The sequence below is a fragment of the Grammomys surdaster genome, unplaced genomic scaffold (assembly GCF_004785775.1).
Source record: "Grammomys surdaster isolate TR1022 unplaced genomic scaffold, NIH_TR_1.0 67, whole genome shotgun sequence".
Classification (NCBI taxonomy): Eukaryota; Metazoa; Chordata; class Mammalia; order Rodentia; family Muridae; genus Grammomys; species Grammomys surdaster.
In genome coordinates, this window is record NW_021604569.1 from 2158076 (window position 1) to 2227787 (window position 69712).

At 40.9% G+C, this 69712-nt stretch overlaps 1 protein-coding gene, 1 long non-coding RNA gene and 1 pseudogene across 6 annotated transcripts in view; 2 read left to right on the top strand and 1 right to left on the bottom strand.

Annotated features, from left to right (window-relative positions):
* The first annotated feature begins 938 nt into the window (after positions 1-938).
* On the top strand, positions 939-25181 carry LOC114629030. The gene is made up of 3 exons (XR_003712590.1): positions 939-1025; positions 23563-23728; positions 25069-25181. It is a non-coding gene; the product is annotated as an uncharacterized LOC114629030 (long non-coding RNA).
* A 95-nt stretch (positions 25182-25276) lies between these two features.
* Positions 25277-26012, bottom strand: LOC114630981 (annotated as a pseudogene).
* Positions 26013-47642: 21630 nt separating this feature from the next.
* Ccdc85a (coiled-coil domain containing 85A) overlaps positions 47643-69712 on the top strand; it is a 184185-nt gene continuing 162115 nt past the window's right edge. For 4 of the 5 annotated variants that reach the window (XM_028778292.1, XM_028778300.1, XM_028778305.1 and 1 more), the window contains exons 1-2: positions 48080-48340; positions 54336-55290. In XM_028778292.1, coding sequence (XP_028634125.1) covers positions 48080-48340; positions 54336-55290 — 1216 coding nt within the window. Of the gene's footprint in view, positions 48341-54335; positions 55291-69712 lie in introns of all 5 variants that reach the window. The other variant, XM_028778284.1, reaches the window with a different exon arrangement.

The window sequence follows — 69712 nt, forward strand, 5'->3', positions numbered from 1 at the left end:
ATAAAATAAAATAAAATAAAATAAAATAAAATAAAATAAAATAAAATGAAACTAAATAAAATAAATACAAATGGTGTTCATTATAGAGGAACACTATAGAGAAAGAAATGGAGGTTCTGGTTGATGAAGTGATTTACATATGTCTGGTTGAAAGTGTAGTTCCGCTGCCAGAACTCCGATTTACCTACTCTCGGACACCAGTATTCTCTAGATAGGGTATGTGAACACTGGCATGCAGTGTGTTCTAGGTCTTTCTGAGGAAAAGGGAGTTGATCTCATAAGTTTGAGACTCACTGAATGAAAGCCTGTCAAGTACATTTCTTTACTACAGTCTTTCCCAGAATCTTGCAGACATTAATGTGAATTGTGAATATCCAATAAATGAGATGAAGGCAGAGTCTTTCAAAGTTCCCTAGTTTGAGACACTCCCTAGACAGGCTACTCTGTAACATATTGGCTTCTCAAATGACAACATACTGTTCTAAGGAAGTTTCTTAGAGGACTGTGTATACACTATAGCTTCACTGAAGTAAGCCCAAGGGAGGTTCTAGTCATCAAGGAATAAAATCTGTGGAAGATTTTTAATTTACTTAGGCTTCCCTTGTTCTGTATACTTCTCCACCCAGCCTGCCACACATGGGATCCAGATGGACCAGGGAGACCTTCAGAAGAAGAAAGTGGAAGGCCACACAATTGTATACCAGTGTTTTGGCAGCAGGGCTCCGAGGTTCAGCTATCAGTGTTGCTTGGTCTGAAGGGCAGTATCAAGTTTATCTGGACAGTCCAGTGAGCTCAGCAGAACATGTGACCTTTGGCATGGTCAAGAGGGAGCCAGGAGCAGAGTGACTAGGGGAAACCCAGCCCAGTATCTGCTAATGGAACACACGCATGAATGTGGAAATCCACAGAGCCAAGAGGATCCAGGCCTCTGTCAGTGTATGGTCCTGGACTTAGGAGATAGGTAGGAGCACACCAGCTGGTCAACTGTAAACTATGCTGGCAGCCTTGCCTTCAGTTTTGAAATGGTAACTGTGAGTTTTATGGCTTTGCGTATCATTCTTAGAACGCCATTTGCAGGTGATCATTGTAGGTAACCAGAAGGGGGTGGAACTGAAAGAGATAGGAAATCAGTGTCTCTGAAAAAACAGAGGAGGTCAGGTCTGTCCAACAGTGGTCATATTTCTGGTCTGGTGCCTTGAAGGCCATGATGGAGAAGTATGCTTCTTCTGCCTGGAGAAGGTGACTGCAGGACAGTGTGGCCCTGAAGACACTTGTCCTGATTAAGAATAAAAGGCCTTACAGCCCACCTCAACCTTTTCATGGATCCACTGCTGGGTTGTATCAGGTTCTCATGTTTTGCTGCATAGTCACATAGTGTAGGAAGGTCAGGTCTTATTTAATTTTAATATTTACTTTTTAATCTGATTAAAATATAAGTACACATTCACTTACTCATGAGAAACTCTAGAAAATTATTGTTATATGAGAAGTCTTTGGATATTGAATTTCAGTGTGAGTCTAGAACTAACAACCTTTGGAATTTGGACAAATTATTTTATCATTTTTCTCTTCTCAAAAAATAATTGTATGGATTTGAGTTGTTGTACTGAGGACTTAATAAGGAATTTTATGTAAAGTCCCTAACAGTATACCCACCATGTAGTAAGCACTTTGATTTTATCTATTATTATCATGGTTATTACAGTCTCCCCAAACTAGGTGATCTATTAGTGGTTTTTGAATCAATTTTCAAACCACATGCTATTTTAAAATAGCTTGGGTCATATTATGAATACAACTTTGTGGGATGCTCTTTTTAGGGTTATTTTATTTGTTTACATTTCTAATGTTGTCCCCCTTCCCGGCCCTCCAAAGATACAGCTAACCATAAGACAGAGCCTGCGGACTGCAATGGAAGAGTTAGGGGAAGGACTGAAGGAGCCGAAGGGGATGCTCTTTTTAATTAGTGTCCTATCCTATGTGCCGAGTTTCTAATGGGTATGGAGGAAAGAATGGCCTGAAAATAAGAATCTTGTTTGCAATTTACCCTTACATTGATGTACCCAGCTGTATGAATGTGGGAAATCTGCTTAACCTTCCTGAGCCTTGGCTTCTCAAGGAATTGGTGTGGTAATCACTACATTACAAACTTGTGTGATTACCATTACAAGAGGACAATACATGGGGTGGAAGGTTAACAATATTGGCCAAGACTTGCCACATAATAAATACTGAGCTAAATCACTGTTGATTCCCATATCATAAGGACAAAATATACAGAACTGTTTCTGAGTTTGCAACAAGAAGATTCTGCTGCCTGTCTCCACTTTACTAGGAAGAATTTTAAAATTTCTGTGGAATGTTGGATATCATGCTATAATGGATAAGTTTGACAAATGTTCTTTTCACTGTACTGCAGGCCTTACCCAAGCTGCCTCTTAGTTTCTAAATCCCTGGACCTTTGATACTACAGTTCCTTTCTAAGAGAAAGATGGAAGTGCATGAGAACAGTTCCACCAACTGGAGACCAAGTATTCAAATTATACCTATGAGCCTATTTTAACTCACTCCCCAATTATATTAGGAGTTAGTTTCAACATGTAACTCTTAAGGGACATATTTAAACACTAATCATACATGGATATGTATGATTAGTATACATGTATATATGTATACACACATATCTATTTAAATTTTTAAGTTTAATGAATGATAAAAATTCTATATCTTTTATTTTCTACTGTTCTTATCTATCTTTTATAAACATTTTACATTATTTTGTTTATATGTCTCTCTCTGTGTGTATGGATGCTCATGGCTACGTGCCACAGTGTGTATGTAGGACATCAGAGGACAACTGCATATTTTGGTTCTTCAGACTAAACTCATTTTCTCAGGCTTGGTGGCAAGGATCATATCCACTGAACTCACTGACCCATGTTCTATTTTTGATCTTTGAATTTTGAATCAAATAATCTGTTATAGAGAAAGTATTTATAATGTAAAGGTGGCGCTAGTGGACTATTTTTTGTAAACCTTTTGTTGTTTCTTTCACATCATATACACCAATCCCACTCATCTCTCCCTCCCCTTGGACCTAGTTTCTACCCTTATACCTGTAGGACCCCAAAGGGCGGCCATGCCCTGGCTGAGACTTTCTGTGTGCTGCTGTCTACTAAGTAACATTCTGCAGTTTTTCTAAGATCAAAACATCCTGATGTAGGCATGGTGCCCCAGGAAGGGAATTTACACTTGACATCCCATTGCCCCCAGTTGAGTTCCTGTTTGTGTTTTTCCTTCCTCGGCTTGGTGTATATATTGAACCTGCTCAGTAAAAGCTTTGACATTCTCTCAGAGCATATGACCCAAGTCTGTGCCTTCCTTTAATCCCCCAGGCCTACGCCCGAGCTCGGTACTGTGGCAGTGCTGGAGCTGTCAATATTCTCCCTCACATCAGAGAAAAAAAAATCTCCTCATGGAAGTTGTAGTGTGTCAGTGTGTCCCATAGTATACCCTTTTGTCTACACTTACTTGCTTGCAAATGTTCACTGTAATGACTTGATCTGGTAGAGAGTTCTGGCTTCTGGCTACTGGACCCTCACTAGGACTCCTTTTGGAGTCCTGTTGTTGCCTTGTGTTATGGAGATCCTGTAATTTTGTATCTGTAGGACTGGACCCTTCATAGCACCAGCAGTTCATCTATGGAGTAGATGTTGTGCTGGGCCAATTCAAAGCCCTGGATCTGGGCCTGAGAAGTCTCTGAGCAGGTCAGCCTGCTGGCTCTCCAGCCCTCATGCCTTCAGGGCCAGCTCACTAGAATCCTCTACCGCCAGTGCCAGCTCTATCCTGCTGCCCAGATGAGGTACAGGACCTGCTTCCTGAGTGATGTAGACAGTGAGGGACAGGGCCAGCTCTCTCACTCATGACCCTGGGGCCAGTTCACCTCCCTGCCATAGATGACAAGGGATAAAGGAGGGGAGGAGGGTGTCTTTCAAAGACAAAGCGGCAGGGCTGGCTCTTTCATACTCACAAGCTCAGAACCAGCTCACCCACAGTTCCCACAAGTTGGACCAGCTATACTACACTGCCCAGGTGAGGTGAAGGGCCTACTCTCCTGAATGCTGTAGCAGGTGAGGAACAGGACCAGATCTCCCACTCTGGTGACTTTAGGACCAGCTAGGTGATAGGGGAAAAGGAGGGAGTCATCTTTCCTTCACTAGTGTCACCACAAGGAAACGTGGCGGTGTCAGCTTGCCCCTGCCACAATGATCAGCTTTACTGTTCTGTCCAGGTAAGGTTCAGGGTCTGCTCACATAAGTGTTTTAGCTAGTGAGGAGCAGAGACAGCGCTACTGCTCTCGTGACACAATGGCTAGGTCTCCCACCTGTCATAGGTGGGAATGGGGGAGGATGGTATTTCTCCCTTGTCCATGCTACCACACTGAAGACAGTGGTAGGACCAGCTATCCTTGGTACTGGCTTACCCACAACTCCTGTAACGTGCAGGGCCACTCTCTGAAGTACAACAGCTGGCTAGAGGAAGGGTCTACTTTCTTGCTTTCATGCCCTGAGGGACAGCTCTCCTTGATTCCCAGGTGAGGGGTGGGGCCAGTTTTGCATAGCCCTCAGTTATCCACTAGTCCCTGGGTGGCAGCCCAGACCATAGAAGTCTGCCTGGCCTGGTAACAGACCCCGTTGCTGCAGGACCATGAACCTAGATGAGTGGCAGTACAGGCCAGGACTGCATCATAGTCCCAAGTGACATCACCAACTCCTCACATCAGGCTGCTCTCCTCACTACCCTGGAGTCTCCAGTTCTGCCTCTCTTCATTGTGGCCACATCCTTCCATTTCTTTTTTCTCTTCATTTTTTTAACTATTTGCTTGCTCCTCTTTAGTGGCATCTGGGGTCTCTGAGTGTCTGGGGTCATTTCAGGAGTGGTCTCAGGAGTGCTATACCCCACTTGTGCATATGGTGCTGGCTAGGGTTCATCATGGGCATAGTCTGCCCCTCCAGGCCTGTGTAGCACTGGACTTGTGGCCATCTTAGGCTAGCTTCCTGAACAGACTTCTAATTTAAAAACAAGGCAATAGAAAAACAGCCAAAGACTATTAGTGGGCAGTTCATAGAAAAAAACAAAAACAAAATTGCCATCACCACAAACAATATTCAAGATTACTATTATGATTTTTAAAAATTATTCTCCTTTTATACAACACATCACAACCACAGCTTCACCTCCCTCCACTCCTCCCAGTTCTCCCTGACCAGATTCTCCCCTCCACCTCCCTTCCCCACCAGCTTCACCCTTCCATCTCCCCATTAAAGAGTAGGACCAAGCCTAATTTGAGTAAGGAGTGGCCCCATCCTGCAGTGCTCACTGAGAGCTGTCCAGGGTAGGGACAGTGTTCTACTATCCCTCGTCCGGCTTTGGAACCCGCAGGCACAAACACATATAGTCTCCTTCATTGCCAGTCTCCATGAGACCCTATGAGCTCTGCTTAGTTAATTCTGAGGGCTGTGCTCTCCCAGTGTCCTCCTTGATCTCTCTGGCTCCCACAATTCCTCCTCTCCCTCTTCCCTGGGCTCCAAGGCGGGGGTTGAGGGAGAGAGAGAGAGAGAGAGAGAGAGAGAGAGAGAGAGAGAGAGAGCGCTCCAACATGAGCTTTCTCTCTCCAACTAATCTCTGGCTGTGGGTATCTGAATCTGTTTCCATCAGATTCCAAAGGCAACCTCTCTGATGACCAATGGACTAGTCCACCTAGCAATGAGTATAGCAGGGCATCATTAGGAATCATTTTATTGTTTCTATTTATTTATTTATTTATTTGGAAGGGAACACCAATAAAAAATGATGGAAAACCACTTGTGTATATCATAAAGACCCTCTATAAAAATATGTGTAAGATGAATAGAATGTGTAAGAATCACAGTACTAATCGTTAGGAGCTATGCAGCACATTTAGTAACCGTGCCCACAACTTAATCATTACTTATGAAAATACAAATTACATTTTCAAAATGACAACCCAATGGTTTTAAATTTTAAAATGTGTATATTCTTTCATTTAGTCATTTCATATTTGGGAATAAAATTAGCTCTAGCTAAGGGCTTGTGTACAAAACTGATTGTTGCTATGTTGTTTGTAATTGTGAAACAAAACAACTAATTACAGATAACATTCCTCACCAAAATGAAAATATATTGTTGGCAAGAAATTATTGAACAAATCGTGGCAGGTCTGTATCATGGACTATAATGTGGTTTTACTGAAGAATGGATTCATGTCATGCTAGTTTAACAGGAGGGATTTCCACAGATGATTGTTCAGTGAGAAAAATAGTATGTCAAGAAATACATAGTATATAATAATTTTGTATACATTAACAACAACAATAACAACAACAACAACAAAAAGGAAGGATTTCCACAGATGATTGTTCAGTGAGAGAGACAGTATGTCAAGAAATATGTATAAAATAATAATTTCATATGCATTAACAACAAAATCTTCTCCTTCTTTGTAGACTTAAGCATATGTTTATGTAAATTTAGATGAGCATAAAGGTATAGAATGATAAAGAACAAGCTATTACAGTGGTTACTTAGACATGGAAAAGGGAAGAGAAACTAAGAAAATAAAACAGCATAATTCAATATAAAATTTAAAATAAAATACTCTTATAAATAGTTAAAATTGAATATGCACACAGGCAACTGGTGTAAGTGGCTAGTACACACAGATCAAACTACTTGCTATGGTCTCTTCCAATTATGATGTAATTGTCTTGGATTATTGCTATCTGAATAGAGTTTTAGTACATATAGTATTATTTTAAATGAGCTCTTTCATATTTGTGTATGGTAAGAAATTGAATCATATAATCTACCTTACAATAGTAGTCAAGAGCCTGGTGCTAAGATCCATCAGATTTGCTTTCACACTGTCCTTCCAGGAGCCCCTGGGGTTCATTGACACTATTGTGGGCCCACCAAGTGGGAAAGCGCTGAGTCCCTGTGTCTGTATCCTTCTGCTCTCCATTGTGTCCCATACCCATTAGCCTTCCATTCCAGTTGTTGATACATTACTCATTTGAACATATTTTACTTTATCACGATTTATCCATTTTCTGAATGTCCTGTTCTCTAAGATGACAGTTATGAGTGTGACAGTGTCTCACATCATAACTAGAATGGCACTCATCTAGCACAAGACCTGGGCAGGGCTAAACCAACCTAAAGAATAGGTATGATTTAGCCTGTGCTTGAAAGCTTATGTATAGTATTCTAAAAAGGAAGGCATGGTCCAGCCTATGCAGAACAGTAGCAATAAACTCATCTGGACTATGTCTGAAAGCAGCCTGCATAAAGATGAATATGTGTGATCTTCCTTTAAGATTCAGTTTCTGAGTTTGGATTGCAGGAATTGATTTATAAGATTAATTTGTGGCTCTATGCAAAGCTTGAACCTGTTACAGTTTTTCAGTCTGTCATCACTGGTCAATATTGCACTATTTTCTTGTCTAACAGCATTAACCAGTACCTGCCATCCTAAAGGCCTAGGTAGGGGTCTGTGTAAACCCTAGATGTATAAGCCTAAGGCTATATTAATTCTAGTGGTTGATTTTCTCTTCATACCTCCACATAGAAAAGACATTTTGATTAACCTGAGCTAGAACAATGCAACATTTTCCCCATCTTTCTGGATCTTCTTCTGGATCTTCACTGTGTTTCATATATGGTAGATTATATGTTCAGAGATTTTTTTTGTTTTGGATCAGGGTCTTTTTATGTATGCCAGGCCCTAAGTTTGTGATCTTTATGCTTCAGCTCACTGGTGAGGGGTTCCAGTGGCAGGACACTGTACATAGCTGAGAAATGAAGACAGATTTCTGAAGATGTTACTTCAGCTCCTGGATCTGATTCTTTCATGAAGGAAACTAATCATCTCTTTAAGTGTCTTGTCTTTGAGTTGAAGAAAGTCATAACCTAATTTCTGCATGGTTCTTATTGATCAATACATCGTCCTGAGGAGAGCTGTTAGGAAAGAGAATAAAATGGGGGGCCTTTGGTAGAGTAGCTAACAATATTGATGGCAGCTTCAGGGTTGTGGTTGCAATTAGGAGATACTAGACACGTGATAAATATAGGATACAGAGGGAAGTGAGATGAAAAATATTACACAGTATCCAGAGAGGTCAATTCCAGTCCTTTGGAAACCTCTTTCTGAGTTCTTGTAGAGACTTTCTCTCCATGTTCATGTACACCACTGAAAACCCCTCTGATGGCACATTACCTGAAGCCCCATTTAGGAGCCAATACTGAACTAAGCATCAGCTAGGGTGCAGATGGGATCTGAGGAGGTGCTGACAAGCGTGTTGTCAGTGGCATCAGGACAACACTGAGGACAGGAGGGAGCTGAACTCAGAGGCAATTACAAATGTGAAAATGTAATATTCCTGGACCTACGAGGGACAGATTATGGAGAAAGCCCAAGTTTGAAGGAAGTCAGAAGGCCCTGCATGGTGATCCATACCAGTGTTTTAGATTTGGCTAATGTATTGAAGTATCCCTATGCTAAAATAGTCAGGCAAACACATAGTTACCAGAACACCATAGTGAAGTTGTAACCATTTCTAAGATGTGCAGGTTGACACAGTTTGGCTTCTGACATATACACGCTCTGTTTGTTAAAACAAATCCATTCCACTCTCTTCTAGTACTTTTTTTTATTCTTTGAGTAGACAGGATTATGAATTTAGGTCACACATCAGCCCACAATTTCCATTCACTTATGACCATTTTGTACTTTCTACTGAGAGCAATGGCAGTTGGGTTATGGATTAGAAATGTGTTTCCTCCGTGGGTAACCAGAAAGTTCTGAGTCACTGTTTTGGAGAGGGCCAGGTTGGGGAGTACATCATGAGGCCTGGCAGCTGGCTCTTCACTGATGTTATTGTTTATTTCCATGGTTTCAGTGGCAACATCAGTAAGATCAGGGAAGGATAAATAGGAATGGAATGAATGCTGTCAGTGGAACAAACACAATGAAAATCTGTGTGCTCACCTGTCCAGGAGCATGGGAAAGTGAAAAGACTGGAACCAGTTCATAGACTGGCTGCTAACCAGAAAGTAATTTCATTATTAGAAACTGACTATTGTCACAGACTTGACTTCTTCTCTGTAAAGCTGGGTATATCAGAGGCCAAAAATATCCCTAGCATAAATCATGCCTCTTCTAGCATCTGACAGTCACTGTTTCAACTTAGTCAGCCATTAGGCACCAGGAAAGCCAACACCATCACAAATTCCTCCATGCTCAATGGGTAAAACATGATGTGGGGAGTGATTTCCTCAACTTAATCTCTGCAGTTCAGTGTTCATTAGTGGATCTCATGACTGTTAAAAATAACTAGGGCGATGGGTGTTTCTTTTGAGTTGGGTTAAGCAGATATGCTTTCTTTTTTAAAAGATTGAATCAATTTTTTTCCAGAAGTATACAAATAAAATTTGGGAGGCAGAGTAAACGAAGCAGGCACCAGAGAATATATAGAATATTTAATCAGAAAGCTGTTCTCATTGCCTGGACAAGAGCCCTTAGTCTTGAGAAGCGTTTTCTGAACCGTAGACTCGTAACATAGAACAGAACCAGACTCCAGGGATTCTCAGTGCTGACTAAGATGTTTCCAGGTAAGATGCTGAACAAAGACAAAGCTTCATTGTCACTACAAAATAAATATGTGGCTCACTTCTACTAGTTACAGTTTAGCAGTTTTCTAGACAGTGATTTCTCCACCATGTCTGTTTTCTGTTGAGGATTAATAAAGGTATAGTTAATAAAATTATACCAAATAGGGTTTATTTGTAGTATCTTGATGCTGTACCTGACAGGCTCTAATATAAATAATTGAATAGAATTCTTGTCTGAGAAGCAATTTTAGACAGTATCTATCTGTGCATGTGTGCATGCGTGTGTGTGTGTGTGTGTGCATATAATAAAATATAGAAATAATAAAGATAAAAAAATTTAAAAGGAAAGGCCCTTAACTGACATTGCAAGAGAAGGAACCTCCAAGTCTACTTTAAAGTCAGATATTAAAATGGCTATATTAGCTTGTCCCTTAGGTCATTTACTTAGACTATATTTTCCATCCTTTGACCCTTGAGCTGATGTCTAGCCTGGAGGTTAAGGTGGGTTTTTTGGAATCAGCAGAAGAATGGATTCTGCTTTTACATCCATCTTGTTAGTCTATGTTATCTATTGGGGATTTGAGACTACTGATGTTGAGAGATATCAATTAGCAGTATTTGTTGATTTCTGTTTTTTGCTTTTGTGGCACCCATGAGCATATGTGTTGGTGTGTGTGTTTCCCCTGTTGATTTGCTGCTCTGGGATTATTCATTCTTTGTGTTTCCTTTAGTGTGTTTAAACTCTTTAGGATGAAATTTTCCTTCTAGAGTCTTCTGTAGAGCTGGATTTGTACATAAATATTGCTTAAAGTTGGTTTTATCACAGAATCTTATTGTTGCATTTCTCTATTATAGTAATTGAACTAATGATTATAGTAGTCTGGGCTGGCACCTTTGGTCTCTTAAGAGTTTGAAGCATATGTCCAAGCCCCTCTGACTTTTAGACCTCCAGTGAGACGTCAAGGGGAATTCAGACAGGTCTCCCCTTATATGTTACTTGGTATTTTTCTCGCATAGCATTTAATATTCTTTCTTTGTTTATTATATTTAGTGTCTTGATTACTGTGTGGTGAGGGGACTTTGTTTTCTGGCCCAGTTTATTTGGTGTTCTGTACATTTTGTGTACCTTGATAGGCATCTTCTTTTTTAGGGAAATTTTCATACATGACTTTGTTGAAACTACTTTTTTGTGTCTTGATCTGCATTTCTTCTCTCTTTTTTTCCCTATTACTTATTATTCTTAGGTTTGGTCTTTCACAGTATCCCAGATTTCCTTGATGTTTTGTGCCAAAAGTTTTTTAGATTTAACATTTTCTTTGATGAAAGTATCCATTTCTTCTATCGTGTCTTAGATGCTTGGGATTTGATTTCTTTTATATCTTACATTCTGTTGGTGAGACTTGCCTCTGAAGATCCTGTTCAAGTTTCTAAAACTTTTATTTCTACATTTACCTCAGTTTGGTTTTTTTTTTAATTGATTCTATTTTCACTATCAAGTCTTGAAAAGTTTTATTCATTTCCTTCCAGTGTATGTTTGTTTTCTTTAAGAAATTTCTTCTTTAAAGAGATCTATTATATTCATAATGGCTATCTTAAGGTCTTTGTGATGTTATGCAATACTTAAGGACTACTGTGGGAGTGCTGCTGGGTTCTAGTGGAGACATATTTTCCTGGCTGTTTCTGTGTTTTTACACTGGAGTGTAGGTATCTGGGTTTGAGAAGATTGTAATTTTAGGTGCCTATATCTTGTTTTTATTTGTTGGGTAAATATTTTGTTCCTTGGTTTTTCTTGCCATGTGTGGTGGCTGTGTGTTTCCTGGTAGGAAATTCTTTTGAGATCCTGATAGGTGAGGGTACTGGATGTTCTAGGTAAAATGTGTTTCAAGTCATTGGGGATTGACACTTAGCAATGTATATGGGCTGGAAGAGTGAGGATAAGGGGATCCATGAAAGGAAATGAAGCAGAATATTCCACCAGGATCGGCTTAAACCCTTGGAATGGGAGCAGAGAGCGAAGAGAGGCTACAACAGGTCGTCTTATATAAAACTGGGGCTGAGACTAGGAGGTGGATGTGTGGTGGGGGGGGGGGCGTGTAAACATCTGAAGATGGCCTGCCTACTTTACTGATAGGCTTGGCTGGTGGATTCCCAGGGAGCACTGATGTAGTTGGGGGCTATGCTAACAGAATAAATGGGGAAGAATGTTGAAGAAGATCTGCTTAAATTGCATGATCCGGAGCAGAGAGGAGGGGAAGGCTCAGAATGTGGTTTGATGCAGAGATGGGGTGAGACCTAACGATTTGGTGGAGACCACGGAGAGGTGAGGATTAGGTTACCTGCTTCTCAGGTCTGTTAGGCCAGCATGTTTCCAGGAACGCCTGCTGGAGTTGTGGGCTGGCATAATGTGATGACTGTGGAGAAGCAAGGTTGGAGGAGAGTGTCTAGGTGACTCATTGGGATGAGGGTCAGAAAGGAATGGAGCTCACTGCAGGTGTTCTGCTACAGAACTGGGGATGACACTAGAATCCTAGATTTAGAGAAGAGGGTTAGGTGAAGATCTTCAGCTAGCCTACCTAATTACCTGGCTAGAGCCAGCCCTATCCAACAGCAACCACCACCACCACCATCACCACCACCACCACCACAACAACAACAAACCAACAGTTCAGTATATTTACTTAAAATTTTCTGAGTGTTTTGCTTGCTCAAGTCTGCATCGTTTGCTTTTGTTTTGCCTTGTTCTTGATACCGGGGGTTGAACCAAGAGCTGGATATATGCTCAGTATGTATTTTGTCATCAAGCTACAGCCTCAGTCCTGTTGTCAATGATTTTGTTGCTGTGTTTGAAATCACAGGTCCTGTTTTGAACACAGTCAAGGGCATTGGTTTATAAAAAGGGCTTTTTGCCATCACTATATCCCTTACCATGGGTTTTTAAAATTTGTTTTGGTGGAGGTCAGTAAGAGCAAGGGTCATTCCCAGTTTAATCTAGAAGAACTAATATCCAAGTAGTTGAAGAGTTAGTACTAAGTTTATGTCTCCTAAAATGCAAGGCTGGATTTCTGGTACAAAAAGTGTCTTAAATTTTTATGGGGTCAAGTTGAGGGCTGTAAATTCCTTTTAGAGCTGACAGGTGACCTCTGGATCTTATAGAACAATCTAAGACAGCTTGTACCTAAAATTTTGTCATAAAAGCATATTTTAAGCTCCACATTTGTAGGAGCTAAAAGTGGGGATTGACTGCACAATTAAAGGCCAAGTTTTAAGAGAGTTTAGAGAAAACATATTAGAGCATGAGAAACTAGTAATGGAGTCATCCCATACTCTATCTCTTGAGATGTGAATCATCTCTTTGCCCAGCTTATCTTCAGTTACACATCATGTGCCCACTTAGTAGATATTAGAGTGTTTAAGCAACCTTAGACTGACTGTGATGGTGTCATTCTGATTGTGTTTATGTAATCTTTATTTTTCTGTTTGTTTTTTCTTTTTTTTAAAAATCAAATCGTAATTTTTACTTATTCACACAGGGGTTATAACCACAAAAGGGCAGGATGTGGGGGAGGGGGTGACACCAGAGAGTGGGTGTTCAGGGGGAGTACAGATATCTTTTAGAACAGGGTATTGGCTGGGTGAAGGTTTAGAAGACAGGTCACTATGACTCTGCCTATGATTCACTTGTCCTTATCTAAGTTGGTATTGTCTGCCAAGGCTACCTATTTACAAGGTCTATGACTACTCAGGCTGGTAAATTTCCACAAAAGCTGCCTGTTTACAATAGCTTATAGCCATAGTGACTCCAGAGTGTAATTGTAATGACGCTGGTGATTTTATTACTGTATGTTGTTACTACTGATTCTGTCATTATTATTTCTTACTGTGAACCTCTTATTTCACCAAATTCATAAACAAACATCATTACAGTTATGTGTGTAGAGAAAAATCATAGTATATGTAAGGTTTGATACTCTCTGTAGTTTAGGCATGTTCCAGGAGTTCTGAAATGTATACTGCATAGACAAAGGGAACTTACTATATTTTCTCTCCACTCTACTTTCTTCTTTGGTTTTTCTTTTTGAAACATGATCTTTTTCTGTAGTCTAGGTTGGCCAGGAAGCCTCACATTCACAGGTATCCTCTTGCCTCAGCATCTCAAGTACTGGTGTTCTAGGTATGAGCCACCACTCACAGTCCAGTTTTACTTGTTATTGGTGTGAAGCAGGGCTTTCTATTCTTTGTACTTAGCTCAATTGGGAAGCTCTTCAGAAGAATGTAGATCCTCATAGCTATATTTACCTAGTTCAGTGTTGTGGAGGGTATGAGTACCAGTGAACCAAGAGCCTGTCTTGCAGATTCCTGGATTCCCTGGTAATCTGTAGTAACTCCAGCGCCTTTGTAAGATAGGTTAGCTCATCCCACTTTCCCTTTCCCTTCCTGGCTCCACATACTCAGAAGCTCCCTAGGCCTTGGCAAATTGCTACAGACAGCCACTTTTTTTTATTGTGTATAGACATGAAAATAACTGTATTCTTTCTCTTCTGTGATCCAATTTGGATCACATTCTGTTACTGTTAAACTTCCAAAGGCCCAGGTTTGGAACTTCAGAGTGAGATTTGTCTTACAGAGGATAAACAACCTCCCTCGTATAACTGTGGGCTTTCCCACCTGCACATAAGTTTCCTGAAATAAAGACTCCATGACTTAATTATATTTATGAATAAATGCTTAGGCCATAAGCTTGGTCTGTTCCCTGACTAGCTCATAACTTACATATCCCATTTACTCTATTCTAAGTCCTGATAGCTCGCTGGTCACCTGGTCCTCAGTTTTCATGTGATTGTCTTACTCTGTGTCTGGGAGAATCATGCCCCCAGACCACCACACACATTCAAATTCTAAATTCCTCTCTCTCTACTGGATGTTCCACCATCTAATACTGCCTCAGCTCATTATCCAATCAGAATTTTATTGACATGTGTATGCTTTTACACAGTGCACAAGAGATTCTGTCTACACTCTTGCTCCCATGGACCTGCCTGAGCTGAGTCTGAGTTCTCTTTCAGGTCTCTACAGACTCAGTTGATTTACAACATAATGTGGATATATCTGAAACATAAGTATTTGTTTTTCTAGTTTGTAGCATATAACAAGAGATGAGAGAACCTTGTGAAAGCAATAATCATAGCAACCCCATAAGGTTGGTTTAATGAGTAACTAAATTCATCAACCTAAGGTTGTGAAGTTTGGACAGCAAGTACTTTCACCTGGTCAGCTATCTTGGCAGCCTGAGATACTTTGTTGAATGTGAAGATTATTGAGGAAGATGATGAAACCATGGAAGGACGGCCAAAAGTGAGACACCAAGACTGTTTTTCCTCAGTGATCTTGGATTTATTTTACAGAAAGTGACTTCCTAAATGCTTATTAAATAGAGCCATGTAACATCATTTGGATCATCTGTAACCTCAAAGATTCAACACTCAGAAGGCAGCATCTGGTTCTAACAACACTCCAACATTTTCATATGAAATCCCTCTTGGACTGGAGGCAGCTCAGAAGTCTTCTTGCTGTTCTGCCAGGGGAACTGTTTCTAATGGCTCCAAACTGCTTTCAGCTCTAACACCAATGGATTCCTTAGGTACATACACCACATGATACACACACACACACACACACACACACACACACACACACACTCACTCACAGGGCAAACATAATTAAAAATAAATTTAAAAACTCCAGGATACTTGTTGCTAGATAGTGTCCCATATGCACTGCAGGGAAAATGTATGCATGAAATCTCAATAATATGGTAGCCAGAACAAGACTAGTACAGTCACAACAATTGACATGCCATTCTGGGCAGGAGAAATTCCATATGGTCTCATCCCTAGGTAAAGAGTTACTGATGGTCAGTGACTGCTGAGAAAAGGAGAATTACTTTCTTCCAGGGACAGTGTCCTGCATAGGATGTCCTAAGTGGCCCTGGACTCATGTACAACATAAGCAACATTACATGGACTCAGTAAGTTGTATATACATTCATGTGAGTATACACACATATGTATGTATGCAATAATAAAGAAGAAACAATAAATTTTGGAGGAAGGCATGAAAGGAATTTGAGAGGGGAAGAGAGCATGGTAGGAGCAGTGTACATACAGTATTTATACACTGCTCTAGGCTCTAAAAATCCCTAAAATTTAACAATTTGAATAACTTTATAGTTTCCTGTATGTAAAATTGAATTCTCTTAACTATATATGTATGTATGTATGTATGTATGTATGTATGTATGTATGTATCTATCTATCTATCTATCTATCTATCTATTTTGGCTAATTATTTTGTAGATTGAAATGAGTGTGTAGACAGAAAGCAATTGAAAGTTGTAGTAGGGTGCCATCTACTGGTGAAGCAGAACAATAGATAAAAAATAAAGGGTTTAATTGCAAGGGAAAAGAACTTGAATGTGAAGCAGAAGAGAACAAAGGAAGAGATGTAATGTTTGCTTAGTACTGAAGTTATCATTTCAACCCTAGTATGCAATATTTATGTGATATTTTTCTTTGACATTTGGTCAGACATTAGACATCTACAGAAACCTTCAGTATTTACTTAAAATCTTACAACTTTCAAGACATTTGCACTCTCATGACACAGATGAAAAGTGGGGTCTCGGTGAGAAAGATTCACTCATGCTCTCTAGCTGAGTGACAGATGTGCCTTTGGTTCTTCCATCACCAGGATGGCCCTCACTTAGGTTACATGTCCTTTGGGCTGAACATAACATGAGGGCTGCTGGGCAGTGATGCAGGGCCAGATTGGGCATCTCTGCTTTTGGCTGGTTTGACTTAGAGAGTTGTATTGTTGGTGCTGCTCTTTTGTTTGGCTTCAATATTTCATAGTTTGTGTTGTGGACCCCCATAGACACCTTCATGGAGACAGGCATTTCTGAATAACTCTGTGACCCTGTTTAATTTTAAGGTAATTGCACAGTTGCTACTTTAGGTTTGGTTCTAATGGGAAGGTGAAGATGAGAGTGACCCTGGCTTCACTGAAGTGGAGGTATTTCTGAGGTATACTTATGAGCCACAGAACCTTGGCCCCAGACTTCCAAGAAAAGAAGATAAACTTATCTGTTTAATTTGCATATAATAAAGGATGGTTATACTGAGGTTATCTTGTAGAGTCTCATCACAGAGATGCTAAGCTGCTTAGCCTCCAGTTCTCCAAAAGGGGACAAATACAGATAGCCTGCATATGGTTAGTGAAGACCACAGCTGGAGACGGAACTCCATATATAAAAGAAAATAGTCTCCCTTGTGAGGGAGTGGGAGGGAAGGAGGGAAGGAGGGAGGGAGGAAGAGAGAGAAAGAGAGGGGGGCAATAAGCAAAAGAAAGAAGAGACTGGATTCTGCAAATTGAAAAATGGCAAGCTTGATGGCGATGCTGAGTCCTAGAACAGGAAGATAATAACCCTAAACCTTAAGAGACTATCACAGCCTGTCAGGATGAACTATGCTGTTTGTTTATTCTAAAAGTACTGAGGATCCACACCATGAAACCAACGTTTCTAGAGGCCACCATTAGCAGAGCCTTTACCTCAAGTGTAGAGGCTTTGCAGGGAAGATGGCCACAGGTGATTACAAAGGTATGGCAGCACCAGATAAGCCAGATGCATGAGTACAGATAAGGAGGGCCAGGGAGGGACGAAAATCAGATTAGAGAAAAAGGGAAAGGAGGTACCTCAAATATAAAGAACCCTTTCCATTCTTTAAAGAATTTAAAATTATTGCAAATTGATTTTCTGTTAAAACATAGGTTGAACTATGTATATAGCTATATATGATACTGTCATTTCTCAATGCCAGTGACGGTCAGGTATCAGCAGTTTCGTGGTATCCAGCCTCCTGTAAATTTTTAAAGCATGTTATCTAAAGCCTTCCTATCACAGTGGCAGGAGGCACCCACCCTCACCCCCTCCAGCCTAATATTCCATTTGCAGTTCCCATGGCTGTTTTTATCTATGTCTTTGGCTGTTTACATTTACAGTGTACTATGATTTCTTGATTTTCCATTTTAATAATCGCTGTTAAAATTTTTATTGTGAAGGTGGAGACTTGATTGCCAGTACTATCTTATATACTGCGTTCCTCAATTCTGTGGCATTGTTAAGATTCCTACTGAAATCCCTCTCCCTCTCCCTCTCCCTCTCCCTCTCCCTCTCCCTCTCCCTCTCCCTCTCCCTCTCCCTCTCCCTCTCCCTCTCCCTCTCCCTCCCTCTCCCCTTCCTCCCCCTCCCCCTCTCTCTCTTTGCTTTTTCGACGGGTGTGTGTGTGTGTGTGTGTGTGTGTGTGTCTGTGTAGTCCTGGCTGTCCTGGAACTCACTCTGTAGACCAGGCTGGCCTCGAACTCAGAAATATCCACCTGCCTCTGCCTCCCAAGTGCTGGGATTAAAGGCGTACACCACCACTGCCAAGCTCTGAAATCTCTTTTCATGTTTTCTTCATTGGTGTCAAAAGGGAACTCCCGACTCCCTGTTCTGTGAGTATGGAGCTCAGCTAAACCTTCCAGAGCACTCTCTGACTCTCAGCTCATTTATTCATTTGCTTTTCTCTCTGATAGGAAAGGCTTGATCTGGGGGAGATTGTGTGTGAAACGGTCCTTTGCCTGTCAGTTCCTCTGGGAGTTCTCAGGAAACAAAGAGCAAGTGTGCTTTGCATTTGTTTCCCAGGCTGGCTCTACACTACTGAGTGGAGAAATCTTCCCATTTCTGGTACTGAAAGCCCATTTGGCACTCAGAATCAAACTATATGACCCAAATAAGTATTTTTGTTTACTTGATGTTTTAAATAACCAATGTGTTTCTTTCAGTTCTGGGGTTTGGGAATCCAAAATTCAAGGTAGAAGCAGATTTTAGAATCTGCTGAGGTTCTCTTCCATACAGATAGCTGCTAATTTTAACCCCACACAGTAGAAACTGGCCAAAGGGGAGAGAGAGAGAGAGAGAGAGAGAGAGAGAGAGAGAGAGAGAGAGAGAGAGAGAGAGAGAGAGAGAGAGAGAGAGAGAGAGGCATTATTTTGTCCTCAATCAGAATTCCTAAGCTTTTGTTGCTACATTGTTTAAATGAGGCCCCTTGGAGAGTTCAGCAATGTGCCATGTGGTTCTGAGTCTTTGAGGTTTCTAAGCTCCCTTCCATAAGCTCATCACTTCAGAGGACCTCCCTTCAGGTCTTGCCCAACGTAGATGCAACTTCCTACCTCTGTTCCATCCGCTCTTCTGTTCTCTGGTATTTGGTCTACTTTGAGGTTCTTAACCAGCACGCTGAAACTTAGATTCCTTTCTTTCTTGTGGTGAACCATCAATTTTATGGATTCTATGGCTTGCTCTTTTTTGGTTTTAAACTGACATTTTACTAATGTGATTTTTTTTAAGTATAAAATTCCATGTTAGATAAAATTCCCCTGAATATTGAAGGAAAGTGTCCTCTAGAATCCTAGCATGTCACAGAGCATTTCAGGACCCCTCTTATAGGTACATTCTTCACTGAATCAGAAAAGTTCAAGTGCTGTCTCATTTAAGGTGTCTGTCCCTCCACAGTCTTGTTTTGTGCTTCTCTTCTCCCCTGGACTCTCTTTGTCCTGAAGGTAGACCATTAGGCAAGTTCCAGATTGGATTGTCCATTTGTATAATTGTCTCATCCTTTTCACTTTCTGTCAGAATTTTTATACTTTGTCTTCCAACGTGAGAGTCAAATTTTAATTTGGTTGTTAGTTTGCCTTGAACTCCTGCCACCAGATCTCATGTTCCAAGTCGGAATTGTTGCTATTTTGTAACAGAAACCAGCAACCCTAAGCTCAAGTGCATGGGGGCGAGGGAGAGAATGGGCTACACAGCCTACATCCATGAGTTTATGAAAGGGATTTAACTCTTCCTTTATGAAAACTCAAACAATGCTTTTATTCTCAGCTTCTCCTTATATATTTGTCTTTAGGAGTAATTGATATGTGTAATTTCTGAAGCACATTTCCTGAAGCACAAATTAACAGGTTTTTATTATTTTATTTTATTTTATACTTTACTTATTTTATTTTACATATTTGTCTGTGTGGTGGAGCACCCAGAGCCTGGAAGTGGCCATTGGATCCCCCAGAGCTGCCAATGTGGATGATATGGGCTGAACTCTATTCTCTAGAAAAGCAACAAGTGCTTGTAGAAAAAGAAATCTTTCCAGTTCCTCAACTGGTTATAGTATTTTATTAATGCAAGTATAGCCATAACTAATTTTAGAACATTTTGTTACTTCCAAAACAAATCTATACCCATTTATAATCTGTCCATTTTCTCTAGTCCTAGGTAACTACTGATCTACTTTTATGTTTATGGATTTGCCAAATCTAGAGATTTCTTACACATGAAATCATGTCATATGCCATTCTTATACCTGGTTTTATTCACTTACTATGAAGTATCATCTTTGTCATAGTGTATTGTGTTTCATTTTTACTCACCAGCAATATTCTGCTACATGCAGGTGCACTTTTGGTCCACTCCTCTGTTGTTAGGTAGCCACATTCTCCCCCATGTTAAGCAACTTTGAGTAATGCTGCCACAAATATTTGTGTACATTTTGTGTGTAGCCATGAGCTTTCACCGCTTATGGCTGAATTCTGTGAATTCATTCATAGAATCATTTGGTGGCTCTACCTATAGTCTTTTGAGGAACTCCTGTACTTTTTCTCAAAGTGACTGTACTGCTGTGATATATATTTCTGCTCGCAGTGTGTGAGAATTTCAGTGTTCAGCATCGTTACTAGCATTTTCTGTGATCTGTCTTCTCAACATGAGCATCCTAGTGAATGTGAATGCTAGCTTATTGTAACTTCATTTGCATTTGGAGATGATCATGTTAAACATTCATATGCTTAATATGCTCTTGGTCATTTTCATTTCTTCTTAAGAATTAACTACCCAAAATATTTGTTTGTTTTAAAATTAAGTCATTTGTCTTTTATAATGAGTTCTTAGGGTTATTTCTTTAATTTTTATTATACTATTTATGTTTAGTCTTTGATCAGTATGTAATTTGTAAATGGCTTACATTGAGTAAAGAACCCACACCTATGAAACTCAAAGATTCAAAAAACTGTGTGTGTATGTATTTGCATGTATGCATTCCTATACGTGGGATTTAGAACAATGAGGTGAGCATGATAGCACACAACTGGACTTCTAGCACTTAGGAGGCTGAGGCAGGAGGATCGTAAATTTGAAGCTAGCCTAGGCTACACAGTAAGACACTGTCTCAGTAAGTAAATGTCAATAATAAACAATTGTGAGTGCACAGACCAGAAGCAATTGAAGTCCAAAGCCTTTGTCCATTGTGTAACAGTCAAGAGAGCAGATAGGCACACATACCACAGAGATGTGTTATGACCTCCATCTTTTCCAACTTACTAAAATGTTGCTATACTTTCTAAAAAATTAGATATAAGATACAACTCACAGACTGTATGAAGCTTAACAAAAAGGAAGAACTAAGTGTGGATGCTTAAATCCTACTTAGAAGGGGGAACAAAACAATCACAAGAGTTAGAGGGAGGAATGGACTTGGAAGAGAGAGAGGAGGAGGAAGGAAAGGGGGGCAGGATCAGGTATGGGGAGAGACAGGAAAGAAGTCCAGAGGGTCAGAAAACTGAACAGAAATATGTAGCATTTGGGGGTGGGGAATGGGGAGAACTACTAGAAAATCCTAGATACAAAGTTCCTAGGACCCAATGGGGATGACATTAGCTGAATTACCCAACAGAGGGGAGGTAGAACCTGAAAAGACCACCTCCAGTATATAGGCATGGCCCCCAGTTGAGGGATGATGCCACCCACTCATCTCAAAGTTTTAACCCAAAATTGTTCCTGTCTAAAGGAAACAGAAGGACAAAAATTGGAGCAGAGACTGAAGGAAAGGCCATCCAGAGACCACCCCACGTTGGAATCCATCCCATCTGCAGACACCAAATGCTGACACTATTGCTAGTGTCAAGAAGTGCTCCCAGAAAGGAGCCTAGTATGGTTGTCCTCTGAGAGACTTTGCCAGCATCTGACTAAGAAAGATTCAGATACTCATAGCCAAGTGAGCCCAGGGACCCCAGTGGAAGAGTTAGGGGAAGGACTCAAGGAGCTGAAGGGGCTTGTAACCACATAGGTAGAACAACAATATTGACTAACTGGACCCCGCCCCCCAGAGATCCCAGGGACTAAACTACCAACCAAAGAGTATACATGGATGAGTCCATGCATAGTTCCAGCTACATATGTAGCAAAGGATTGCCTCATCTGGCATCAACGGAAGGGGAGGCCTTTGGTCCTGTGGAGGCTTGTTGTCCCAGTGTAGGGGGGATGCTAGAGGGGTAAGGTGGGAGTGAGTGGGTGGATGGGGGAGCATCCTTTTAGAGGCAAATGGGAGAGAGGATGGGATGGGGGGTGTGGAGGGGAGACCAGGAAGGGAAGCAACATTTGAAATGTAAATAAATAAAATAACCAATTAATTTTAAAAACTTAGATGTAGATCCTCAACGGTCAGACAACAGACATTGAAACATTTGGTTTGCACAAATGATAAAGTTTGTTGTTTTAAACTAACTATGCTTTTTCACTAGATAAATTGTTCTATATAGTGACATACCTCACTATGATTGAGGTAAACATAAACTCTCTTGTCACTGATAGAAAGTCACTTAGACTTTTTTGTGAGCCTGAGTCCTAGTTGGGCTCTTCAAATTTCATATGAAGTCATTAACCACATCCTTCTACTGGGGAATTGAACTAGAATGTTTGCACAATATTTTCTTATAACACCATTTCATAGAATAATTGTTTGAAATGACATGGAAGAGAATGATTTTCCTATGCTAGTTTATGCAGAAGATGGTGATGGTGAGAGACCAGGAAAGCAGAGAAGTGAGAAGGTTTGATGTGCACTTTAGAAAAATGATGGTTATCTCAGTTCCTGGACTGAAGCATAAAGCCAGATCTGGAAAACAGAAGACTGTACCATAGTAGAGAAAGAATATTTGGTGACAACAAATCATCATTCATGAAAGTGTTTTGGTTATTTACTATCTGACAGGTGCAAGATATAGAAGGATGAATGAAGCAAATGATGTTTTTTTACACCATATGACTGTTGTAATAAAAGACATCATCTAATAAATTTTCCCTATGAAAGAAAAGAATGGGGTGTTGTGAAAAATAAAATGAAATAAATCTTCATAAAGGATGGAGGTACCTGTAAGAAGGTGACATTGAAGCAAAAACATGAAGTTTGATAGGTGTCTAGATATAGTTGAACCATTATCATTTTTGAAATGATGGATGGGGGAAATGTTTATTCAAAAGTACCAGTTGCTGCAGAAGCTTCAGTTTAAAGTTTTTGGTACCCAAGAGAAATAAAAATATCCAATGAATCAGAATATGATGAATGAGGGGTGACATCAGCAGACAGCATTTAATGTCTTAGAGAAAGGAAAGATCCTGTTTCTTTGAGAATTACACAAAAGGTGGGGAAATAAGGAGAATTTTGAAGTAAATAATGTATTTTAGTTTCTATATGCTTTATAGCAGATTTCCAATTGGATGGGACCAGTATAGAAACATCTATAGTATTGGCAGTTAGCAGCAACATTCAAGGCTGATATAGGCTGTGAACAATCCAGATATAGGGCTCTATGTTTCTGTTTATAGCAGCAGTGGGTTTGATTTAATTTGTCTCACAAGATGACTGTTAGACTAGTGTTTCATTATTGTTTAATGATGCTTCAGGTATAGCTGGAAAATTCTCTGAAGGATTATAAATTATATTTCATCTGCAGGGATCTATTTGTTTGAGTGAGGTCAAGACGCCAGTAACGATGTCACATTAAGGTCTCCAATGCCTTTGACTCTGTGAGGTAACCAACGCCATCAGATACCGTATGTGTCTTGGCTATGTGTCTGGCAGCCAGAAGACTCTCCTGGAGTGGATTTTCTGTTTGGGAGGTAACCTTTAGTTTTAACTATAAATATGTATTAATCTATGTTATCCTGATACCAATTAATTCTTCATTTTTATTATTCAATTCTTAGAAAAATATATTAGTTTTATTGAAGTTGCAAAATATACTTGAAATTTTTCTCAATATTACATAAAATGGGATAGCATATTTGGTGGATGGGCTTGGCAAATTGGAAGCAGTTGTATACTTTTCATATAGCCATTGGGTTATGTGACTGGAGTTGAGTGGGGAACGATATGGTTTGGTTAAAATTAAATGTTCTATTCATCTCAAAAAGGTTGTCTGTATACAGTGTTACCTGACATTGTATGTTAGCTTTTTTTTGACATGTCATAATCTGTTATTCATATACAAAGACAACAAACTTTTGAAACATATGTTTACTAAGATTCTGGCAATAGTCTTATGTAACAAGATACGGCATACCAGGCCTGCCATTCAACTTGTTTGTGGTAAGCCTCAATATAAAGCCATTAAAAACAAAAAACCCAAAGTTCTGCTTTTTACATGCTAAATATCTTGTAAGTGTGCCATTAAACAGTTACGAACTTAAGACAGCAAGAGTTAGTTAAAAGCTAAACACTGCAGCAGAAACAAAATTTATACAAAACATAAAGTATCTATTACTGGCTACATAAAAAATCTTCTGACTGGTTAAAACTTGTATAACACATACGCTTTTGAATTGTCAGCTATCAAGCTCAGAATGTATCAGTGTCTACTAAAAAAATCCCTCTCCAAAGCCAAAGTGTAATCAAAATGAATTCAAATGAAGTAACACAATGTAACCCCCAAAACATTCAATTAGTATTGAAGTGGAGGTAAACTCCAGAGATTTGGGGACTTTCTAATGCTGCAAAGGGCCAGGTATCTCTGGTTCATTCAAAGCAGCATACAACAAAGTCTAAGGATGTCATTAACCTCAGTCAGGAGCAGGACTGACGGTGCCCAGCTCTGTCCTTCCAGAAAGCATGGCTACTGTGTCCACAAAACTAGGATGTGTGAGATCAAATGCACGCTGTTCTGGTAGCTAAAGAGATAGCAAACAACCCCCTCTTTAAAAGCTCCTTCCCCAAGTAAATCAAAGTACATGTGGGGAAAAATTAAAATATACTTATCTACAGAGTAAGGACTTTGAAATATTAATCTAATCCCTACTTTGAAAATTTTTACTAGAGCCATCTCAGTATTTCTGGTTACATGTTAAAAGATGGATCCAAATTAAGTTTCTGTTGATTTATTCTTAAGTACTTCTAGTAAAAAATATTAGCTTTATTCCAAATCCCTTAACCACTAGTATGACTGTAAAGTACTGTCTCCCAGAGTCACCAAGCACCGGAAGAGGAAATGTGTTCAAGCAGCAGGCGACAATCATGGCCTTCCACACAGCGGAGTCCAAGTGGTACTGACTAGTCCAGGACACATCTGAAAACAAGGGGATCCATGCGCGTTACTAAGTATGTCATCATCTTCACAGTTGAGAGCTCCTTTACATTGCACTCTCCTTTAAGGACCCTGGTCTTCCTGGACACTATGGTGAGTCTGAGCCTGAACTGGCAGCCTTCTTTTTCTTCTTTTTGCTGTGCTTCTTATGCTTCCTTCTTGTGCTTCTTTTTGGTTTTGTCTGTTGTTCTCTCACTCTTCGCTGCTTTTCTTCTTCTTTTTCTTTTGCTTGTACTTCTCCACAGCTTGATTCTGACAGCGACTCAGATGATAACGCTTTATCTTCATACATTTTTCTCTTTTTGTTGAGTCCTTTAGTGTCCTTTTCTCTTTCAGTTACATCCTTTGACTTCTTTTTCTTTTTTGAACCATCCTTGCTGTCTGAGTCTGAATCCAACACCGAGGTCTCAGGAGACTTATGGCAACGGCTCTTCTTTTTCTTCCTTCTTTTTGTTTGTTTGTTTTTTTATCCTCATCTTTAGAATCTGAAGAACTGCAGGAAGAATCAGAGCTCGATGAAGAAGAAGATGAATACCTACCAGATTTCTTCTTTTCATTTTTGTTTTTCTGTCTTTTTTTGGATGAGCTCTCATTTCCACTTAATAATCTTTTCTATGTTTTTCTAGTTCTTTCTTCCAATTCTCATTCATTTTTTCTTCAAGCTCAGTCAAAGCCTTGGGGCCCTTCATTTTCTTTTCCAGCTGCTCCTTTACTTCCTCCCAGGCGGGCCTTGGTCGATTCAGATCAGCCTGGATTGTTGGTCCTGAAGACTAAATTAGACCCTTTGACTGAGCCATAACTATTGGATTCATGTAGGCCACGCGATTGTCTCACTTCCTCTTGGTGGTGGGCTGGAAAGCCACTGAGAGGAGCAGGCCCAGGAAGAAGCTGAAGCTACCCGCAGCAGGTCCTCTTACCACCTCTATGTATGTTAGCTTTCTATTGGTCTGACAAAAGCTTAGCTGAGGCAAATAATACAATTTTTTTTTATGGATCCTAGATTTACAGAATTTAGTACATTACAGTTGACCACGATGCATTTGAGTGTTTGGAGATTCTGAACATCACAGGAGAAGTATGTTGTAGAATAAAACTTTTTACCTCATAGTGGCCAGGAAGCAAAGAGCTAGAGACGTAAAGAGCTGAGGAACTAAACGAGATTTCGAAAGCAGGCCCTGACAAACCCACTGCTTCCAGTGAGGACAAGTCTTCTACCACATTTCAGAAGAACCTCCAGTAGGAGACCAAACACATAAGCCTTAGGGGGATGTTATAGATGGAAACTACAGCACTTGTATCGCTTTGTACACTTTCCTCCTATTTCTCAAAAGTCTATTCTTAGTACCCCCTGTACCTTTGTTCTAAGAGATGGCAGATTATAATGACCTCCTCAACTGGTCTCCAAAAGCCACAATTTGTCTTCCCCTTCATGCTCGATCTTTTTAGGAGAAAACTGTTGTCCGTGCAACTCTGGCCATGTGGTACAAATGAGACTATTCCCCCTTCATGTGTTCTTGGTTTCTCAGTCATAGTGATGGGTTCAGAGACAATCCCTGAGCTCTTCCCTGAGAAGTCTTGAGTGGAAGTTGTTCTCCCTATGTGACTTTTTGGCTAAAGTGCCACTGTCATCTGAAATTGTGGTTATCTTGTAGAGAGCAGCACAGACAGGACAGGGAACACCAGAGATGCCCAGCTTCCTCCACTGACTGCATAAGCCACACCACAAACACGCCTTTTTGTTTTAGCTATTTGAAGTTTGATTCTTTGACATGCTGTTTGATAGAAAATTAGTATTAAAAGTGAGTTTGGTGACTGAGTACGCTCAGAGAACATTTTCTGTATCCACACCATGGAAATAGTAGCCTGCTCTACTTGGTCTGTGTAGAGCAGAACAGCACCAGCATGCAGCCCCTCAGAATTAGCCTAGAGACCTACCAGGGGTTTTCCATGAGCAGAACCCCCTAAAATCTGTACTATCAGAGAACTTGGGATAGACTTTATGATGGAAAAAAGTCACTTTTTGTACCCTTAACAATATGTATGTAAGGAAGAATACCTGGGGATGATAAGCTAACTCCCAGAAGAATGAGTCTTTAAGTCTGTTTGCTGAGAAGTAGGCTCTCACTTGTCTTGAGACACTGTGCCTGGACTTTGATTTTTATTTACCAACTTCCACTGAGTAAGGAGTAATTAACCTTCTCTGAATATAGCTTCTTCATCCTTGCCTGCCTTTTAACCAAATGCTCTCAATCAAATTACGGCATATACTTAAGGTTGTTTGAAGATGTCATTTCCTCATAGCAGGTTATTGTTATTGACCCCAGCTAACATCATTCTCCATCTCGTTAGGATTTTATACTTCCCTTAACACTGATGCCTTATGCTTCCCATAATTTTAAGTGCATTCATTTTTGTGAAAGTTTTTTATAACCTTAGAATCAGGAGACTGGGCAATCTAATTTTTAATCTCCCTTGTAGTAATTCTTTACTTGTGTTATTTTGCTAATCTTTCCAACTGCTCACAAATTTTATGTTTAAATAAAGGCATATCTCATCATCTCATGGAACCATAACTACTGTCCCTCCTCTACTGCCTCTAGGGTCTATCATTGTCAGGGAAATGGTTTTCCTTTGAATTCTTTAAAGCACAGAAAGTTGGACTTGACTTTTCTTGGACCTCTTCTTTCTGTTCAGCCTGGGCCCCCAGGCCATAGAATGATGCTACTCAAATTCAGAGTGAGTCTGTCTTCATCTGGAGCCACTCCCACAGACGTGCAGTAACCTATCCTGTAAGTGATTAAACTCTGGTCAAGCCTACAGCCAAGGTTAATCATCATACCTTACTTCTCCAAGTTTCTCATGCATAAACTTTATTAGTTTGACAGGGAAACACACAATGTATATGCACCGTGTTAAAAAAAATTTAAATGTGAAAGATGCATGCAGTTGAGTTTGCTCTCAAATGTAACCAATAGGCTTTAGCAATGTGGGACCAAGTCTTGAGATGAAAACAGTTTTCCTTTGTAGGAAAACAATTAGCATTGTTTTAGAAGGACCATTTTAGAAAGCGTTTTGGTGACAATATCTTCTCTCACTGCATTCTGAGGTCTGAAATGGAAGGGTTTTGTTTTAATCACAAACTTGATTTGGATTTGGTCTGTATGCAAAAATCTACAATTTTCCAAAAGATATAGGACATGAATAATAGAGACGTCACCAGGCAGTATGCATTTCCATAAACTGTGTAAACTGAAGAGCTATCTTTGATATCACTTTGTCCAGCCTTGAATTCAGAGACACATCATCTACAGTATGACTTTGGATACAAAATGAAGAGAGAGTGTTTTTTTTTTTAATGAAAAATCTAAAAGGATAATTAGTAGTTCATTGCTTAATTAAGATTTCTATCTACACATTGTTTGTTGTAGTCATTTGTGATGTAAAGTGTGATTGATTTTATGCCCCCAACCCCCTTCATAGCCAATCAGGAAATCTTGTCACAAATTTGAATGTTGAAGGTAGTCTGAACATCTTACTTGGCTTGACAAGTTCGGCATTGCATTTGTCATCACTGTGTTTACTCTTGGGACGTTACATTTTACATGTGAGACAGATGGAAAGATTTTAGACTAAGAAGCAAGTCATTACAGACGTGGGTAAGAGGTCATTGTGAAATATGTGTGAGATGCTAGATTCAGGAAAGATAGCACTAGAGTCCATTAAAGCCAAGTTCTTTTTTTAAATTTTAAATTCATCCTCCCTGATACGATTCATAAGGCAGGTAGGTGTAGGTTAAAAGATGCCTACATGAGGGAAAGAGTCCAACCAATACACCACCTTTTTAGTATTTTTGCCAAGAGGGTTTATAAGTTCACTCCTTTTCTGTTACTATGTATTGATCTTAAGGACATGGACAGTCTGGGTCAGGAGTCACCAGAAGAATGGAAGCATATCATATCTTCCTAGCTGTTCATGGATTCTAAAGCCATTGCCCTCTATCTGAGTGCACGTGGGTTATAGACCACTTTGTTCTCCAGATAATCTGATAGATAGACACAAAGACAGAGTTTACTGTCAGGATATGGAGGGGTAATAATAGATCCTTAGAAGAACTGGCTCATCTACTGAATTCCCTTTTAGCCTCAAAGAAATCTTGCCCTCTTCCCTTCAAACATCTGAATTTTCTGTCATCACAAATACCAGCATGATACTTCTTACTCTGTGTTTTAGTAGGAAATGTCTCAAGTAGATATTAGAGATAAGGGCCTGGGTCCCCTGCTTCTTTGTGTCCTTGAATCTTATAGCCTTGAACTTAATGCATAATATGCCACTAGTTATGGATTGAAAATTATTTTATGAATTATTAATTTAATCATTTGGGTTCATTATTCATGCTTGATGAGCACCTAGTCAGTTAAAAGTACACGTGAAGCTTCCATTTCTATGTTTTTAAATAGAATCAAAGTTTACCTTGATTCATGATCTTTCTTTCATTATAAAAGCTTTATGTTTAGAATGCAGTTTCTTTAATTCACTAAATATTTACTGGTCTTCTCTTATGAGAAGGGTTATGGGTTATTAAAAGACAAAATGGTATTAAATTATTTAATGAAGTTTCAGTTTAACATAGGAATGTGAAATGGTCTCGAAGTATCTAATTCTATTAATTCCTAGTGGCTGCTTGGTACTATAAAAAAGATTGTGAGGTCTGATTTACACTTGGGAGAAAATAGTCTAGTGATCAACTAATAATGTCTGCCATTTACTTAGGAAACGAGAATGGCAGTCCAAGTGTCGTTTATTGTAATCCCAGGATGATGGATGCATTCAAACCCCAGAGAATGGAAGATATTTATGTTTAGTAGAATCAGTTAATAACTTGATCAGATTTGTTTGGTATAGAGTAAGAGCCAAACAAATACATAAATGGCATGAGCTTGTTGTACAGGTGTATGTGCACGCATACATGTATGAGTTATGTGTGTTGAAATTTTACTTTTCTTTGGGAAATATTTATTATACTTATTATAATAAATAATCTATTTATTAATGTGTTAACATCCTAGACTGGCTGTTACCCAAAGGAAAAATTGAAAAGGGATCATTGCATGGATTCTGACCTCATCCTGTTCTTGCATATCCACCCAGCCCTCCAGGAGTTTATATTTCAGAGTAAAATAATAATAACTTATCTTTATTCTATATTGTTAAGGTAAAAGTGAACCCAGGTTTTTTGTTTTATTTTTTTTTACTTTTGAAATATTTTTATTTTCCATGTGAATTTCATAGATCGTATTTTGATCACATTATCCGTCTCTTTTCAGATCTAACCCCACATTCAAGTCCATCAAATTTTTATCTCCAATATTTATTTTAAACCATCAAGTCATATTTGTGCTGCCTATGTACTCCTGTGTGTGGTCATCCACAGAAGCATCTTAGACCTGTCAGAATTCACACTGTTAGAGAAATTTACCTCCTTTAACTTTTTTCTATTTATTTCTTCAAATCCTAATATCAGCCACTCTTTCCTCCCAGTCCCCTCTCACATCTCCTCCCCACATTTCCCTGCCCTTCTCTGAGAAGGGGGAGCTCCCACTAGGTGTTACTCCCTCCCCTCTCTCAATCTCCCTACCACCTCTGTTGTTTTTGAAGTCCCACTTTAATCCATGGTGGTCTGATAAGGTACAAGTCATTTCAGTTCTCTTGTATCTGTTGCGGCTTACTTTGTGACTGATTATATGGTCAATTTTGGAGAAAGTTCCATGAGGTTCTGAGAAGAAAGTATATTCTTTTGTGTTTGGGTGAAATATTCTGTAGATATCTGTTAGGTCCATTTGATTCATAAGATCTGTAAGTTTCATTTTTTTCTCTGTTCAGTTTTTATTTTGATGACCAGTCAGTTGGAGAGGATTGTATTATGAAGTCTTCCACTTACTTAACGTGTGGGTTTCAATGTGTGATTTAAGCTTTAGTAATGTTTCTTTCTTTGTTCTGTGTATTTAGTGTTTGGATTAGTATGTGGTGGGAGAATTTTCTTTTTGGGTCCACTCTATTTGGTACTATGTAAGCTTCTTGTACATTTAGATTAGGGAAAATTTCTTCTATAGATTTGATGAAGATATTTTCCAGACCTTTGATTTGGGAGTCTTCTTTTGCTTCTCTTCCTATTATTTCTAGGTTTGGTCTTTTTATAGTGCCCAAAATTTCCTGGATGTTTTGTGATAGAAATTTTTTAGCTTTAACATTTTTATTTTATTTTTTTACTGATGTATCACTTTCTCCTATATCTTTTATGCCTGAGATTCTCTCTTCTATCTCTTGTATTCTGTTTGTGATGGTTGTGTCTGTAGTTCCTGTTCTCTTTCCTAGGTTTTCCATCTCCAGGATTGCCTATCTATTTGTTGCTATTTGTGAATTAAAGACCATTAAGTTTTTAAAGTTATCTGAGTCTACTTTGGATAAATAAGTTTCTGAGAGAGCAGTAAGAACTTCCAGGGGACCTTCAATTAGCAATGGTTTTTCAGGATAGCACAATCTTAGGAAAAGATGAATGTCCTGTGCATACTCCATATTTGTCTGGTGCAAGATGTACAGCATAACACTGAGTGTGTAGGGACACTGTGGGTGTCAGATGTAGTCACATGCCTCTCCCACCAGACTATGGAGTGCTATACAAGCAACACCTCTGTAATCTATACAGTTGTTTTCCCTGACCTGTAGAATGAATGTTTCTAGACAGCCAATGGTTACCTGAAACCATATAAAGCACCAAACTCTATGTAGACTCTATTTCTCTTATAAACACACATATAATAAACCTTATTAGGTTTGACTTATAACTTAGGCACAATTTTAAGGGATTAAAAAAAGTAACTAATCATCAAATAGAATAGTTATAACCACTATCATGAAGTCACCAACATCACTATTCTTGAACTTTGGGAGTATCATTAACTAAAGTCTTACTTGAGCAGAGATTGCTGTGTTACCACAACTGTCGATGTGATGGCTTTTGGCTAGTTAGTAGGTAGCATTTGCAGCATGATTTTGTAGGCAAAAGAGTGACCATGTACCTACTGAGGTAAAAAGGAATCAGTAAATTGTTATCACAGTGAAGATTTGCAAACCATTTATTCTAGAACTTTCTATTTAATATTTTCAGACTCTAGTTTATTTCAGAGAAATCTACAGATAAGTGCGTGGAAGACTGCAGTATCCACAACCTCACTCAGTTTCTGCCACATAAAAGGAAGGACTCAAAAAGTATCTGTTAGCCATGTATAATGGCACATGCTTAAAGGCTCGGATGCTTGGAAGACTAAAGCAGAAGAGTGATTTAGACTGAGGAATTTGGGGCCAGCCTGAGCCATGTGATAGAATCCTATCTCTTAGAAACATTGAAGAGATGAATGGAAAAAGATAATATCATCAGTTTAATATTAACTCCAGAGCAAGAAAGTGTAGCAGGTATTTAATTTCCCCACATGGCAAGCAGTTTCCAAGGAAACAACTGGTGGTAGCTAATGGTCTAGGACCCATCCACGACTGCCTCTCTTTTTCTTGATTGGCTTGAACTGTATCATACATCTCACCTCTTTTCAACTAGGTGAGGCTAACTAGATTATGCCAATGAAATGTATAAGTAATGACACATGCTACTTTCAGTCCAGACATTTCAGCCAGTGTGCTATGCCCAACTTCTGCTTCTTCCACTTCTCTAGCAAGGAGAGATTGTTCAGAGTCCAGATTGTTCAGCATATGTCTAATATATAGAATGTCATGCAGCTTTTCAGCCTATGCCCGTGTGCATTGAAACTACTCTTCTTCCTCCTAATCTGCACTGAGAGAAGTTGAAGATCATGAGAAACTCTTATTGAGATATTCAAGTTCCTCAAAACCAAAGGGAAGTGTCTGAGGTAACTCAGTATTCAAAGCAGAGGGAGAAACAAGAGAAAAGACCAAGGCCCTAGGGTAGGACTGAGTTAAGTGGGTTAAAGTAGATGTGGTACGTGAGAGACAGTGGCAATAGCTTCAAGAGATGAGAGGGAACTCAGATTTGGATGGAGTAGCTTTGAGAAGCCCACTGGATATATATATGCTGTGCTTGGAGATCAGACTAGTACACTTTCCTAGGAGTCAGATGAAAAGCCATGTATAATGGTTGGTCTTGGTGGTCAACATTTTTGCATTAACAGGTGTCAGAGACACCTCAATGTGTCTTTGGGGATGTTCCAGAGAAGACTGACATGTAGGACAGCAATTGGTGAGGAAAGATCTGATCTCAATGCAAGCAGCAACTTCCATTGGGCTATAGGTCTTGGTGGTGAGAAGTCTAGGTAGGCAGCAGGTCTGGATGGGAAGCCACTTTCTGCAATTGTGTCTGTCATCGTTGTACTCATCAACCAATGCTGTGTAATCAAGCCCCCCCCCAAAATCCCTTGTATAATGTGTATACATTTTTTTGTTTCTATTTTTCTAGGAGATCCTGACTAGTTCCAGTTTCACTAAGTGGAGAGTTAAATACTAAAGGCATTTAGAAGCTTGGCTCATGAGTCTTGTGAAGAGTTTGGTGTGCATTTCATTTTTCCAACAACTGAGATTAAGATGTTTCTACAGGAATTGGTATTGATTTGTTATCAACTTCACTGGTACATGAGAGCTTTCTTATAGCATCAACAGCCAGAATTTGACACTAGGAAATATAAGACCTGTAGGCACTTGTCTCTAAAATCCCATCTCCTTGTGTTTAGAACTCTTTTCCTGATTTTCAGATACTAGGGATGAGTGCAAATGATTATTTTAATATAAGGCAATTTATTTGTGTTTATCCTTTAATTTTTTCAATTTTCAGTATTCTATGAATAAGTACACTGTATTTGCATCAATTTGAACCCCTTTCTCCCCATCAACTCTCTCTTGAATTTATGGCTTCTTCTATAATTACTATTGTTACAATTATATGTATATATTTGTACACATATACATCTTATGAAGTCCAATTAATGTTGTTCAGATGTTTAAGTGTTTAAGTATGTTTGCTTAGGTTTGAATAACCTATTATGGGGCTTGCCCCTGAAAAAAAGTGGTTCTTTCTCTCTTAGCAGCAAATGGCTGCTTGAAGCTCTTTATCTAGAAGTGGGGCCTTGTGAACTTTTCCCCATCTATGTTGGAATGTTGACTGTTTATGTGCAGGTTATGTGCTAGCAAACATGTTGAGAGTTCATGACTGACAGCTTCCCTGTCATATCCAGGAGCTTTCATCTTTCTGCAGTATGATAACTTGTATATGTTTGAGTCAGAGAGTGGCATGATCAGAAGTTATGGCCTTGTTGGAGTAGGTGTGTCATTGTGGGTATAGGCTTTAATACCATCATTATAGTTGCCTGGAAGTGAGTATGCTGATAGCAGCCTTCAGTTGAAGATGTAGAACCCTCAGCTCTGCTTGAACCATGCCTGCCTGGATGCTGCCATGCTCCCACCTTGATGACAATGGACTGAACCTCTGAACCTGTAAGCCAGCCCCAATTAAATCTTGTCCTTTATAAGATTTACATTGGTTATGGTGTCTGTTAACAGTAGTAAAACCCTAACTAAGACATGCAGTCAGATCCTCTGGCCTTTAAAATCTATCTGCTTCCTCTTCATGATGGCCTACAAGCTTTAAGTGTAGGGATTATGTTGTAGATGATCCAGTGGGGCTCAGGTCTTCACATGTATTCTCGGCATTTTGTCCACTTTCGAGTGTCTATAATGGCCTATCTGTTGGTAAAAAGAAACCTTTTTTTGATAACAGGGATAGTTGCACTTTGGGTATGAGGACAGCTACAAGACAGTTGGAAACTATATTATTTTAGAAAATGGCAGAAATATGTTTTTTCCAAGGTCTATGATATGACCTTTCCAGCCACAGATTCTCGGCTTGGTTTACAGTGCAGGCATGCGTTCTCTCCTATTAACTTCCTCTTAAATCTAACCAGGCAGTTGTTGGTTACCCCCTGTATATAATTGCTACCATGGCACCTTTGAGGTTTCTTTCCAGCCTGGTCCTTGTTGTGTTCAGTTTAAAACATGGTAGGACTGTTGATAATACCTTCCTTGGCAGCTTGCACAACACCTTCTGACACTAGGAGACGGTGCTCAGGAAGAAGGCTCTCAGGTCAGCTTGATCTTTCTAGGTTCGGTGATGGAAGTGTGTGGTGTCTCCAGTAACAGGGTTTTACCTTCAAGTTCTGGCAGGTAACCAGGAACAATAGCCAATATTGTTGTGGGGGTGTCTCTTGGGCCTCCTGACTAACAACTCAAAGGAAAGTGTCAATGGCTAATATTGTTTTGTTTTGGTTTTTGTCATATAGTCGATAGCTCCCTGGAAAGGATTATCTGTTATGTGGGGTAGCTCCATTTAAACCATATCTGTATATAAATGTGTATATTGTATGTGCATTTTAAAGTAATCTTATAGAATATAAATTTTCCTATGGCTTTCTCAAACACCCTTAGCATTGTTTATTACTCCTCCTTCCTTCTCCCTCTGCATTTCTCTCCCTCCTGTATCCTCCGTTAGGTTGATCTGTTTATCTTTTCAGAATAAAAAAATTACATTTCCACTGCAGAGTCACATTTAGTTTCTAAGCCTGTTACCATAGCAAGAGCTCTCTCTTCCCCAGCTTTCCCTGGCTGCATTGTTTATGTTTCTTGGCCAACATCTGAATCATTCCTCTCCCCACTCTCATGCTGCCGCTGTTCACTCCCTCCCTTGTCTTTGTTAAATATTTGTTTACTGTACATATGAAATTGCACTGAGCCTTCATGTGCACCCCTCCTCCTCCTCCCCCTCCATTTGTAGAGCAGACAAAGTCATTTGATTGGGTATGTTCTGATGCCAGCAGCACAGTATTCTTAGGCTTGGGACATTGCACTCCTAGTTGTCACACATGTGTTGTACTTGATAGCACCCTGTTTGTGGCTGGTAAACAGGGACTCATCCCTTCTGTTACACTTCTGCAACTTCTAGAACTCGGAACATTCACAGAATGCGTACTCAGTCTTTATTTCTGTTAATTTTCAATTTGTTTATATCATTCCTGACCTTGAGGACTCTCATTTTCCCTTTCATCATCATCATCATCATCATCACCACCTTCATCATCATCATCATCATCACCACCATAACTTGTTCTTTTCTCTATTCTCTTATTTCTAGCTCAGGTGAACGTTTTCACAGACCCTCCAGGAGGGGAAATCTGTGCTTCGTTTTGTTTTGCTTTGTTCACTGAAAGAGAAGGTTCAACATTGCCCCCTTTCCCTGTGTGCTTCACTTAAGTTAGATGATTCTCTGGAAGATCCTGTGTTTAACAAGGTTTAACGAACAAACAAACAACAAATAAACAGAAGAAGAACACAAAAATGATGCTTCATTCCAGCAGCTTATAGAGGGGCCTACCTTTTGTTGGGGTATTAAATGTAGCCCAAAGCAAGGAAGGACAGTTCAGAAACTAATAGATGTGAGGGAGGCTAGAGAGGAGGCCTATGACGGCAAGACTCTAAGTACCAACTCTAAACATCAGCAGTCCTTAGAGCAGATATCACGTGGGCTGTGCGTGAGTTACCAGACTGCAGTCTCCACTAGGGTACCTAGCTCAGGGGAAATGGAGCTTTGACTAGGTGTGCAGCCGATGGCCCACCATACGCTGATGTATGCTGATTGATTGTGCTTTAACTTGACTGGGCCATTTCATGTTACTATTTGATTTAATATATTTTTGACAAGTCTTTGAAGTATTTATGGACAAAGTTAGCATCTGCAAGGTAGATGGAGTAAAGCAATCACACTCCCCACTGCAAGTGGGGCTCCATTGAGTCCCTAGGGAAAAAAAAAGATAGAGTGAGGGGAATCTCTTGTCCTCAAGCTGGGACAGTTTTTTGTTTGTCTGTTTTTTGTTTTTGTTTTCTGATATCACACTTAGATGCACACTTTAATGTGCACAACTCTTCACCTGGGTCCCAGATCATCAGTGTTACATAAGTTGATGCTGTTAGCTCTCAGCAATCAGGTTCAGCCCTTGGGTATTCTCACCCTCTGTGATTATACTCTACAACAAATCTATGTGTGTAGGTTCTCTATCTATCCATTTATCCATCCATCCATCCATCCATCCATCCATCCATCCATCCACACTACAGTTCTGTATACCCAGTTTTATTTATCAGGAGAACCAAGACTGACACATGACTGAAAGCATCACTGCAGAAAAGGATGCCTATTACTAATTCATATAAAGCCTCCCTTGTGGATTAACCAAGGTTTCAGAATTGACTTGGGTGTGGGTATGGAAAGGTTGGTGGATATAGATGAAAACTCATGTTTCTCTTTATTTTAATGTAGCTTAGGGGTTGGCTATGGGGTGAAACTCTTGTCTTCTACATAGTCAGTCTTACAACTCCAGAGGGACTAGGCTAGTGGTGAATCTTTAGAGGATACTTTGCTGTTTGGAGAGAGATTACAATGTGGAGACAAATATAGTCCACCAAAAATGCTATACTTCTGGAAACATATTCATTTCATAATTTTGACACAAAAGGTCTGATACGTATTGCCATCCTCATTTTAATGGTTCAGAAATCAGAGCAAGAGAGGAGATGCCATGGCCTAGTTGTAACTGGAGGTCAGTTTGCTTTCCTAGTTATGCTCTATGCTGGCCTTCTGGGAGCTTCCCATCTTTACCTGTAGTCCCACAAGATTTCAGATTTTACTAAAATCCTCTGACCTAATCTCTCAGAAAATTGAGATAATTTATTCATGATCATACTTTTCATAGGAACAAACATTGGGAATCTGGGGGGTATAGAGTTCTATGGTTTGTTTGTTGTTGTTTTGTCATGAGAAAATGAGCCTATTGTTATATATGGTACCATAGATTTCTACTGTCATTGTCTGAAACTTTCTCTAATTTCATACTCATTCAAATGGACACAATAGCACATAGACATGCATTATCTATAGATACACACATGTGCACATGCACAAACACGTGTGCACACAAGGCCATTTTGTTCAGTGATTTGCTAAAGTTAGTATTCAAATTTTACTCGGGCCAACATGACAGTACAGAGACCTCTGTAGCAGATACTGAGTGAGAGGTTATGTCTTTAGTATCTGGTATGATGCTCATCCTCAGCCAGTAATGAACAAATAGCAGGAATATTATGATGCAGTTGAGATTTCTGTGTGCCCTAGGGAGAAGACGAAAGTTACTGAATAGAGAACCTATATTTTGGTTTTGTTGTGCTTGCTACTACTCAAATTGAGTTTGTGATTTCTTGGTCTTTTACACAAGCTTCCCTCAGGGGCACTGGATGCATATTAAAGCAACATAGTTATCTATACTTTGAACCAGAAATAAGAACCTTGGAGGTACAGCACGTTGTATTTATGAGCATTATTAACAGAGTCCTGGACAGGTGTCTAAGCAATGGCGACCCTCACATTCACCTTACCCCAGGAGGGCTGGGGAGTATCCTAGGTAAAGGATGATTAAAAGAGAATGGTTGAATCAGATCTCAAAAAACACTTCATAGTTATCTTCACCTGACATCTTACTGCTTATCCAAAGGTTCAGTTCTAGGTCAGCAAGGCTGTGGCATGGTAGGAAAAGGAAGAAATTCAATGGACATTCGTAAGTCTCAAGTGAACTTTCACTCCCTTTGACAAATGAAAGACTTGCTTTCCAGCTTATATACTCTTGGATTGATAGTGGCTTGGCCTCTTTACAAAAGCATTCCCTCTAAGAGAGGCACTAGAAGGATTTTCTTCTAGTTCATCATTGGTTTCTATTTAACTCTGGTTTGTGTTAGTGCCTCTCAGACTCTGGTGTACTTACATATTACCTAGGGACCCTGTTACAAAGCAGATGCCTTTTCAATAATCCTGAGATGCAGGTGGAGAACTTGCCTGTCTAGTGCTGCTGGCCCATGGGGATGGCCTCAATCTCACCTTTCTGTTTAAGAATGATAATTCACAGTATTTACAAGGCAATATTAGCCCTAAAATCGTGCTTATGCTTCTAGCGGGTGGACAAATGGTAGAGATAGATGAATAGGACTCACAAGACTTTTTCAGGGATCCCAACAACTCAGGAAAAGTGTCTGTAAAAAGGGTAACTTGTCGTGACTCTTGCTATCCAAGGAGCACCACCACCACCACCACCACTGCTACCACCACTACCACCACCACCACCACCACCACCACCACCACCACTACCATCACCACTACCAACAACAAGAAATCAGATGAAGGATGTGGGCCAGAGTCAACATAGTTGTATTAGAAACAGTTTTCCCAGGGGCTAGCTTGGTGGCTACGAATACTTGCTGCTTGGGCCAAGGACCAGAGTTCGATTCTTAGCCAAGTTAGACAGCTCATAACTATCAGTAACTTGAGGTTATCTAGCACTTTCTTTGAACTCTGTGGGCATCTGCCCTTACTTGCACATGCTCCTCTACCCGTAATTAAAATAGGGGATGAAGAGATGGCTTAGCATGTAAGAATACTTGTTGCCTTTGCAAAGAGACAATAGGTGTCCAGCAGCCACATGGAGGCTCATAACTATCTGTAACTCCAGTTCTAAGGACTCTGAGGCTCCTTTCTGATCTCCATAAGAAAGACTCACACCTGAGGTGAACATACATACATACATGCAGGTAAACACTTATAATATAAAATAAAAATAAATAAATATTAAAATAAATATCAAAAAATAAACAGCCTTTTAATACACATTTGTAGAGCTCATTTCTCACCAGTGGCATGCAAATTTCTGGAGGGAATCTGTGTTATACAACATGTCACTGTTAGGGGTTCCCTATGCTGATCAGTAGATGTTATTAAATACTTAAAATTCATCCATTTCCTAAAAGAGTTACTGAGTTCTCTTACAGGTCAGACAGCAGCAGCAACTCCATTCCCCCAGGTTCTCACAGTTTAAAGTGAAAATTAAAATAATGATATTAAGAGCTGGCCTCTCCCCCTTCCTTCCGCCTCCCCCCTTCCGCCTCTCCCCTTCCTGCCTCCCCTCCTCTAGTTCTTCCCCCTCCTGCCTCCCTTTCACTAGCCTCTCCCTAATATCCAATACATACAAAGAACTCAAGAAGTTAGAGTCCAAAAAATCAAATAACCCTATTAAAAAATGGAGTACATAGCTAAACAAAGAATTCTCAACTGAAGAATATCGAATGGCCGAGAAGCACCTAAAGAAATGTTCAACATCCTTAGTCATCAGGGAAATGCAAATCAAAACAACTCTGAGATTCAACCTCACACCAGTCAGAATGGCTAAGATCAAAACTCAGGTGACAGCAAATGCTGGCAAGGATGTGGAGAAAGAGGAATACTCTTCCATTTTTGGTGGGATTGTAAGCTGGTATAACTACTCTGGAAATCAGTCTGGTGGTTCCTCAGTAAATTGGACATAAATTGTGTAGTACACAGTGACATGTTGTACTACACAAGGAACCAGCTATACCACTCCTGGGCATATGCCCAGAAGATACTCCAACATGTAATAAGGACACATGCTCCATTATGTTCATAGCAGCCTTGTTTATAATAGCCAGCAGCTGGAAACAACTCAGATGTCTCTCAACAGAAAAATGGATACAGAAAATGTGGTACATTCACACAATGGTATACTACTCAGTTATTAAAAACAATGGCTTCATGAAATTCGCAGGCAAATGGATGGAACTAGAAAGTATCATCCTGAGTGAGGATCACAATCACAAAAGAACACACATGATATGCACTTACTGATAACTGGATATTAGCCCAAAAGTTCAGAATACCCAAGATTCAATTCACACACCATATGAAGCCCAAGAAGAAGGAAGACCAAAGTGTGGATGCCTCAGTGCTTCTTAGAAGGGGGAACAAAACTCTCACAGGGGGAAATATGGAGAAAGAGTGTGGAGCAGAGACTGAAGGAAAGGCTATCCAGAGACTGCCCCACCTGGGGATCCATCCCATATATAGTCACCCAACCCGGAAGCTATTGTGGATGTTGGGAAGTGTTTGCTCTCTGGAGCCTGATATGGCTGTCTCCTGAGAGGCTCTGCCAGAGCCTGACAAATACAGAGGTGGATGCTCATGTAAGGCCCCAGAAGAGGCTTGGACCCTTGGTCAAGTCCCAGGAACTGGAGCTCACCCCAAAGACCACAGAAGTTGGCACTTGATTCAATCAAAGCAAGAGGCTTTTTACTTGAGAACCAGTGTGCTGGGGCTCGCCCACACTTCCTGCAAGAGGGAAGGAGAGAGAGCCCCAAATATCAAAACACACAGGTTTATCAAGACAAAAGCTACAGGCTTGGAGGGGGTCTGAGGAATAGGGGCTTCCTAGGTGGGAATGCTCTTGATTGTGGGAAACTCAGGAGCCAGGATGTTCCAGGCAGGAGTGCTCTCTCTCTTATTGACACACACACAGCTGCAGTTTTCAGAAATATTTTGTATGTTCCGGCCATGGGGCCCTTCCCAGGGAGTTCACGAGTTCACAGTCCTGTGTTATTCTGATATAGAATAACAGCCAACCATTGGACTGAACACAGGGTCCCTGATGGAGGAGTTGGAGAAGGGACTGAAAGAACTGAGATGGTTTGCAGTTTTATGAGGGGAGCAACAGTATCAACATGGCAGACCCCCCAGAGTTCTGAGGGACTGGACCACCAACCAGAGTACACATGGAGGGACCCATGGCTCTGACCGAATATGTGGCAGAGAATGACCTTGTTGGATGTCAGTGGGAGGAGCAGCCCTTGGGCCTGAGGGTGTTCCATGCCCTAGTGTAGGGGAATACCAGGGCAGGAAGATGGGAGTGGGTAGGGAGCACCCTTATAGAGGCAGGGGGAGGGGGAATGGGACAAGGGGTTTCTGAATGGGAGACCTGGAAAGGGGAAAACAATAGAAATGTAAATGAAGAATCCAATTTATAAAAAAGAAACTAGGGAAAGAACACCCTTCACAATGATACAAACAATCTACAGTATCTTGGTGTGACTCAAAACCAAACAAGTGAAAGATCTGTACAACAAGAACTTCAAGTCTCTGAAGAAAGAAATAGAAGATCTCAGATGGTGGAAAGATCTCCCATGCTCATGGATTGGCAGGATTAATATAATAAAAATGGCCATCTTGCTGAACGCAATCTACAGATTCAATATAATCCCATCAAAATCCCAACTCAATTCTTCACAGAGTTAGAAAAGGAAATTCTCAAATTCATATGGAATAACAAAAAACCCAGGATAGCGAAAACTATTCTCAACAATAAAAGAACTTCTGGAGGAATCACCATCCCTGACCTCAAGCTGTACAACAGAGCAATAGTGATAAAAACTGCATGATATTGGTACAGAGACAGGCAGGAAGATCAATGGAATAGAACTGAAGACACAGAAATGAACCCGCACACCTATGCTCACTTGATCTTTGACAAAGGAGCTTAAACCATCCAGTGGAAAAAAGACAGCATTCTCAACAACTGGTGCTGGTTCAACTGGTGGTCAGCATGTAGAATAATGCAAATTGATCCATTCTTTTTTTTTTATGTTTTTTTTCTTTTTTTTTTTATTGGATGATTTATTTACATTTCCTATGTTGTCCCCTTACCCCATCCCCCACCACCCCCTCAAAACCCCCAATCCCCTCGCCCCTCCTCCTTCTTCTCTGTGGATGTAACCTCTATCTACCCCCCCACTCCCACCTCCCCACCCTCAAAATTCCCACCCCCTGGGGCATCCAGCCTTCATGAGGTCAAAGTTCTCTTCTTCCACCTATGCCCAGCAGGGCCCTCCACTTTTACATATTCAGCTGAAGCCCTGGATCCCCCCCTAAGTGCTCCCAGGCTGGTGGTTTAGACCCTGGGAGCTGTGGTTGGTTGGTATTGTTGCTCTCCTCATGGTGCCACAAACCCTTTCAGCTCCTTCAGTCTTCACTCTAACTCCTCTATTGAGAACCCCATGATCAGTTCAATGGCTAGTTGTGAGCATCTGCCTCTGAATATGTCTGACTCTTGAAGGCCTCTGAGGAGATATCCATATCAGGCTCTTATCAGCATGCACTTCCTGTCTTCCACATCAGCAAAATTGATCCATTCTTATCTCCTTGTACAAAGCTCAACTTCAAGTGGATCAAGGACCTCCATATAAAACCAGATACACTAGAACTAATAGAAGGGAAGGTGGGGAAAAGCCTCAAACACATGGGCACAGGGAAAAATTTCCTGAACAGGACATCAATGGCTTATACTTTAAGATCAAGAATCGACAAATGAGACCTCATAAAATTGCAAAGCTTATTTTCATTTTTTTTATTTGCTCTTTTGCTAATGTCCAAACTCTGTCTCATTGAATCTACCACAGAGGACCCCCATGCTGCCCCCTTGGAGGCTCTCAAGCTTCTCTTACCTTCTCTAGTGAATATGAGCTTTAGAAATCACTCTGATACCATCTGCAAGAATTCAGTCTGAGCCTCCAACTTCTCTGCAGAATGAACTAGTAGCATATGTCCTGTAGGTGATCACTAAGGACTGTGAGAAAGCCCTTGTCCACTGTGACTGTGGAGTCCTGGCGGGGGTAAAGAGTGGTTGTCTGTTTTGAAAGGTACTGAGTAGGACTCCATTTTTAGATTGCTATTTATAACATCTAATTATTTGAGGGGAATTTGACCTAAACATTTGGCTGATAGTGCAGCTGTTAGAGCCTGGATTGTTGGAGCAAAGGAAAGTCGATTTCCTTCCTAGCCTGCCTGATCCAGTGTGAATTCTCTGAGCAGTTGACTTCTGTACATAAAATAAACCTCAATGCAAATGTTTGATGAAGAGTGGTGCTTTCACTTGTAAGGCTTCTCACCATCTCCATTTCAGAGGCATGAACAACCGGACTGGATTCTTTCAGATGCTATGGCTTAGGGTTGTGTGAGCAGAATCAGTACCTGGCCAGTTCTGCAGTGCAGACTTTGCCTTGCAGTCAGGCCTGATAGGTAAAACCTGCATTTAACAGTCTCTTTTCTCTGTTCCCTAGGTTATGGATTTCCAGAAATATTGCAAGTGATGGGGCCTGTAGGCAAGACAGTGGCTGTGGTGTTGTGTGTGATCTGTTGTTTCCCATATGGAGATCACTTCAGGAAGCCAGCTTCCTTTTGTGCTTTTCTCTTTTGCACATCAGAGCACAGGCACCCCAGGGTGCTTCAGGCACATTTGAACAACCTCTACTGCGCTTCTGCAACAAATGCTTTACTTGCCAGATGTAGTAAAGGAATGAGATCCTTACCCTCTAAAAAGGAAGAGGGCTGGATGAGATGGTAGGTATCTACTAGCTACAGGGTAGCTAAAGCACAGCCATGCTTTGTTTTAAGTGGTGATTTATTAGTTTCTTAGTGAAGCTACAAACCTACTGCCTTAAAACATAGAAAGCCAGAATCCTGAAGTGAATCTTAAAGAGTTAAAAACAGTTTAATAGAAGGCTGTGTCCCCCTGAAACCCTAGGCAGTATCTGTTTCCTTGTCTTCCAGCTTCCAGTGGCTATTACAGAGATTGGAGGAGACTGCAAGGCTTCAGCCTCTATGTCAGTGTCCCACCACCTCCTCCTTGTCCCCTGTAAAACTGGCTCTCTTCCCAAACTGGTTGAGACTAACAGTGAGATGGCCTGTTTAGCTTATGGGAAGATGGATATAATTTGGCTCATCGTTTTAGCAAGCAAACTCTATGGGCATGGAAGGTATAATCCTGGACTCAGAAATTAGGCATCAAAGGTGAACTGTAATGCATTTGTGCTGAGTTTTGCATATCTCCTGGGCTCTTGTTGAAATATGGCAGAATGTGTCTATGGCTGCCTGTGTTACTGGGTTCAAAACAGATAAAGTGAGGTCAGCCCTGCTTTACCATGCCGATTGCTATTGTCTGACATCATCAGGAAATAACAAAATGAAACAAAGCAAAACAGCAACAACAACAGTAAAACTGTCAACTAAATGTATTTTGCAGAAATTTGAGGCTAAGTCATTATAGGCACATTTTATCCTCATTTTAAACAATTTGAACAAGTTCCAACTGTGTACAACTTCTGTAACTTCCCCAACAGTACAATACTAAGTAGTAATTAATATTTTCAAAATTAAGGGCTTGTGTATATGTTATGGGTTGTAAGACAATCCGAACAAACAGACTAAAAGAACGTGGACAAGGAAAGGTCCCTGACAGTTTTGTCATCATCAATTGCCTTTCTTTCCTCCTACTTCTATTCAGTGCTTACTCTGAACTAGGAGTTAAGGGGTTCACAGAGATGAAGACTCGCTTTCTTAGTTGGCCTATTATTGGGTGACTTACAGACACTAGACAGTTATTTCCCACGGTTTGGAGTCTGGGAAGACTAAGATTAGGGCAGTATTAGATGGGGGAATCTGCTGAAGGTAGATGTTGCCAAGGGGACTGCGAAGGATGAATGCATGACAAAAAGAGATAGAAAGGAAAAAAGAAATAAGCTGAGCAAGGCAGTAGATTCCTGTCATCTGGTGGTTCCAAGGTTCAGTTAAAAGCTGCCCTGGGCACTGTTATCAGTGGGCTGGACTGTGTAGAGTCCTGATGAGGCACTTAAAGGCATGCCACCTCCATGGGGTCTGAGAACCAGTGATTTTTTTCCATCGTACATCTTCTCTTCCCATTTCCAAAGTGATCTGAGGCATTGTCTTGAAAACCTTCTGTGCATCTAAGAGACAAGGATATATCAAGTAAATTGCATCAGACATTGTCAAGACCATCAAAACAGGGGAGAGACAGTTAGTTATCTGAAGTGAAAGGCTGGGAGGGTTGTGCACTGAGGTGAGCAGTGGAAAGCACTGGAAAACTAGCTGGGTCTTGGTCTCTGAAGGTGTTGAAAGAAACCTTTAACATGCTCCTCCCTTTGCTGAGGCTTGAGAGAGGAGGCACTTTCTCCTATGATTACAGTTCCTCAGTGCACCAAGAAAGACATTTTTGGGTTGCAAATATGACCAAAGGTTAGTGGGGAGGAGAGTTAGATCCCAGTATGTCAGAGAATAGGTCAGAGGAAGTGCATGTTGTGGTAAGAGAAGTCATAGAGAAACACAGACACAGAGAAGTCTCTATGAGTGCAGTTATGTGTGTGTGTAGTTGGGGATTGTACTTGGTCAGGGGCTAGCAGTACTACTTTCCTTTGATCTCTAGAAAGCAAAGGTCTCAGTCCAGAACTCATTATTATTATTTTTTTTAAACTAGGTGACAGCTTTAAAGAAGAATACACACTGCCTCGTTAGAGGGACTGTGACTGAGATCCTCATTGAGACAGACGCTCAGGCTGGGATGATGTGATTCTTAATTTTCTGGTCCTTTAGGCTTCCTAAAAATGATTTTGTCAGGGCTTTCTGCACCTATCCTTTAGAAAACTAAGTGTATTTTCAGCTGAAAGAGGATTGCACTATACTTAAGCAGAGACTAACCCAAACATAGATCCCAAATTGTCTTCTTCCAGATAAGATCATCAAAGGCCAGCCCAGTTTTCAGCACAGAGGAGTGAAAAGCTCAGTTTGTATTGGTTGGTATTTCAGACTGCTTTTCCAAGGGCACCGGTCGTGCAGACCTGGAAATCCAGACCTAGGGAGAAGCAGAAGTTATTTTATTTTCTAAAAGCCTTGATGCTTCTCAAATGAATGTTTAAAAGGCCCAGCACTTCCTCCTGAAGCTTCTTCGTAAGGTGGTGAATTTTTAGAGAAAACAAAGGCCTGGGAATGGGGCGGATGTCCCCAAAGAGCTGAGTTCAACAGCTCTTTGCCCTGTTTTCCTGAGCTTGAGGATTTTGTGACCTCCGGCACAAGCTTTCTTGCTTCAGTTCTCTGAAGTGTATCTAGCTAGCTATTCGTAGGTCTTGCTCTCGAAATGTCTGCATCCAATTCTTCCAAGTAATGAATGTCTCTCATTTTGGTCAGCAGGCTGCTTCTCCTGCCTGGTAACTAGTCTGACTTGCCGAGATGGAGGGGAGGGGACCGCCTTTAGTCACTTGGTGGCGCGCGTGAGCCTCGCAAGGCCCTGGCGGTACTTGCTCTTGACTCCAGCCCCACCCGCACCCCTGCGCTCTGGGAACCGCGCCCCCAGCCATCCCTAGCAGCAGAGAACCAAGAGCTCAGGGTCCCGTTGGGCAGCTGAGTGTCGTTTGCGCTTGGCCCTTGCCGGAGGCATTGCGGGATGCGGGCGTCCGGGGCGCCAGCTTCCTCTCCGCTGCCGCTCCCCAACCCCCGCCCATCCTCCTCTGGGCTCTGAAAACCCAAGGATTCCCAGAACAGTTTAGGATCAGCGGCAGGACTACAGCCAGCCGGCGTCGCGGAGCTTTCCGGGAAGGACAGCCACTCGGCGCGCTCCAGCCTCCCTGGGAGCCCAAACGCTCAGCAAGCCCTGGGCAGCTAGGGGAGCAGCGGAGCCTTGGGGTTGAGAAAGGGGGAGGGAAGGGCGTGTGCGTGAGTGTGACCGCGAGGGGTGGCTGTCTCGATCTGAGCGAAGGAGAGGGCAGGGGATTGAGGCAGAGCTCTCTGGGTGTCCCCGCCCGCTCCTGCTCCCCGGCGCCCTTCACCATGGACTTGCGCGGAGTTGGGATGGACCACTGCAGCTACCGGGAGCTGGCTGTCGGGCCCCGGGATTCCGCAGGTACGCGCGCTTGGCTGGCGAGGTAGGATGGCCGCGCAGCGCGATCCCCGCCGTCCCCACGCAGCGGTCCGCGGGAGGTGCCGCTGACTCTCGAAGCGCACAGGGGTGTGGGCGGAGGCCGCCCAGCCGCGCCCGCACCTTCGCCAGTCGTTTCGCCTCTTCCACCCACTCGCACCTAAAGCTGCGCGGATACCATGTCGAAGGCGGCTGGAGGCGCGGCGCCGGCGGCGGAAAGTTGTCCCTCGACTCCGGCCGGCGCGTCGACACCCGCGGGCGTGGAGGATCTATCTAAAGTGACGGACGAAGAGCTGCTGCAGTGGAGCAAGGAGGAGCTCATCCGCAGCCTGCGGCGCGCCGAAGCCGAGAAGGTGAGCGCGATGCTGGACCACAGCAACCTCATTCGCGAGGTCAACCGCCGCCTGCAGCTGCATCTCGGCGAGATCCGAGGGCTCAAGGTGAGTACTGGGCCTGGCAAGAAGGCTGGGCTGGGCGTGGCAGGGATCTGGGAGTCGCGGTGCGAGTAGGGTGGGAGAGCAAAACTTTCTTGTCCCTCCGTCAACAGGTGAGCTTCTCCCTTCTCCCTGGAGCACCCCTTGTCCCCATCTCCAGCCCTTAAAGTTTTCCAAACTTTGGAGGCCCTTTCTTCTCTTCTTACGAGGACTTGGCATCTGGCTTTCTCTGATTTTTCTGAGACTAAAGGAACAGGAACCAAGGATGCCAGAAGTCAGAGAGGGGCATGGTGAGCACAGGGGACCTTTAATGTCTCAAGGAACCAAGATGCTCAGGGAATTAGGTTACAGTACCCCACAGGAGAAGACTAACGAGTTTGCTAGCTCAGTACATCTTCACCTTTAGGGGTCGGGTGTAGCTTCTTCTGCGCCACCACTAGCTTTCTGGTGAGCAGAGGGCAAAGAAAGGACACCACTGCTGGGGATAGGAGAGAAGCCTCGGGTACTACTCGAGGAGCCAGTGTGAGTGTGACTTGGTGCTGGGTGCAGGTGAGCGTGACTTCTGCCTTCAAGTCTTTTCCTAGCCCCCCGTGATTTTCTTCCCTTACTAGGGTTGGTGTCACCTGAAACTGCTTTACTTCCCTGCGTTCTTTCTTCACTCTGGGTATCACATTAATTTTATTAATCATGGAGAGGGGGCAAGTGTAGAAGGCGCCGGGTAAGTGCTCTTAGTGATGCTTTGGTTTTGAGCCAGGTCTATTCCCAAAACCAGGAACTTTGTTTGGAGAGCTCCAATGTGTCAGTCAGGTTGCAGCAGACCCATCGGGAACCGCCCTGCTGCTGAGCACTGCAAACTTCTGCTCACAGCTAGCCTGGAGCCTTCTGGTATTCCTTCCTCTCATTGTTCTGCTTTTGTTTATAGGAAGCCAGACACAAACGAAATCAACATAGGAACCTCAGGGACCAAATTCCCTCCAGGCACAAAATGTTTCTGTCTCAGAGAATAGGCACCATTCCTTAATTGCTCCAGCTCTCCAGCTCTGGGATTCTGGGATGCCGAGGAATGTGAAGGAACAGAGGCTCCAGACTCACCTGTGTGTGGGAGATGGTTTCCTCAGGTCCAAACCTAATGTCACACACTGCCTACAGTGGCTGCAGATATGACTATTCTCACAGTCAAAATCTTTCTCGTTTTAATTTATTAAGAATGAGTATTTGTTAAGTATCAGACTCCTTGGGGAAATGAGAGGAAGGGTAGAATAGAAGGAATATGGTCTTGGAAGTAAGTTTGAAGAATCCTCATTTATCAGGGTGGCAAGCTTGTAATTAATTTCTCAGGTCCTTGTTTTATTGATTAATAAAATGTGAACAGTCAGGTCTATTTCCTAAGGTGCTGTAAGAATAAACTACAATAATGTAGAGAGGTTTGATGCTGGAAACTGTGGTAGTTACTGTCATCAAGAGAAAGTATGAAGTAGACCCACGTGCCTCCAGGAGCTGGGTTTCTTGGCAAAGCTGGTCAGTAGGACTTGCTTGTAATGTGATAGCTCAGTGTTCTCCATGGCTTGAAACACAGTGTGGCTTGGGAGAGTTTTTAATTAACTTCTAAAAATTTCACTCAGATGAAGAACTAATATTAATAACTCAAGAAGTCCTTGGAACTTCTTTTAGGCTCTGTATGTTGACTATATGCAAGTCTAGGAGAGGTCAGGGAGGAACAGCATGAGTAGAACATTATCTGGTCACCCCTCCAGCAGCCTCATTTCGAAAAATAACTATCAGTTAAGAGCAATTTTTCTTCAAGCAGACAGTTCAGAGGTCTGGATTCATGAGCCAATAACACAGGGCTTAGTGGGCTACCTCTTTTTCAAGTTCAGAGTCGATAGAAGTGGTCGCTATGTTGTTCATGCATGGCTTGGATTCCAGAACCCTGACTAGGGAGGGGCATGAGGAAATGGCAGCACACAGACACACAGAAAAGCTGGGATCATGTGAGATGTGCTCACTCAGATGGAGTAGAGCCACAGCACTCCTCAAGCTCAGTGTGCTTGTTATATATGGTTGATCAGGCGGGCAGGATTGTTGCATATAGGTGAACAAGGAGGTGAGGTTGTTATATGTATCTGAACAAAAAGGAACGTTTAGCTCATCTCCTATGGACTGTCTATGTAGGCTGTGAGCATCTGGTGAAGGGGGAAAGTGGTGACACACTGTCATCTTTGCCATCCTTCTGAGTCTCACATGAGGAAGGCTTTGTCACTCCTGTGGGACTGAGGTATTAGGGCCCTTGGCTTTGTTACCAGAATAGTCACTCATGCCTTACAGGTCATTTTCTGTTGCAGAGACTGCCCCTTTTTGTTGTAGCTGTGGTAGAGCCCAGGCTTCTTGTCCATCCTAAGTGTGCTGTGCTTTGAGTACACTTCTGAGGCCACTGTTCTCCCTCCCACTTACCAGTTTGGATGGGAGTTTTCTTGGATTCCATAGTGAGCCATGAATGTGCCTGACCAAATGAGGATAGGAATACTTTCTTATTTTTGTTTTAACTGGAAGAAAGTGATTCCATGTTGGGGGCCTCTAAGGGCCTGGCACTCTTGAAGACTATAAACGTTGGAAAATTGGAACCACAACGACTTTCTGTGACGTGACATTTAAATCATATCTAACTAGGTGGCAGTGCCAGTGTACAGTTTGGTCAGCTTAGGGGAATGATTGGCCCACCATCCTCAGTCTTTTGGTCTCTTCAGTGGCACATTATAATACTACATGAGCTTTTATGAAGGTTAAACGTGACACAGACACAATGAGACCAACGAGTTAAGAATGTTTCTCAAGGTCACACAGATGTGAAATGTCCAGAAAATGATTATCAGATATTCTTTGTCTAGTGTGTGGACACAGAGTCTTGAAGGGAGGAGATGTTGGTTCGAGTACTGTAAGGATCTAAGAACATCTCTGCATACTGCTGAGCCTGGAATCCTGGTGGGGATTGCTTCGAAGGAACTGAGTAGCTACAGATTTGTTGCTTGCATTATGTTAATTTCACCACACTCCTTGTATATATTAGTTTGATAAAACACCGTGACCGTGACAAAGCAGGAAACTGAGAGCTCAGATCCCCAACTGCAATCACAAAGCAGGTAATGGAGATAACAGGAAGTGGCGAGAGAGGCCCTTTGACTCTCAGAGCCCATCTCCAGTGACACACTTCTTCCAGCAAGGCCACACCTCCTAAATGTCTTCCAGATAGAGTAGCAACACCAATGGGAGACTTTGGAGACTTGTTCAGACAGCTGAGCCTGTTAGCGGTGGTAATGTGGGGAGGCATTATCATTTGAATCACTGTATTCCTTAACTACCAGTATCTGCAGAAAAGATGAGAGCTACACGAAAACAATTCTTGTACTGGAGATACAGCTCTTAGTGAGTTGGAATCTTGAGTGGATTTAACTTTTAAAATGTACTTTAGGCACTTAGGGTAATGTCTTGTGGCTTATAGAGATGTTAAAGGGACAGCTAGCTTTTTTTTTTTTTTTGGAAGCCTACATCTTAATGTATCAGAAGCTAGTTCACAAGATTAGTAGTTCAATCTGGTTGCTTCATCAGAGGTTGAAAAAATTAGACCAACACTGAAGACAAATAATATTCCCAAAACATTAATAGTCGGAAGAAGGAGCCATGGAAGATGGGAATGGGCCCACGTTGGCTAGACCACCTGCTTTGGGGTCTTGGAAAAGCGTCCATTTCACTTCTTAAGGAAAACCGACAGCACTTCTGTGCATTACAGTTCTAGATCAGACACAAACAGCCACAGCACAGAGAAATTCAAGTGTTTTCAGGTGGAAATTCATTCAAATGAAGAGCAACACAATTTGAAGTTGATCTCAAATGCCTGGATAGAGCTAAATGTTGAATAATTATTGAATCTTATTAAGATTGATTTTGTTTGGAATCATGTTTTTTTCTGAATACCCAAAGCTTCTAATTTTCTTTAAAGCATCAAGGGCTAACTCTCCTACTGTACATTTCAATATAACAAGGGCTATCTAAAAAGAACATGAGGTTCTTTTTTCAGCAGCTACAGCTGTAGCTTGTTTGGGCAGTAGGCTTAGAGCTTTAAAGAATTGAGATGCCCATAATTATATATTGTGTCCACTGTACGCAGCATAGCATGATATGTTACATATACAGAGACATCAGACGTCTGCTTCTTACATTGTCAGGGCTCTACATGGGATGAAGGTGATGTCTAGTGAATGCTCAGGTATGGCAAAGGCTTCTGTGTTGGATAGGAGAGTCATTTCATCAGGATAGTATTATGGCTCTGGGGAACACTTCTCAGAAAAATCTCTCATATTATGTAACTTCATACCAGTAAGGAGATATTTTCTACTTGAAATACATAATCAAATAGAAAAGGGATTTATTAATTTTCCCTGGCAATGGGAGGTACCTGAAGTATTTCAGGACAGGCTCAATATGCAGAAAGTGTTTTTGAAGACCATTCTGTCAAGGAGTGTTGACTGAGGTTGGTGAGGGAAGACAGAAGACAAGGCAGTGGCTGAAGGTAGGAAGAAGAGGCAGGTTTTCACCTAGCATTTTCCATACATGTTACTACTGTCTGAACTTGCTTTATGATACTCCCTGACTCTAGTGAAAGCTGTAGAATGGTAGATCCTAGGGTCTTGTCAATGTTCATGAAAGTTTCAAACATTTTCACTAGTACCTAGCACATAGTCTATGGTTACTAACTCTTTGTGAGTGAACAAACGAATCGCTATTCATGCTACAGGAGTAGACAGAGACAGAACATTTGAGGCTGTGTGGCACTTGAGGAATTTCGTGCTGTATCCTAAGGGGAATGGGAAGCTACTAAAGTTTCATGGCAGGAGGAAAAAAATTGAGCATTTGGTGGTCCATGTTCCAAAGATTTGTTTGGCTCAGAGATGGAAGGTGAGGGAGGAGATACCGAATGACCCGGTATTCTTATAAAGAGCAATAGGTGGAGGTGACATTTGCCGAGAGATGCACTTCGGGAGAGCAGTATTAGAATAGCAGCAGCTTTGGCTTATGTTAGAGGTGAGGTGCCTGGGTGAATTTCCAGTGGTTATGACCAATGAGGGTGGATAAAATGCCCCTAATGGGGCATCTGTACTTTTCCCTAGGGGCTGAGGAAATGGGTGGCTCCTGCTCTGTTGTATTTGAAAACGTCACATCAGCTTTTTCAAAGTGTTTCCTTAGAACATCTCAGTATTTTCAAGCCACTAGTAACTGTCTTTTCTTTTTTTAATCTCTTCTCTTCTCCTTTCTTCTCTTTACTTCTCTCTTTTTCTTTCACTGGTGTTAAACTCACCAGGGTTGCCTAAATTAGCCTTAAAGTCCTAGAAAGGCTCCTGCCTCAGCCTTTAGGGTTCCTGAGATTGCCCATGTGAGCCACCATGGCACCATCTTTGTTTCTGGAGTGTAGGACAGAGAAACCTTGTCTCCAGACGAATTTCCTGTTTATCAACGTGCTGCTTCCTAATTGCTGGCTGAGCAAGGCTCCTTGAAGCCCAGGCTCTTCTGTGAAAAATTCTTAATTATTATCTCCTAAGCACTGGGATGGGAAACTGAATAAAATAACTGGTAGAGTATTTTGTATGGAACATAACCAGTACCTATAGTTTAACGTTATGGTTATCTTCAGTTTTCAACTTTCTGTGGTCTCTCACCTGGCGTAGTGGTTCTCAGCCTCCCTAATGCTGAGATTCTTTAATATCATTCCTCATGTTGTGGTGACTCCCGCCATAAAGTCATTTTCTTTGCTACTTCATAACTATAATTTTGCTGCTGTTATGAATCGGAATGTGAATATTTTGGAGATAGAGATTTGCCAAAGGGTTCGTAAGCCACATGTGAAAACTACTGTAAGGATTATTCGCTTCTGGGGCTTTCCATATTGAGGGTCTAGATGAAATGTCACCTCTTCTGTCTGTCTCCCTTGAACTTCCATCTCTCTTTTCAGGATATTAACCAGAAACTCCAGGAAGACAACCAGGAACTGAGGGACCTATGCTGTTTCCTGGACGATGACCGGCAGAAAGGCAAAAGGGTGTCCCGGGAGTGGCAGAGATTGGGTCGCTACACAGCTGGAGTGATGCACAAGGAAGTGGCCTTATACTTGCAGAAGCTGAAGGAATTGGAGGTGAAGCAGGAGGAGGTGGTGAAGGAGAATATGGAGCTTAAGGAACTCTGCGTGCTGCTAGATGAGGAGAAGGGTGCAGGATGTGCCGGCAGCCGCTGCTCCATTGACAGCCAGGCCAGCCTGTGCCAGCTGGTGGCCTCCGCTGCCCCTTATGTGCGGGATGTGGGTGATGGCAGCAGCACCTCCAGCACTGGAAGCACTGACAGCCCCGACCACCACAAACACCATGCCAGCGGGGGCAGCCCTGAACATTTACAGAAGCCCCGGAGTGAGGGCAGTCCAGAGCACACCAAACACAGGAGCACTAGCCCTGAACATCTACACAAACCCAGGGCTTCCGGGACCCCAGATCACCCCAAAGCACTGAAAGGACCCAGCCCTGAGCACCACAAGCCCTTGTGCAAGGGCAGCCCGGAGCAGCAGAGGCACCCACACCCAGGGAGCAGCCCAGAAATGCTGCCCAAGCACGTGTTGAGTGGGAGCCCTGAACATTTCCAGAAGCACAGGCCTGGAGGCAGCCCGGAACATGCCAGGCACAGCGGAGGGAGCCCTGAACATCTTCAGAAACATGCCCTTGGTGGAAGCCTGGAGCACCTCCCCAGAGCCAGGGGAACAAGCCCAGAGCATCTCAAACAACATTACGGGGGCAGCCCTGATCACAAACATGCAGGTGGCGGTGGAGGCAGCAGCGGGGGCAGCAGGGAGGGCACCCTCCGGCGGCCTGCTCAAGAGGACTCATCACCCCATCACCGGAATGTCTACAGCGGCATGAATGGTGGGTCAGTACGCGCTGGGGAACTGCTTTGTCTTAGCAGCTCAGTAGACCGTTATGAATGCAGAGGGGATCTCCTGGAGTATTAGGAAGAGGGAAATTTGGCTAAGGGGCAGATAGGTCGGAGACCTAACATTTGTCAGGAATAAAGATCATGTATTTCTTCCCCCTTCTCCCCTTATTTATTTTCTCTTCTACAGCTATCAGCCAGTTGGAGCTTGGATGTGAGGGGTTACAGAGGAAAGGTGAACTGTTCATCTTGTGCTGCTGAGTTGCCAGGGGGAAATCTATTCTTTATTGGATAAAAATAGATCCTTTAGCTGTGTCCTTGAACATTCTCTTAGCTGTATGCTGCTTCTTACCAGACATTGCTTGTGGCATGGTTTCCAGATGAATCCAGTGATTAGCTTATGTACAGGAAGAAATGAATATTTAAAAACAACAATGAAATGTCATGTTCCTAAACTGACTCCATGGGGTTTGCTTAAGTATCCATTCATGTGCCTTTATCTTGTTTTTTTTTTTTTTATTTGTTGTTGTTGATTTTTTAAATTTTCTGTTGGGATGGGGTGAACGCATCAATTGTGACCTTTTTTATTTGCATTAAAATGCAGTAAATGATCCCTTCCCTACTCAAAGCCTATTACTCCTTCACCAAAGTCTCAACCATATTCTGAACCTAATGTACTTACATGGCAGGAGACATGTTTCTGGGTCAGTTAAATGTGCCTGTTTAAAATGTGCACTGTCTGGAGTCTAGGAAGTAGAACATCCACTGTATTTGCTGAGGTGACATTATATTAGAGCTCTTAGCCCTTTTGGAAGAGGCTTAATTTTCTGCAGTCTGGTTCTGAAATCACTTTTAACTTGAAAAAGAAACAATTAAAGAAAATAAAAAAGCTCTACCACCCTACCCTCAGTTCTTTAGCATATGTGTGGTTAGGTTGGTGTGGCCATGATTTTTTTTTTTTTTTTTTTTATCAACTGTGAGGTTTCCATTTAAGATATCTGAGGTTTATCATTCTATTTGAAATCTGCTCCAGAGTCTGTGGACAGCCAGCTCCAAGCAGGGATGGAGGTGGCTGCCAGTTTTTAGTAGTGACACAAAAGGGTGAGTTTTCAATATTGTAACTGGGGATTGACCTGTTGGGTTCCATTTCATCATAATCCTTCTCAGTAGTGCTAAAAGGGACTCTGGAAGCTTGCCGTCCAGTATCCAGTGCTCTGAGTGAAAAGGAAAAGAAGAAGGAGCAGGCAGGAAAAATAAAATACTGTTGGTTTCTTTGTTGTGCACATAAGAGGTGGCTGGGAGAAGCCAGTTCCCTGTTGTACCTTGATAGCTGTGGGCGGCTTGGGCCCCACAGTTCTCCACAAGAGCCCAAAGTCATTTGGAAAGAGAGTTTGGTTGCTGCCGTCATGAGAGGCGTGACTGGTTATGATGTTTGTCTTCAAGGGCCACAGTGGGTTAATGGAAAGGTAAAATTAATGCCTTTTCCATTTGTGATTACTCTTTAATGAGCTTGAGAAGTAACTCTGTGTACTATTTTAAGGGAACTTCTTAAACAAAAACGACTGAGGGAGAAGTGATTCATTTACAAAATGGTTCTTTAAATAAACTACAGTTTGTTATTTTATCTTACTGTGTTTAAAACATTAGTATTATTTTTTATTATTGCATAAGTGTATTAGGTAAAACAGGTATGTTGGCTCTGTACATATAATGTGGCATAATTGATCTAATTAGCATATCCATCATACAAGTCATGTTTGAGGTTTGCTATTTTTTATTTTGAGATATGTAGTATCTTGTTAATGCCTATAGTCATCCTGCTGTGCCTACCCCCTCTGTCCTTCTGTTTGTCTGAAACTTTTAGCTCAGTGATAGAATGTTTATGTAGCAAGTGTAAAGTCCTGAGTTTGGTCCTCAGTTCTGGAAAAAAATCAATAGATCAAATATGCTTGTCTATTCTTAGATCTTTTTCTATCTTGTTCCAATGGGCAATAGTCAGTGTGTCTTTAAAAGTTTTTAAAATTTTTTTATTGCACTATGTTGTTTTCATTATGATTAGGTTATAATGTATTTTAAAATTGAGTGTGATGTCTCCAGCCTTGTTCTTTTGTTTAACATTGTTTTGGATATTCAAGTTATTTATATATTCATTTTAATTAAAAAATTTTTAAAATCATTTATTTGAAAAATATTAGGATTTTGGTAAAGATTATATCAATTATATAATCAATGATTATAGAATATTCTTTAGTTTATCTCTTTTATTTATTTCATTTTTTTTTATAGTTTTTAATATACAGGTCCTTTACTTCCTTGATTTTGTGTGTGTATGTGTGTGTGTGTGGGTGTGTGTGTGTGATATTGGTGGTGTATGCACATATGTGTTCATATATAAAGTTTAGAGGAAAGACATCAGAAGTCATGTGGTATACCTCCTCTTATTCCTCTTATTCTCTTACTGAACCTGGAGTTAGGCTGGTACACATCTGTTTCTGCACCCACACCCTGACTCCCCAGTGTCCAGCTTTCAGGCACATTTTGGGCTATACCTGGCTTTTTATGTGGTTCCTGGGAATTATAACTCAGGGCCTTATGCCTGCTTAGCAAGTGCTCTTACCCAGTAAACCATCTCACCAGACCCTACATTAAATTTATATAGATCTTTTTGCTATTTTTTTTGTTTTTCCTAGTATAAATGGGACCCTCCCCCTTAATTTCCTTGTTGAATAGCAGCTAATATCTAAGAGAATTGTTACTGATTTGGGGACTGTTGATTTAAGTCTTTTAACTTCATCTGATTTGATTACCAGGTGTAACAAGTTTTGTTTTTTTTTTTCCTTTTCTTTCTTTCTTTTTTTTTGTAGATACTTCAGACATTTCTCTATAAAAATCATGTAATCAGCAAACACAGGCAGTTTCACTTCTTCCTGTTCTTCCAGGATGTATTTGATTTCTGCCTTGGCAAGGGCTGTCAGTCCTGCCATAAATAAAGTGGTGGGAGTCGGCATGTAAGAGGAGAACTCACCTTCCGAGTTGAGGACATATACATATGAGGACATAGCTTATACAGCTATCAGTTTATCAAGCTGGTCTTGACTGGACTGAAGCTCATTTCTTCTCTAATCTGTTGACTTCCTTTTTATGAAAAGATGTTGCTTTTAAAGGTAGAGTTTCAGATAAAGGTGATGTTATACATGACTTTTCATTCCCTGAAGTCGGGTAGACTTAGTGGGCAAGCAAATAAATTTTAAAGGTTTGCAGTATAATAACTTAAATCTAGCATGAGTTATATGATTGAAAATTTTCATAGCTACTTCAGTTCTTGTCACCAAGTGTTTTCATTCCTAAGTAATGGCTCTTCTGCGAAGAGTTGATAGTCTCACCAGAGTGTAGTTCCAGTACATGTGCTCTGCATTTTTATTTCTGTAATTAATTGAAAACTGAAGTGGCTCAATGAGATATTTACGGATCATCAACCTGTAAAGTTGGGCATTGGTAACTTGTATTTATTCTGCCATTACAAATTAATTTTTGATATGGATGGTAAGACATACTTTTCCCTACTTTTAAATCCACACACAATTTGTTGTAACCATTGGTGTATGAACAGATAAGAACCAGCCAGGAACTTAATCCTGAATTGCAGATTGGCTGAGTCATTTCCAGAGCCACTCGGTTTGGGGCTGGTGCAAACCGTAAGTGCTGCAAACGAAGCCCTTGCATATTTTTGCATGGAAAAAAAGCACATGAAAGCAAGTGGGAGGATGGTTTGGGCTGTGGCAGACTGAAACTGGTAAACTCTGTGCTGGCAGGGCATTGTCTTCCCAGAGGATGTGTATCCCCGCAACCACACCCACGCACACTAAGGAGATCTATCCGCAGACATGGCTATCTTGGCTGACTGTTTCTCAGCATCTTTAAGTCCTCTCATGCTTTCAGTCCTTGAACTTAATCTGCTAGCTTCCTGTGGTTGTCACACTTGATGTAATCATCTTCATCTAGAAAGCAAAGGGAGATTTTAGATACATTTTTCCCTCTTTAAACTTCTAAGCTCTTTCTCTTTAAATTTCTGAGCTCTTATAATCATTCCTTATAGCTGTTTGAAAAACAACAAAATCAGCGTACGTAGGCACCTATCTCCCAGACTAACCAAAATCTTCGTGCATGGACACACTTCCTTGTGGTTATTTTTACTTTCTAGCTTATAGAGAGCTGAGAGTTCCATTTTCAAAAAATGAAGTAGCGTCAACATTTAATAGATTTCAACATTAAGGAATATTCCCATTTATTAAAATTGCTTATTGGAGTCTAGATTTGTAATTATAGAAACCGTGAATAGCTGTTTCTAGCTATAAATATATACAAACAGAACCTCAAACATTGAAAAGATGGGTTTTATTTGCCTGATTCTGTCAAAATGGGACATTGAGTTGAGCTTTCCAAGGAGGTACTGGTATCTCCTTTTTCAAGTATTGCTTGCAGACACCAGCTGGAGGGCCTTTATTGTTCAGCAGGAGCAGCACCAGCAGCTCTTCTCTGTTGTTGATCTCGGACAGAGACAGTTTACCCACTGAGCATTGCCAGTGAGTCAAATAGTTTTAAAAACAAACAGTTAAACAAATCTTTGATTGTCATAAAACAAGAAGGAAAACACAGAAGGAATAGTAGCCTTTATGATATTCTTTATTCATTTGAAAGCAAGAGGGACACAGAATGTCCTTTGAACAAATTTTTTTCCTTTTTCTTTTGTTGATTTTTATTTATTTATTCTCTCATATACTGTGTACTGACTGCAGCTTCCCTTCCCTCTACTCCTCTTAGTTCCCTGTACCTCTCATCTCCTGCAGGTTATACCTCCAGAGACATAAACTGAACACCACACAACAAGATTCAATAAGACCAGGCACAAGCCCTCACATCAAGGCTGGTGAGGCAACCCTTTGGAAGGAAAAGAGTCTCAAGAACAGGTGAAAGAGTCAGAGACATCTCCTCCTGCACTGTCAGGAGGACCCCCAAACACCAAACCAAGAAATATATATAGTGTCAATATCACACATACCCATATACTCATACAGGTTTCACATTGCCTCTTCAGTCTCTGTGAGCCCCATCCTGCCTACCTGATTCAGTTTGTCATGCTCTCTGTGTCCACAGCCAATCTGGTTCCCACAATTCCTGCTCTTCCTCTTTTGTGGGGTTTCCTGAGCTCTGAGGGAGGTAACCTAATGGAGACCTCCAACCTGGGCTCTCTCTTTGCTAAATATTTGGCTGTGGGTTTCTGCCTCTGTTCCTATCAGCTGCTGGAGGCAGCCTCTCTGATGATGGGCTAGGGCTGGACTAGGCACTGATCTATTTGTATAGCAGAACATCACTGGGATTTATTGATTTTTGTTGTTGTTGTTTTGACAGTTGTGTTTGGTCTATCCTAGGTCTCTGAACTATGCAGCGTCCAATTTCTGGTCATACAGTCAGTGTTCAGCATGAGCTCCTTCTCCTGACATAGGCCTCAAATTAAACCAGTCATTGGTTGGCTGCTCTGACAAGTTCTGTGCCACCATTGCTTCAGCACTATAGAAGGCAGGACAGGTTGCTGTTCAAAGTTTTTATGGCTGGATGGGTGTTACAGTTCTACCACTAGCCTGGTTACAGAATATGACTGCATCAAGCTATATAGCCTTCATTACTAGGAGTCCTCACTAGAGTCACACTCACAGAATCTTGGGAGTTTCCACTACACTAGGTCTGATTCCATCAATTAGCATGTCTATTCTGATGCCAATACCATGTAGCTTTTATTACTAGAGCTTGAAATCAAATATGGTGATCAACATCTTGAAGATCTATTATTGTTCAGAATTGTATTAATGATTCTGGATTTTTTGTTTTTCCATATGGAGCATTGTCCTGTCAAGGTCCACAAGGAATTATGAAGGAATTTTTATGATTGCATTGAGCAGGATGGCCATTTTTACTATGTTAATTCTAGTAATCCATGGTCAAGGGAGATCTTTCCATTTTATGATTTCTTCTTCAATTCTTTCTTCAGATCTTTGATGTTTTTGTCATACATGTCTTTCACTTGCCTGATTAGAGTTATTATCCCAAGATATTTCATATTATTTGAGATTATTATAAAAGTGTTGTTTTCCTGATTTCTATGTCAGTCAATTTGTATATAGAAGGGCTACTGATTTTATTTTTATTTTTTATTTTTTATTTAGTTTTGTATCCAGTAACTTTTCAGAAAATGTTTTTCAGTTATAGGATTTCTCTCGTGGAATTTTTAGGGTCATTTATATATACTATCATTATCTTCTTCAAATATAATACTTTGGATACAATTTGTATCCTTGTGATCTCCTTCAGTTATCTTATTGCTCTAGGTAAAATTTTAAGTTCTATATTGAATAGATATGGAAAGAGTAGGCAACCTTTCCATGTTTCTGATTTTAGTGGAATTGCTTTGAGTTTCTCTCCATTTAATTTGATGTTGGCTATAGGCATTCTGTTAATTGTCTGTTATGTTTAGGTATGTCCCATGTATCCCTAATCTCTTCAGTACTTTTATGAAGGAATGTTGAATTTGTCAAAGGCATTTTTTTGGCATATAATGAGATGATACGCAGGTTTTTTTCTTTCAGTTTATTTATGTGATGGATTATATTTACTGGTTGCCATGTGTTGAACCATCCTTGCATCTCTGCGATAAAGCGTATTTGATTGTAGTGAATGATCCTTTTGATGTATTCTTGGATTTTGTTCACAAGTATTTTATAAGTTTTGAATCTTTGTTCATAAGGAAAATTAGACTGTTATTCTATTTGTTTGTTGATTTTTTTTATGTGGTTTGGGTATTAGACTAACTGTAGCCTCATAAAGTAAATTGGGAAGTGTTTATTCTGTTTCTATTTTGTTGAATAATCCAAGGAGTATTGGTGCTAGCTTTTCTTTGAAAGCCTGATAGAATTCTTCAGTGAAACTATCTGGCCTCAGGGTTTTTTGTGGCTGTTGTTTGGAGACTTTTAATGACCGCTTCTACTTTACCAGGGCTCATAGGTCTATTTCCATTCCTTATCTGTCTAGCTTAAGCTTTGACAAGTGGCACCTATCAAGAAAGTTATCTATTTCTTAGATTTTCCAATTTGGTGGAACACAGGTTTTAAAGTATGTTCTTTCGATTCTCCTGACTTTGCTGGTATCTGTTGTTATCCCGTTTGTTTCTAATTTTGTTAATTCTGATATTTTTTTCTCCATCTTTTAGTTAGTTTGGATAAAGGTTTGTCTATCTTGTTGATTTTTCTCAAAGAATCAATGCTTTGCTTCATCGAATTTTTAAAAATATCATTCTCTTCATTTCTATTTTATTGATTTTAGCCCTCAATTTGATTAGAACTTTGAGGTATGCTGTTGAGTTGCTAGCATGAAATCTCTCCAGTTATTTTACATAGGCACTAAGTGCTGTGAACTTTCCTTTTAGTACCACTTTCATTGTATTACACGAGTTTGAATATGCTGTGTGTTCATTTCATTAAACTCTAGAAACTCTTTAATTTCTTTCTTTATATCTGTCTTGGCTCATTTTTAATTCAGTAGAGGGTTAGTTTTCAGGAGAGTTTGTCTGCTTTCTGTTGTTGATAACCAGATTTAGCTCATGGTGGTCTGGTAGGATGCAGGGAATTATTTCTATTTTCTTATATATATTGAGACTTGTTTTGTGTCCAAGTTTATGATCAATTTTGGAGAAAGTTCCATGAAGCACTGAGAAGAAGGCATTCTTTTGTGTTTGGGTGAAGTGATTTGTAAAGATTCTGAAAGGTTCTGTTAGGTTCCTTTCTTTTAATGTCAATTAGCACTAGCATTCCTCTATTTAGGTTTTGTCTGGATAAGGTGATCCAACTATCAGTGTGTGAGCATCAGTATATAACGTAAGGTTTGGTAGTGCTTCTTTCACAAAAGTGGGTGTCCTTATATTTGGGACAAAGATGTTAAGAATTGATACATCATGTTGATGGATTTTTTTCCTTTGACTACACAGTGTTCTTTGTTATGTTTTTAATAAAGTCTTTTTCTTTTTTTGATATTAAAATGGCTGCATCAGCTTGCTTTTCAGGTCCATTTGATAGGAATATCTTTTTCCAATCCCTTACCCTGAGGTAGTGGGTATCCTTGATGTTGAGATGTGTTCCTTGAATACAGTAGATGGATGAGTCTTGTTTTCATATCCATTGTGTTAAACTGGGTCCTTTTATTGAGGAATTGAGTTCATTGATAGTGAAAGAGATCAGTGGTCAATGATGTTAGTTCCTATTGTTTTTTATTGGTTTTGGTGTTGGTGGTGTTGGTGGTGGTGGTGTGTGTGTTTCCCTTCTTTTGGTCCTCTTAGTGTGAGATTATTTATTTCTAGTGTTTTCATATGTCTAGTTAACCGTGGTTTGGATTTTTCCTTCTGGCACATTATGTAAGACTGGATTTATAGATAGATATTGTTTAAATTTGATTTTTTTCATAAAATGTTTTATTTTCTCTATGGTAATTGAAAGTTTTGCTAAGTATAGTCACCTCTGCTGGCCTCTTGGTCTTTTAGAGTCTTAAGCACTTCTGTTGAAGTTCTTCTGGCTTTTAGTGTCTTCACTGAGAAGTCACATGTGATTCTAACTATTTTATGTGTTACTTGATCTTTTTCCTTTGCAGTTCTTAATATCCTTTCTTTGTTTAGTATGCTTGGTGTTTGATTATTATGTGATGAGGAGATTTTCTTTTCTGGTCCAATATATTTAGTGTTCAGTATTCTTATTGTACCTTGATAGGCATGTCACTCTTTAGGTTAGGAAAATTTTCTTAAATAGTTTTGTTGAATATATTTTCAGGGCTTTTGAACTGGTATTCTTTTTCTACCTCAATTCCTATTATTCTTAGGTTTGATCTTTTTATAGTGTTCCTGATTTATTAGATATTTTGTCCCAGGAAGTTTTTAGATTTTAACATTTTCTTTGACAGATGTATTCATTTCTTCTATTGTAATTTCAATGACTCTGATTCTCTCTTCCATCTGTATTATGTTTATGAAACTTGCCTCTGTAGTTTCTATTCACCTATCTAGCTTTTTTTATTTCTAGATACTCCTCAATTTGTGTTTTCTTTATTGCTTTTATTTCTATTTTCAGGTCATGAACAGTTTTATTCATTTCCTCCAACTATTTTTCTTTTCTTTCTTTAAGGCATTTATGAATGTCCTCCAATTTCCTTGTTTGTATTTTCCTGGGTTTCTGTAAGAGATTTATTCATTTCCTCTTTATGAACCTCTATTACCTACATAAAGTTGATTTTAAGGTCTTTTCCTTGTCCTTCAGGTGTGTTGAAATATTTAGGGCCTGCTGTGGTAACATAGCTGGTCTCTGGTTGTGATATTGCCTTGGCTGTTGTTGGTCATGTTCCTATGCTAGTCTCTAAACATCTGGGTCTAGCATGATTATATTGCTGATTTCTGAGTTTCCTTTTGTTGGGTGTGTGTTTTATTCCTTTATTTTATTTTATTTTATTTTATTTTATTTTATTTTATTTTATTTTTGTTTCCACTCTGGTACTCTGCTGTTTGTGGCTTATAGTTGAGCAGGGTGTTTCCATCAGAGTTAGGGGCTAGATTTCTTGCAGTCTCTATGGCTTCTGGTTGAACAGGTGATGTCTGCCAGAGTTGAGGTCTGGAATGGGGCAACAAGGAGGATTGGCATGATTGGGAGTAGGGTAGGGGGCACTGAGATAGGGCAGATCTGTGGGCAGGCAGCGTACCTGATATTCTGCAGTCAGAATGGCTTCTTGTTGAGTTGGGGTTTTCTGCCCGAGTTAGGAGCTAGAATATAGGGATCAGAAGGGAGGGAGGATTGAGGATAATGGTGAGGAGGGGTGCACCAAAAGAATCAGGGAGGTTCAAGGGTAGATGGCCTACCTGGACTTCTTGTAGTCAGTTTGGCCTCTGTTTGAGCAGAGGGTCTCCACCTGAGTTCCTTTGAGAATATTTTAATGGACAATAACTGTGTCTTCCTTTCTCATTACCCTAGCCACCTGGACATATGAGAAGAAATTCTCTTTGGCATAAGGCAAGGTCCCTTTAGAAATGCTTTTGGTCACATTGGTAGGAATGCCAGAGTTATAAGCCTAGCTCTTGAAAGTTTCTTGTTCTTGTGTTGACAGTTTAGAGACTCTATAGATATAGACAGAGAGGTTGTGTCTCCCAACAACTCTGTCCACAGGAGAAAACTGCATCTAGACACTATCACTCTTTCTAAGTTGGAAGAGAGCAAAATTAAGACAGGGTTTTCTACATGAGTCAGGCGAGTCTGTTTCCTAGTCCACCTCCCCAGTGCTGTGACTACAGGAAGCCCTGATTCATGAAACTAGTCTTCTAGGAAGTGCTTTCCAATTCAACTGCAGACTAAATTTACTCTATCTTTGAAAATATCAGTGGTGGAAGCCTTTACTCAAGTATGCATATGATGCTGACTGGGTGCTCACCCTGTACACTGCCAGATATCACTCACTAGTGATATGAATGACCAGTCCAGGGGAAAAGCACTCCTCCTGTGTTTTCCCTTAGGAAATCATAGGAGTTGTAGCTTTCTTCAAACACTAAAGTATCCTGGGAAGAAGAAAGTTTATTTTTTTTCCTTTGAGTAACTCTATGAGTGAAAGGACTAAAAATAGAACACAGGATTGGTGAGTCTTCACTCTTCTCAACTCTACGTCAAGGCTGTCTGAATGTTCAACAGCTTTGCAGTAAAGAAAAAAAAAAGAAAGAAAAGAAAATAATCTATGCTTTTGTCTGGTAGAATTGTTTGACTAGATTCATGGAAAGGCTGTCATGTGAGCAGGGGAGGACTGCTTTAGTGTTTAAAGGTTGTGCCTTCAGCTGGGAAATGGAATATAGCTTTCTAATTTGTTCACAGTAGTGCAAGCCATACAATGCTGAGTATTTCCCACATGACAATGCTGCATTTCAAACCTCCCACAATCTTAGATGTTACACTACTCCTAATTTTATACTAAGGTTATTATGAGTAAGGAAAAACATGACAAGAGTAGCTTCATCTGTGAGAGTAAGATAACCCGTGTAGGAGGAACTCTGCAGGATTTCTCCAGAGCAAGGTATGCAATGGTGTACCATAGCAGAAATGATCATTCTTAAAAATCTGTTGTTTTGCTTTAAAAGCCAGAACATTACTTATCCATGTATCCAGACAATAGAAATTGAATTTATCTCGAAAGATCTTTAATTTTGAAATGTTAGAACTAAATTTCATCTCTTGTATGTTGTGTTGTGTTAAATAGTTAATGGAATGCATAGTGCTTTTTCTTAATATCTTAGCATGTTTTGGTAATCTTATTTGTACTTTGATGGGAAATTATTGAAGAAGTTTTAAAAAGTAGAATTAATGTACCATATTTACTTCCATGTGTAAAGCATTTCACATTAATCATAAAAATCATTTGAATGAATGACATAAAAATCATAATGAATCTAAGAGGCAAGCAATTGGAAAACTTAGATGGTTTAGCTCAATTTAAAATGTTTTTAAAAATTAGAATTTATTGTATTATACTTGTATGTATAAAGCTTGGTACATTAATCATAAAATATATTTGACATAAACTTTTTCAAATATTTTGATTCATGAAAGTAGCAGAGTATCTGAGAGGCCATTGGAAAACTTGGAAGGTTTGGAAATGAAACAGTTGTTGGTGTGATTGGTTCTCACCTCCCCTGAAAGTGAATCCACAAAGCTGTGTATGTTCTGTAAATCTACTTGGCCAGTCTTTTCTGTAGGAAGATCATTTGTGTTTGCTTATGTGTATGTATTTATGTACATTTTGATAACATAAATATTGTATCTGAACTATGCCAAACACTGAGATGATTGTTTAGTCAAGCAAATATTAAAACGTCTCTGGCACCCAGCCACATGAGTTGTTGCCGTGGATTCAATCAAGAATCTCTTTCCACTGATAGAAAGCCTACTCTTTTACCCCTAATTTAAATCACTTAAATCTGTCTATGTTCTGATAAATTTTAGAGGATATAATAGAAATAATAGGGTCGTTGAATTAATTGGAACTTAGAACATGACAAATACAAACCTCTGTGCTGTTGAGTGTCACGAGGTAAAGACTTTTAAAAAGTGACCTATGGATGTAGATGGATGGGTAGATGTTCATCCTCACAAGAACAAGCAAATACTGTGGGGACATGAAAGACAGAACTCCCTACTCAGGAATGATACAGTCTTCCAGAAGCGTTGTTGTAAGGATCGCAGTTAAGCTCCAGTTAGAAAGAGAAATGTGAACCCAATTTTTTCCAGACTGAAATTTCTGACAGTAGTCTTTAATATTTCCCAAATTGCATTCATATCCCTGGATGGATCCCATGCTATCAGTGGTACTATCTTCCATCCTCAGCAGGCTTCACTCATGTTGTTGTTTCTTTTTTTTTTTTTTTCCTTTTTTTTTTTAATTTCTTTTTTTTTTTGAACATGAAATGCTTTTTTTTTATAGCATGTTTTACAAGGGGAGGGGGTAAGAGGGTCCAGGTGGTGGAAAAGTACAAAATCTTCTTGGCCTGTGCCTTGAAACATGTCATGGTCTATATGGTACACTGCCTTGAATTATGATCTACCTGCAGTTCTTCAGAAGATATGGTACACTGCTTGAGTTATGGTCTCCCTGCTATTCTTAAGAAGACATGGTACTCTGCTTTGAGTCTATCTGCAGTTGCTAAGCAGGATCTTGCAGTTGCCAAGCTTCAGAGGACATTGTGCAGGTGGGGAAAGGTAGGGGGTAAGGGTAAGGGCGAGGGTCCTGGCTTCTGGCATCTCCCCCTTCTCTGTTTAGTTAGAGAAGGCATCTTATGTTCAATCCCAACTATGTGAGTTTTGAATTTGGATGTCTAATTATGGGGGGTCTTAGACAAGTTCACAACCCCAAAACACTGATGTGAGACGAGTCACATCGATGGTCGAAGGCTTTAGGCTGTCAACGATGGGCAACGTCAAGGGACTCTGATGTGGGTGAAAGGAGGGTGAGAGCCCTGTCTTAGGCCATGTAGGCTGCACCCACTCCGAGCACCACGCACTCCTTTTCGGCTGCATTGGGTGGGCCCCTGGGAAGTGGACCTACAATAATCCCGTCATTGGACTAACTCACAGCCATCCTAGTCTCTTGTAAATGTTCAAGTTACCAACCATTTGTCAGTTTGGGGTGTAATATTGTCATAAAGGAAGGCTCCCCAATGTTAGCGGCCATATCAAGGGTGGCCTTGGTTTAGGAAAAAGCCAATTTTTGTTGTGGTGATCAAGAGGCCAAGCTCTCTAGCGAGAGAAATGAGGGCAAAGCCAGGCATACCAGGAACCCTTCTGGAGGGCGTGGAAGTCTAGGGGTCGACCGTAGGGGGAGGCAGGGGAGCTGACAGCTGTGTCAGTCTCCTGCGGAGTCACTTCTGGATCCTCTGCAATTTTCAGCTGATGGTAATGAACTTCAACTGCCTTCTTGATGGCAGCATCAACCTGGTTCCGTGGACGACAGGTCACGGGCGATGATCTCTGTCTTGCTCAATCTTGATGTCGTGCGCACATCCTCTCAATGAGGGTCCGTCCGGATGGGTCCGTGCCTTGAGCCCCACGTCTGGGTGCCACTTGACCCGACCGGCAGGTCCTGGTTATTCGTGGGGGTGAGGAGGACTGCAACCTGCTATTCTTCAGAAGATATGGTACACTGCTTGAGTTATGGTCTCCCTGCTATTCTTCAGATGATATGGTACACTGCTTTGAGTCTATCTGCAGTTGCCAAGCAGGATCTTGCAGTTGCCCAGCTTCAGGGGACCTTGTGCAGGTGGGAAAAGGTAGGGGGTGAGGGTAAGGGCGAGGCTCCTGGCTTCTGGTCCATCTGGGTTAGAACTTCTAATAGCAGGCATCACGGGTGATTCAATTTTACCTGGAAAGAAAAAAGAAGGGGATTCTCAGGGAGATTTCTCTTCCCTGGATGTAAATTGTTATTCATCGTATTTATTATTGGGCCTGGCTTTGTGAGGGTATCTGGGATGCTGCGTGAGTTCAAGCTCCTGGGAGTCCCTGTTTTTCTTGGTTTTCTGCGGTTGGGTACGGAGCTGCTGCCTGCGACCTGCTCTAGGCTCGGTCCCAAACCGGAAGTCCCATGTTGTTGTTTCTAATAGTCTACTGTAGCTGGGGAAATTGACAGCCACACTGTCTATAACTGTGTGTATGGAAATGAACAAATGACTTTGAGCTGTTCTGTGAGTAAAGGGTCATCTCTGTATTTGCCATATTTCCCTTTTTTCCCTCTGTTTTTTCTTGTTTGCTTCTCCCTCCCTCCCTCCCTCCCTCCCTCCCTCCCTCCCTCCCTCCCTCCCTC